The sequence below is a fragment of the Rattus norvegicus genome, chromosome 2 (assembly GCF_021556685.1).
Source record: "Rattus norvegicus strain SHRSP/BbbUtx chromosome 2, alternate assembly SHRSP_T2T, whole genome shotgun sequence".
Lineage (NCBI taxonomy): Eukaryota > Metazoa > Chordata > Mammalia > Rodentia > Muridae > Rattus > Rattus norvegicus.
Genome location: NC_141535.1, coordinates 250,438,443 through 250,510,531, shown reverse-complemented (window position 1 = coordinate 250,510,531; position 72,089 = coordinate 250,438,443). Strand labels below are relative to the sequence as shown.

At 37.6% G+C, this 72,089-nt stretch overlaps 1 long non-coding RNA gene across 1 annotated transcript; it reads right to left on the bottom strand.

Moving 5' to 3' along the window:
• Positions 1 to 22,241: 22,241 nt before the first annotated feature.
• Positions 22,242 to 63,555, bottom strand: LOC102550475 (uncharacterized). Its single transcript, XR_015672794.1, has 7 exons — positions 63,434 to 63,555; positions 51,752 to 51,818; positions 49,205 to 49,271; positions 35,922 to 36,003; positions 28,252 to 28,506; positions 22,522 to 22,612; positions 22,242 to 22,436 (listed from the first exon to the last, which is right to left on the bottom strand). It is a non-coding gene; the product is annotated as an uncharacterized LOC102550475 (long non-coding RNA).
• Between the last annotated feature and the right edge of the window lie 8,534 nt (positions 63,556 to 72,089).

The window sequence follows — 72,089 nt, the reverse complement described above, 5'->3', positions numbered from 1 at the left end:
ATGGGACTGGATGTTCCAGGGTGGGGTAGTACCCAAAGTGGGCTTCTCCCTTCTTTGAGAAGAAGGGAAGGGAGCAATGAAGAATGGATTTGTAAGGGTGAGACTGAGAGGAGAGGAGGGAGGCTGGGCTCTGATCAGGATGTAAAGTGAATTTAAAAAGTAAATTATCAGAACAAAACAAACTTAATTATCTGACACTGATGGGAAAATTCTCTGGGGCTGGGGAAAGACTCTTTGGGGCTGGTAAAAAGGGTGATACACACACACACATACACACACACACACACACACACACACACACACAAACACACACTTGCTGGGTGAAGCAAGGTTCCACAAGCCCCAACAACTAACTTCTTACCCTTTTTATGTGAAGTCAAAAATTCTTTATGCAAGAAAATGACAACCTCATAGCCACAAGTTGCATGTTCTCCAAAATCACACAATCACAAGACTATATTCCTCAAGAACAGATTAAAATAATTACCCAAAAGGAAACAACAGGATTATTCTGTATTCCTTTTTGAATCTCATACATAACTAAACACATATCTTTCTTTGTACAAGTTCACTGTAATCCCAAAGCAATTTTTGTCACTGATTAAAAAATTTTAAGCAAGCCAGTCTATATAGTAGCAAGTTTTTCTATATGTTTAGCTGAAAACAATTTGTATTTACCAAAAAACAGATAATCATGTGTCTTATGTCTTATTTTTGAAGTCTTATTCAGCTAAGCTGGCTAATCATCTATGCCAGTAGCCACCTGGCCTGAAGAGGGGTTGAGAGGAGACACAGAGTAGGACTCTAGTGGGGCTTAAAGATCGAGGGTCTATGGACCTTCTAGCTCTCCAACAATACTAAAATGCTGATAATAACTTCTAAAACATCCAAAAAACTTTCTTGCTCTGAGGGTAAAAAGCTGCTGGGTGATGTGATTTACACCTGTGGCCTAAGACTGGGAGATTATGTAATATGGCCATTGTTCTTTCAGCAGGAACTTCTAGCCTGCTAGTAGAATTGAAGGAAGGAAAAAAAGAACACTTTGAAAAGTGATTATAGTGTTTATTTCTAAGTTGTAAAAATTACCTGTGAAGACTCTCTAAGCAAAAGGGGAAAAGCAGAAAGATCCTAAGTGGGCAAGCGAAAAATTTTCTCACACTCTGCTCTCTGTCCTCAGCACATATATGTCTTTCAGAATACTTGATCACATGGTAAAAGTTCATCACAAGTTTACACAAATTCAAATCAAAAACTAAGTAAGAAGTTTACAATAGGAATGTTTACATGCAAATCCATTAGGAGTAATTATCTGGCTAAACATTAATCACCTGTCACAGCTCCACAGGCTCACTGAGAGTTAAAAATCATACCTAAGTTATTAGTGAAGTTTTGTATAGATAAACCCAGTCAATATTTTATCTTCAGTCCTAGCACCTATAATTAATCATTAGTCCCTTTTAATGACTTTTGGTTAACGGTTTTACAACTGCTTGGAATGTGCTCTGAGTAGTCGAAAGTCTGGTACCTATCTAGAAGCAATTAACTGGTGACACATGGGAGACTGACAGAGTTCTCTTTACAGATTTGGCTATCAGAAGAGAACAGCAGTCTCAGTATAAAAGAACTTAATAAATACTGATATAATTTTAGGAATTCTTATAGGATCATCATACAGAATTAAGAAGTCATCTATTTGTCAACTTAGCATCACTATTGGACAGCATATCTTTCAAAAATGATTTTCTCTTAGGCCTTGCCTATTGGAATTCTGTCATAGAGGTTAATCTAAGGTGGTCATTTCAGGAAGATTGCCTGCTAGTTATTAGCTTGTCGTATGATGGCTCTTGACACATCTGTTCTCTATTCTTATACTCAAAATAGAATTATATATTCATTGTTCATAACCCTGTCATTTCTTTGTATACATTGAAATCTGTGGCCACATCCCTAGATCACAAGATCAAGGAACTCCGACCCAAACTAGAATGAACGTTTTCTTTTATCATTAACTTGTCCCAAGCCAATTTTTTTCTTCCAAGTACAATTATATGCTCGTAACACAGGAAAGCTCACTATATTCCTTTTCTAACCCATGTAGCCCTCACTATTTTATAAGGGAGGGAGAAATTCTGCTCTCAATTCTAACTTCATTATATCTTTCTGGCAAAACAAGTTGAACAATCTCCTTAAGTCTTCTGTCAACTACCCTCAGTTCCTAAAACTAGTTAATTCAAATCAGGATTTTGTAAAAATTATTAAATCATCTAAAGTGATTATTTTATGAAAGTTTGTCTTCATATTATTTTTCAGGAAAATTGACAAAAAGAGTGGACTTTCTCAAGAAACACACACACGCAGAATATAGACAGTGAGGGTCCCCCGTCCACTCACACCATACTAGATATATGAGGAATATAGCAATGACAAACATGAGTGTAGAGGGCCGCAATAACATTCGCCACCACTAGATGGCGCTGGCTTCCACTGCGCCCCACGTGGAAGGCCAGGATAGCCTCCGCCATTACAAGATGGCGCCAGCCTTCAACGCGCCAGCCAGCTCCCTTTCAGGAAGTTAACTATGCGCATGTGCAAGAGTGCCTTCGTGCCAGGTCTTTGCCCACTCCGGGGCGTGCCTTATGAGATCATGGGTAAACAACCAATCAGGTGTGGATGCGCCGCACTAGGGTGTTTATAAGCATGCCATGTTGGCGCGGCGGGCCCTTCCTCTTCTAAGATTAATGAAGTTGGTCACAGTAAGGATTTCTATGTACCCACGTGTTTCCTGCCGGTGGGAAGTCGCGCGCGGGACATTTGGTGCCGAGAATCCGGGACACAAAAAAGCTACATCATCGCCGGTGCCAAGAGGAGGCTCCGTTTCATGGAAGAAGTCCAGAAGCTGTGAGTGGGGTTAAGACTCTGAGAGACTATGTTTAGCCTTGATCTGTTCCAGCTCAGTCCTCTGCCGGACGCAGCAGGAGCCGCTATGGTTGCTCTGGCAGCCCTCGGGTTGTTTCTATTGACCTTTGAGTTTCTAGTTACAGCCAAACGGCATCAGAGGTCACGTGGGAACTGCTCAGCTGTAACAGCAAAGCGGAGAGTGTTGGGGGAAGGGCGAAGCGTGTCAGAAACAGAGGGTAGTGAAAAGTTGCAACGAGAAAAGGATCCTGATCGATCTCAAGCACCAGGCCCCTCTGCGGTCTTACCACCACCAGAGGCGAAAGATTAGGGAAAGAACGCCCCGGGTGAGGAGAAGGGAGGAGATAAAAGAAACACAGCATTTTGGGAGAAAAATTTTGTCTTTGTGTCTGTTAGAAGTGTGCTTAAGCTCCGGCGCCGGCTCTGGGGACGCCGTGGCGTCCCTGCGCTGACGTGACAGCTTTACAGAGTCATACTGATCAGATTTGATAGAAGCAGACCGCCTGAAAATTTATTCAGGAGAATCAAACAAAAGGACATCTCAGTGCCCGTGCACAGCCTGATGGAGTTAATGTAATTGGGTTGTGAGTAAATATATTCAGGGCTGTGTTTCACTTCCATGCCATTGGCGAATGTCAGTCGTTCTGCTCATATAATATATCTCAGTATCTTACAGGAATTGGGTTTCAACACGTTGGTGGACTAGTCCAGGAATTGAGACAATCCATCGCCCATATTCGACTCCACTCGAGTGGATAGTCGCGGTGAACACCATCTGTTTTTTTCCCTCTTTGTCTATTGTTTGTCTCTGGTGCACCAGGATGTCCCCATGTCTGTCAGTGTATGTCTGTGGTTTTTATTTCTCATTGTTTAAATGTTTTATGTTTCATGTTCAAAAGAAAAAATGGTAAAAACTTTATCTGCCTGTCATTCACACCTTGACTTGGTTTTAACTCGTTTCAAAAGGGAACAAATGAATAAAAAACAGTTTCAATCAGGTCTTTGGGCCCCTGTGCCTGGAGCCAGGTGTCTAGATTAGCTGGAGAAGCTGCCCAGAGGCTAAGCGTCTACACGAGCTGATCTTAAAGGCGCCAACAGCTTCTCAGCTTCTTCGATACAAGAGTTGATAGCTGTTTCTCTTAGAGAGATCCCTGACTTATTATTTGACTCAACAGGTGACAAGGTGCTTCTCTTAAAATCATAGCTAAAAAGGTAAAAATGGTGTTTGGTCTAAATATTAAAAATATGTGTAGCCACTTCAATTTTGTTTCTCATTGGTTTTAAATGTATACATATGCTCTACTTGCCTTGGTTATGGACTATTGGCTTTCAAGTTATTAGATATGGTTAAAAAGGTATAATATTGGTAACAGAAGGTTGACATAAAGCTGGTAATCTGGATGAAGTCATTCTAGATAACGTGTGACATGGGCCAACCTAGGGAAACAGGTCTAAATTGAAATAATATTTTTATGGAATTCTTATCCTAGAAACCAGGCTTCTAAAAGAATTTAGGACATTGTCTCTTTGTTGAGGTATTGGAGACTGCACCATCGTGCGTTCATATATAAGAATTGGCAGTCAAACTTTGTATCTGTATTTTAATGCTAATTCCGCTACCCCAAGAACAGCTGCCTAGCGAGGTTTGCTTTCCAAAGTTGTGGTTTGCCCTAAAGCTATCTGTATTTTGATGCTAATTTCTAATGCCCTAAGGACAGCTGCCTAGTCACATACTCAGAACTCAGGTGATGTTGTGGTTGCGCTCTGGTGTTACAAAGAGAACTTAAGGATTGTGATTTAGGATTGCCAGTGTTACATTGACTAACTCAAACTTATTTTCAATTAAGGAAAAATCAAACAGGTAGAGATTGTTACAAGATTTACGAAGGATTGATGAGGTTTTGGAACTTGTGAGAACATTACAGCCAGTTTACTTACTCCAACTGCCATTTCAGGATAGATTTAGAGGATTGCTAACAGCCTTATATTAGGTAATTTTGTTGCTTCCTCAGTGTAAGAAGTTAGAACTTAAATCTTTCAATGTATATGGAAATTTTTACTACAAACCTTTGCTCTCAAATTGAGCTTTGATATTTGGGGAGTAGCTGTTACACTACTCCAGATAAGAATATTTGAAGCTAATTTTAAGCTTCTAAGGATCTGTTAATTGGCTAAGTACCTCACCCTACCTGAGGACTTAGGTCTTTGTTATGCACATTGGAGATAAAGCTTCAGCTGTGTTAGTACAGAGTTGTAGACTGGAGTCATGGAAGTATTTTGAAAAGAAACCTGGTAAAACATTTCTTATTCCAAACAACAGTTAATTGGTTATTACAAAATACTGATATTTGGCCTATTACATATACAAATTTTTCAGACAAAATTGATAATTTTACTCTTTACATGCTTTTGTACTTCCTGTATATTTGTGCATACAACCCATAGGAAATGCGCTTACTGTATTTATAGGTGGTTCATCTAATGAAAAGGTTACATGTATGATTGGATCACTTGTTTATTCTCTTGAGTTTCTATTGCTTCAACACAGATTATTAAATTCTGTAGTTTAGCCACTGTTTTAAAATCAAACTTTCATTTCACATACTGATAGCCAATATGTGGCTTGTGGTTTACAATTGATTTCAATTACTTAATGCTTTATTAGAGACAGGTTTTCTACTTAAAATCAGTGAGTGATTTCAGTGTAAATTGTCTGACAACTCACTGTCCTTTCAGTGCTCTGGCTAGGACAACTAAACAAAACCATAGCCCCAGCTCTTCAAAAATGGTAATGGAGTTGATAACACACCCTCCCGAAAAGAGGAAGACTCCATTTGCTTACTTTCAACTCCCAGCCTCACACTGCCAGCTCAGGGATTTCTAGTAAGACTGAATCTAGACGATATTTACAAGATTTGACATTTCTAATTAATGCTTATGTTTAGGTAAATAAAGTTTGTGAGGTGCTAGAGAAATGGCTTAGTGGTTAAGAGCACTAAGTACTGTTCCTTTATATAGGACATTTAAGAACTCAAACTGGATTGCCTGGGCTCTTTAGCAAGGGAGGACAAGATACCAGATTATAGGCCTTACATAGGAAGAATTAGTCAAAAAATCTCATTCTTTATATATCCAAAACAATAATGCTGGAGACAATAATTTGGTATACAAGTCAATTTATAAATACAAGTCCTCAGTGTCCTCAATTTAATCCTCGAGGACTTACCTTAATAAATAATATCTTTAATATATCTTAATAAATAAAAAGGGGGAGTTATCCTTGTATGCTAAATAATGCTCCTTTTATTTCAATTTTAAAATTTTGGATGCCAAAGTTTATGGCACCCTACAACTAGGCATACTTCTGCCTAGGTGAAATAGAGAGATCCACTTATTGACATGTTCCTGTCTAGATATTTTATATGGGGAAGAGGGAATGTTTGTGTTTTTTCTACAGGATGTTACAAGAGTGTGCCAGCTGCCTGAGTGGTTGCTGAGACTTGCTGATCCTGGTTACATGAAGATTCAGCTCTCGTGGTTCGGGTCCCTGGAGTCATCCCTCTGCCCTGAGAGAAAAATGAAAGATTCCCCTTCATCCTTTGTCATCACAGAGATTTTGCCATTGCTGCAGTCAGAGTTACTGCTGCGTGTGTCCCGTCCCACTATGGCCTGCTCTCTGACCCCCTGTACACTGCTGCTTGCTGGAGAAGACTGGACTCCAGCCGTTGCTGCCCCCTTCATTTTCCCTGGTGACTCTTGCTGCCTTAACTGGTCATTTTATAGACTGTAGCTTTAAAGGAATGCTACCTTCATAAAGCTACAGTGGACTGGGGAACTCTGTCCTGGTTATACAGATCTCAGAAATGGTTCCATTGTCTGCTGGTTGTTCCAGAGAAAAATGACTGATCCTGAACTGTCCTGGAAAAGACCTTGTCACTTTCGCTGCTATTGTAGCAGCCATTACTGCTGCAGACATTGTGTCTGCAGTGTCTGGAGTTATCCTCCCCCAATCTATTGTTAGACAAGTACAGTGGGTGAACTTTCTGGAGTAGTTACTAACAATTGGGAATTCTAAATTTTATTATAGGAGTGGCTTGACTACGGCCCTTGATGGTAACAGCTGAGGAGGACCAAATGAGGTGCCCACTACTTATCGGGAGTGGCTCTGTCTGGTGCAGCCCTATGCTGTGGATCAGTGTTCATACTATGATTGGTTTGCAAACTCAGATCTCAACAGAAACGTGACAAGGCCGTTATCACTCAAGCACTTGTGGCCATTGTACAAGGGGCCTCCCCTGGAATTTGGTTATCTTGCTCAGGACCCTCTCTGTATCTGAGTTCTCTGCTCCTGAACCCCATGGATCTGTGGATCCATTGCACTGGGAGGAGAGGGACTCTCTCTGTATCTGAGTTCTCTGCTCCTGCACCCCAGGGATCTGTGGATCCATTGCACTGGGATGAGAAAGACTCATTGTTCCTTTGATCAGCCCTTCCACATTGCTGAGGTTTCCTCATTGCACGCTATAGGGTGATCATGACTGCTATAAAATAATATAAATTATAAGGGCGAGATGTAGAGGGCCGCAATAACATTTGCCACCACTAGATGGCGCTGGCTTCCACTGCGCCCCATGTGGAAGGCCAGGATAGCCTCCGCCATTACAAGATGGCGCCAGCCTTCACCGCGCCAGCCGGCTCCCTTTCAGGAAGTTAACTGTGTGCATGTGCAAGAGTGCCTTCGTGCCAGGTCTTTGCCCACTCTGGGGCATGCCTTATGAGATCATGGGTAAACAACCAATCAGGTGTGGATGCGCCGCACTAGGGTGTTTATAAGCACGCCATGTTGGCGCGGCGAGCCCTTCCTCTTCTAAGATTAATAAAGTTGGTCACAGTAAGGATTTCTATGTACCCGCGTGTTTCCTGCCGGCGGGAAGTCGCGCACGGGACACATGAGAAGTCATAGAAGCAGCAAGAAGCAATCTAGACACAAACCCCCCAAGGTTTTGCCTCTCTGAGGTACATTCACCACAGCTGTGACAAATAGTGGACGTCTTCAGGAAGCTCACTTGCCCACTGCAATTCCTCCTGTATGGTGTCTACAAGCAAGGCAAGTGTTTTTGCCATCTGAATCATCTCCCCAGCCCTTTCTTGATATTTATTCTCCACCTACCAAATAGCAAGGTATCCAGATCATTTTTCAAAAATACAAATATTTTAATACAAAAAGTGTGTATCCATTAGAAAAAATCTAATTTTCATAAAAAACAAAATTAGAGACTGTTCCACTGTGTTCTAAGCACAGAGAAAAGAATTCCTCATGTGCATAGTTTACTTTTGTCTTTCATCTTCCAGATGGAAATTTTGAAATGTTTGAGAAACTACAGTTTTAATCTTTGCACTTATAAATTTACTTGCTTGCTTCTTCCTTATCACAAGACAAACATGTTTTAAACTATGTTGTAAATGTATTGTAAATATTATATATAATCATAGCTCTAGTTATATAAACTTAATTATCTTTTACTTTGTGATATTTAACTTATTTCTAGAGTTGAGCATGGTGAAAGATGTGACATATAACAAGTCTTTCTACTCCATTCCCAAATGAATAACTACAATTAAATATCTTTCTCAAATGTACTTCTACATAGATTCCAGATGGAGTAGAAATTTAGTATTTATCAAGTGGTATCATAAGGGAATTAGAAGAATATAAAGATGAATTTTTGTATAATCTTGTTCTAAGAGACTTATTAAGTAACAGAATAAGATGAAAGGCACTACATGGAAATAATTAGTAAATTTAGTTATACAGAATTCAAGATCTGCCTTACAATAGAATATATGCCTGTATTTTTAATACTATGAAAAAATGACTGCTATGCCAAAAGCCCTTAGAAATCAACAATGTGCAAATAATATGTGTTATCTCAAACTGATATATGAGTAATTCACAGACATGGCAAATGTTTAAACATCATTAGCACTAGTAATAAACATAAATTAAAACAATATTGCCTCTAAAGGCTGGTAATTCCTAATGCTATCAGAACTAAAATGACACAAAGTGTCAGACATAGTGAAGATGTCAGTAAGCCATTTCTCTGCATGGAACTGACTATACCAAAGACTCTAAACATAGTGTACTTTCTTTTTATTGGATATTTTCTATATTTATATTTCAAATGTTATTCCCTCTCCCTGTTTCCCCTCTGGAACCCCCCATCGAATCCCCCAACCCCTACTTTGATGAGGGTGGTCTCCTATCTATCCACCCACTCCCCGCAGCCCACCTCCCTGCACTGGAAATCCCTATACTAGGGCATTGAGTTTTAAATGACCAAGGGCCTCTTACAGCCTCAGCCATGGGTCACTCAATGTGTACCCTTTGGTTGGTGGTATAGTACCTGGGAGCTCTAGGGTATCTAGTTCTATGGAGTTGCAAACCCCTTCAACTTCTTCAGTCCTTTCTCTAACTCCTCAATTGGGAACCTCATTCTCAGTCCAATGGTTAGCTGAGAGCATCAGCATCTGTATTTGTCAGACTCTGGAAGAGCGACTCAGAAGATAGCTATACCAGGCACCTGTCAGCATGCACTTCTTAGGATCCCCAATAGGGTCTGGTGTTGTTGACTGTATATGGGATGGATCCCCAGGTGTGGCAGTCTCTAAATGGCCTGTCCTTCAGTCTCTGCTCCACACTTTGTCTCCATATTTCTTCCTGTGAGTATTTTGTTCCCCCTTCTAAGGAAGACTAAAGCATCCACACATTGATTTTCCTTCTTCTAGTATAAAGCTTAAGTCCAAGTGGATCAAGGACCTTCACATAAAACCAGATATACTCAAACTAATAGAAGAGAAAGTGGGGAAGAGACTCAAACACATGGGCACAGGGGAAATTTTCCTGAACAGAACACAAATGGCTTATGCTCTAAGATCAAAAATCGACAATTGGGACCTCATAAAATTGCAAAGCTTTTATAAGGCAAAGGACACTGTCAATAGGACAAAACGACAACCAACAGAGTGGGAAAGATCTTTACCAATCCTACATCCAATAGATGGATAATAACCAATATATACAAAGAACTCAAGATGTTCTATACTTTAAAAGGATTCCATGCAGTGGAACCTATACTAGAAGGGTATTTCAAGTGTAGCTACATCTTTGGAATGTTCTGGTGAAGTTGTTTCTATACCAACCGCCTCCCAAAAGGGGACTGTGATATTTCTCTTGTCTTTTGTTCATCATTTCAATGCCTGAAATAGTGTTCTGTACCTCATAAATACATTAAAGTGTGTAAAGCATTATTTCCACCGTGTTTCAACTGTACATTGCACAATCATCTACTTGAACTCTTTCTAGATCATGTTTCATGGTTCATTTAAAGCACCTATTTCCTGTTTGCTACCACATCTTTTAAACAATATTTTGCCACATTGTTTCTCTGTCATTTGGTATAGGACCCAATAACTATAAGTTCAACTCTCATTTTCACCCTTTCCAAGAAAGTGATAGCATTTCACAGGAGAAAACTCATACCTGATGTGCTAAAGAAGATGAGGCTGGCTTAGGAATGAGCCTACAGCTGTTAATTTGTTAAATCAACACAGTATGAAACTACCATCTAAATACGTACCCGTGTTCATAGGTTAGTATAGCTCTCAGTCTTTATCAGAATAGCATCTGTGCAGAGACACAACTGGTCAAAGTGCAGAGAAACAGTGTCCATGGAGTGCTTAGTCACAGTGGGACATATGGCCCATACCTTCTCCTTCCAGGGCTCAGGGAACATTGTGAAGCAGGAGAATGGAAAGGACAAAGCCAGGGAAGGTTGGGATGAAACAGTGTCCTCTGTACATGACAGGACCACTGCAATCATGAACTGGCTGCCACCGTGGTTGTCTGCACAAGATCTCCACAAAATCAAGCCAGTCAGCACTCCAAGACAGATGGAGGAGAGGCATGCAAGCTCTCCTACCCAGCTGAGAAGTGACTGACAGTTAATGGCTACCCAAAGTGAAAAGTTTCCATGAGATGCTAGAAATGAGTCTTGATCATCTGCAAAGATGCTTCTTCTGTTCTTGACAGTGACTATGCCATGAAAATGCATACTGCCTTTCTGATCTGATAAGCAGTGGTCACACACAGGTGATCCTTTCTGAGTTTGTTTGTCTGTGCACTGCATGTGCTTGTTTGTGTGTGCAGGTACATGCACTTAGACTCAAGATCAGTTTCCAATATCTTTTTCCATGTGCTCCACCTTATTTATTTAATTTGTGTGTGTGTGTGTGTGTGTGTGTGTGTGTGTGTGTGTGTGTGTGTGCATGTGCGCACGTGTGTGTTATGGTTTATCTATGCTCAATCCAGGGAGTGGCACTATTAGAAGGTGCGGTCCTATTGGAGTAGGTGTGTCACTGTGGGTGTGGGCTATAAGACCCTCATCCTAGTTGCCTGGAAGCCAGTATTCTGCTAGCAGCCTTCAGATGAAGATGTAGAACTCTCAGCTCCTCCTGCACCATGTCTGCCTGGATACTGCCAAGTTTCTGTCTTGATGATACTGGACTGAATCTCTGAACCTGTAAGCCAGCCCTAGTTAAATGTTGTCTTTTATAAGAAAAAAAAAGACCTAATACCAATACTCTGTAACTATTCCACAAAATAGAAACAGAAGGAATACTACCGAATTACTTCTTTGAAGCCACAATTACGGTTATACACAAACCACACAAAGACTCTACAAAGAAAGAAAACTTCAGACCAATTTCCCTCATGAATATCGCTGCAAAAATACTAAAAAACTTTTTCATGAACCAAATCCAAGAACACACTAAAATGATAATTTACCATGATCAAGTAGACTTCATCCCAAAGATAGTTTAATATATGGAAATTCATTAATGTAATCCACTATATAAACAAACTATAGTAAAAAAAATGAGATCATCTGATTTGTTTGAGTCGATTTTATATCCAGCCACTTTACTGAAGTTGTTTATCAACTGTAGAAGTTCTCTGGTGGAATTTTTGGGTTCACTTATTTATACTATCATATCATCTGCAAATAGTGATATTTTAACTTCTTCCTTTCTAATTTGTATCCCTTTGACCTCTTTTTGCTCTACTCCTGGATTTTAGTGGGATTGTTTCATTTCTCTCCATTTAGCTTGATATTGGCTACTCATTTGCTGTATATTGCTTTGACTATGTTTAGGTATGGGCCTTGAATTCCTGATCTTTCCATGACTTTTATCATGAAGGGATATTGACTTTTGTCAAATACTTTCTCAGTATCTAATGAGATGATCATGTGGTGTTTTTCTTTGACTGTGTTTACATAGTAGATTATATTGATGGATTTCTGTATAATGAGCTATCCCTGCACCCCTTGATCATGATGGATGATCTTTTTGATGTGTTCTTGGATTCAGTTTGTAGAATCTTACTGAGTATTTTGACATTGATGTTCATAAGGGAAATTGGTATAAAGTTCTCTTTTTTTTGTTGGGTATGCCGCTTTAATACAGTTTCTCTTGCTTTGTTAATGCAAAAAACATAAGATTATTTATTAACACATAACTGTAATTTTGATAATATTGAATTTTGATAATTATGAATTGTAATGTAAATATCTATGCTTTATGAAAAGGCCTACATGACCCCCAAAGGGGCCAATATCTGTAGGTTTGTGATTTCAAGTGAGTAGTGATTTCTGGGTTTTGGTGACTGCCATTTCTCCAGAATCTAAAACATCTCTGGACTCATTATAATTGCTCAATAAAATTTTTAGAAATAAATGTTATGCCAATATAACTGATTATAATTCAGGACATAACTTCTCTTCCATTTGGTTAGGAGAGTTATGCTACTATATCAAATTTTAAGTAAAATATAGCTTATACTTGTTGCAGCAGTTAATGGATGTGGTAAATCCATTTTATAAAAATATTGGCTGTTTCCCATTTATTTATATCCTTCCTTGAGGATATAGTCAATCATATATAGAATTTGGTTAATCATAGACACAACTCTAAACCACTGAAAGGGATAATATCCAATATATACAAAGAACTCAAGAAGTTAGACTCCAGAGAATCAAATAACCCTATTAAAAATGGAGTACAGAGTTAAACAAATAATTCTCAACTGAGGGATACTGAATCACTCAGAAGCAACTAAAGAAATGTTCAGGGAACCTGAAAGAAACAGACCGGATAAACAGTTCTCTACACCCAAATCCCGTGGGAGGGAGAGCTAAACCTTCAGAGAGGCAGACAAGCCTGGGAAACCAGAAGAGACTGCTCCCTGCACACACATCTCGGACGCCAGAGGAAAAAGCCAAAGACCATCTGGAACCCTGGTGCACTGAAGCTCCCGGAAGGGGCGGCACAGGTCTTCCTGGTTGCTGCCGCTGCAGAGAGCCCCTGGGCAGCACCCCACGAGCGAACCTGAGCCTCGGGACCACAGGTAAGACCAACTTTTCTGCTGCAAGAAAGCTGCCTGGTGAACTCAAGACACAGGCCCACAGGAACAGCTGAAGACCTGTACAGAGGAAAAACTACACGCCCGAAAGCAGAACACTCTGTCCCCATAACTGACTGAAAGAGAGGAAAACAGGTCTACAGCACTCCTGATACACAGGCTTATAGGACAGTCTAGCCACTGTCAGAAATAGCAGAACAAAGTAACACTAGAGATAATCTGATGGCGAGAGGCAAGCGCAGGAACCCAAGCAACAGAAACCAAGACTACATGCCATCATCGGAGCCCAATTCTCCCACCAAAACAAACATGGAATATCCAAACACACCAGAAAAGCAAGATCTAGTTTCAAAATCATATTTGATCATGATGCTGGAGGACTTCAAGAAAGACATGAACACACTTAGGGAAACACAGGAAAACATTAATAAACAAGTAGAAGCCTACAGAGAGGAATCGCAAAAATCCCTGAAAGAATTCCAGGAAAACACAATCAAACAGTTGAAGGAATTAAAAATGGAAATAGAAGCAATCAAGAAAGAACACATGGAAACAACCCTGGATATAGAAAACCAAAAGAAGAGACAAGGAGCTGTAGATACAAGCTTCACCAACAGAATACAAGAGATGGAAGAGAGAATCTCAGGAGCAGAAGATTCCATAGAAATCATTGACTCAACTGTCAAAGATAATGTAAAGCAGAAAAAGCTACTGGTACAAAACATACAGGAAATCCAGGACTCAATGAGAAGATCAAACCTAAGGATAATAGGTATAGAAGAGAGTGAAGACTCCCAGCTCAAAGGACCAGTAAATATCTTCAACAAAATCATAGAAGAAAACTTCCCTAACCTAAAAAAAGAGATACCCATAGACATACAAGAAGCCTACAGAACTCCAAATAGATTGGACCAGAAAAGAAACACCTCCCGTCACATAATTGTCAAAACACCAAACGCACAAAATAAAGAAAGAATATTAAAAGCAGTAAGGGAAAAAGGTCAAGTAACATATAAAGGCAGACCTATCAGAATCACACCAGACTTCTCGCCAGAAACTATGAAGGCCAGAAGATCCTGGACTGATGTCATACAGACCCTAAGAGAACACAAATGCCAGCCCAGGTTACTGTATCCAGCAAAACTCTCAATTAACATTGATGGAGAAACCAAGATATTCCATGACAAAACCAAATTTACACAATATCTTTCTACAAATCCAGCACTACAAAGGATAATAATTGGTAAAGCCCAACATAAGGAGGCAAGCTATACCCTAGAAGAAGCAAGAAACTAATGGTCTTGGCAACAAAACAAAGAGAATGAAAGCACACAACCATAACCTCACATCCAAATATGAATATAAAGGGAAACAATAATCACTATTCCTTAATATCTCTCAATATCAATGGCCTCAACTCCCCAATAAAAAGACATAGATTAACAAACTGGATACGCAACGAGGGCCATGCATTCTGCTGCCTACAAGAAACACACCTCAGAGACAAAGACAGACACTACCTCAGAGTGAAAGCCTGGAAAACAACTTTCCAAGCAAATGGTCAGAAGAAGCAAGCTGGAGTAGCCATTCTAATATCAAATAAAATCAATTTCCAACTAAAAGTCATCAAAAAAGATAAGGAAGGACACTTCATATTCATCAAAGGAAAAATCCACCAAGATGAACTCTCAATCCTAAATATCTATGCCCCAAATACAAGGGCACCTACATACGTAAAAGAAACCTTACTAAAGCTCAAAACACACATTGCACCTCACACAATAATAGTGGGAGATTTCAACACCCCACTCTCATCAATGGACAGATCATGGAAACAGAAATTAAACAGTGATGTCGACAGACTAAGAGAAGTCATGAGCCAAATGGACTTAACAGATATTTATAGAACATTCTATCCTAAAGCAAAAGGATATACCTTCTTCTCAGCTCCTCATGGCACTTTCTCCAAAATTGACCATATAATTGGTCAAAAAACGGGCCTCAACAGGTACAGAAAGATAAAAATAATCCCATGCGTGCTATCGGACCACCACGGCCTAAAACTGGTCTTCAATAACAATAAGGGAAGAATGCCCACATATACGTGGAAATTGAACAATGCTCTACTCAATGATAACCTGGTCAAGGAAGAAATAAAGAAAGAAATTAAAAACTTTTTAGAATTTAATGAAAATGAAGATACAACATACCCAAACTTATGGGACACAATGAAAGCTGTACTAAGAGGAAAACTCATAGCACTGAGTGCCTGCAGAAAGAAACAGGAAAGAGCATATGTCAGCAGCTTGACAGCACACCTAAAAGCTCTAGAACAAAAAGAAGCAAATACACCCAGGAGGAGTAGAAGGCAGGAAATAATCAAACTCAGAGCTGAAATCAACCAAGTAGAAACAAAAAGGACCATAGAAAGAATCAACAGAACCAAAAGTTGGTTCTTTGAGAAAATCAACAAGATAGATAAACCCTTAGCCAGACTAACGAGAGGACACAGAGAGTGCGTCCAAATTAAAAAAATCAGAAATGAAAAGGGAGACATAACTACAGATTCAGAGGAAATTCAAAAAATCATCAGATCTTACTATAAAAACCTATATTCAACAAAATTTGAAAATCTTCAGGAAATGGACAATTTCCTAGACAGATACCAGGTATCGAAGTTAAATCAGGAACAGATAAACCAGTTAAACAACCCCATAACTCCTAAGGAAATAGAAGCAGTCATTAAAGGTCTCCTAACCAAAAAGAGCCCAGGTCCAGACGGGTTTAGTGCAGAATTCTATCAAACCTTCATAGAAGACCTCATACCAATATTATCCAAACTATTCCACAAAATTGAAACAGATGGAGCCCTACCGAATTCCTTCTACGAAGCCACAATTACTCTTATACCTAAACCACACAAAGACACAACAAAGAAAGAGAACTTCAGACCAATTTCCCTTATGAATATCGACGCAAAAATACTCAATAAAATTCTGGCAAACCGAATTCAAGAGCACATCAAAACAATCATCCACCATGATCAAGTAGGCTTCATCCCAGGCATGCAGGGATGGTTTAATATACGGAAAACCATCAACGTGATCCATTATATAAACAAACTGAAAGAACAGAACCACATGATCATTTCATTAGATGCTGAGAAAGCATTTGACAAAATTCAACACCCCTTCATGATAAAAGTCCTGGAAAGAATAGGAATTCAAGGCCCATACCTAAACATAGTAAAAGCCATGTACAGCAAACCAGTTGCTAACATTAAACTAAATGGAGAGAAACTTGAGGCAATCCCACTAAAATCAGGGACTAGACAAGGCTGCCCACTCTCTCCCTACTTATTCAATATAGTTCTTGAAGTTCTAGCCAGAGCAATCAGACAACAAAAGGAGATCAAAGGGATACAGATCGGAAAAGAAGAGGTCAAAATATCACTATTTGCAGATGACATGATAGTATATTTAAGTGATCCCAAAAGTTCCACCAGAGAACTACTAAAGCTGATAAACAACTTCAGCAAAGTGGCTGAGTATAAAATTAACTCAAATAAATCAGTTGCCTTCCTCTATACAAAAGAGAAACAAGCCGAGAAAGAAATTAGGGAAACGACACCCTTCATAATAGACCCAAATAATATAAAGTACCTCGGTGTGACTTTAACCAAGCAAGTAAAAGATCTGTACAATAAGAACTTCAAGACACTGAGGAAAGAAATTGAAGAAGACCTCAGAAGATGGAAAGATCTCCCATGCTCATGGATTGGCAGGATTAATATAGTAAAAATGGCCATTTTACCAAAAGCAATCTACAGATTCAATGCAATCCCCATCAAAATACCAATCCAATTCTTCAAAGAGTTAGACAGAACAATTTGCAAATTCATCTGGAATAACAAAAAACCCAGGATAGCTAAAGCTATCCTCAACAATAAAAGGACTTCAGGGGGAATCACTATCTCTGAACTCAAGCAGTATTACAGAGCAATAGTGATAAAAACTGCATGGTATTGGTACAGAGACAGACAGATAGACCAATGGAATAGAATTGAAGACCCAGAAATGAACCCACACACCTATGGTCACTTGATTTTTGACAAAGGAGCCAAAACCATCCAATGGAAAAAAGATAGCATTTTCAGCAAATGGTGCTGGTTCAACTGGAGGGCAACATGTAGAAGAATGCAGATCGATCCATGCTTATCACCCTGTACAAAGCTTAAGTCCAAGTGGATCAAGGACCTCCACATCAAACCAGACACACTCAAACTAATAGAAGAAAAACTAGGGAAACATCTGGAACACATGGGCACTGGAAAAAATTTCCTGAACAAAACACCAATGGTTTATGCTCTAAGATCAAGAATCGACAAATGGGATCTCATAAAACTGCAAAGCTTCTGTAAGGCAAAGGACACTGTGGTTAGGACAAAACGGCAACCAACAGATTGGGAAAAGATCTTTACCAATCCTACAACAGATAGAGGCCTTATATCCTAAATATACAAAGAACTCAAGAAGTTAGACCGCAGGGAAACAAATAACCCTATTAAAAATGGGGTTCAGAGCTAAACAAAGAATTCACAGCTGAGGAATGCCGAATGGCTGAGAAACACCTAAAGAAATGTTCAACATCTTTAGTCATAAGGGAAATGCAAATCAAAACAACCCTGAGATTTCACCTCACACCAGTGCGATTGGCTAAGATAAAAAACTCAGGTGACAGTAGATGCTGGCGAGGATGTGGAGAAAGAGGAACACTCCTCCATTGTTGGTGGGATTGCAGACTGGTAAAACCATTCTGGAAATCAGTCTGGAGGTTCCTCAGAAAATTGGACATTGAACTGCCTGAGGATCCAGCTATACCTCTCTTGGGCATATACCCAAAAGATGCCTCAACATATAAAAGAGACACGTGCTCCACTATGTTCATCGCAGCCTTATTTATAATAGCCAGAAAATGGAAATAACCCAGATGCCCTTCAACAGAGGAATGGATACAGATTTTGTGGTACATCTACACAATGGAATATTACTCAGCTATCAAAAACAACGAGTTTATGAAATTCGTAGGCAAATGGTTGGAACTGGAAAATATCATCCTGAGTGAGCTAACCCAATCACAGAAAGACATACATGGTATGCACTCATTGATAAGTGGCTATTAGCCCAAATGCTTGAATTACCCTAGATCCCTAGAACAAACGAAACTCAAGACGGATGATCAAAATGTGAATGCTTCACTCCTTCTTTAAATGAGGAAAAAGAATACCCTTGGCAGGGAAGGGAGAGGCAAAGATTAAAACAGAGACTTAAGGAACACCCATTCAGAGCCTGCCCCACATGTGGCCCATACATATACAGCCACCCAATTAGACAAGATGGATGAAGCAAAGAAGTGCAGACTGACAGGAGCCGGATGTAGATCGCTCCTGAGAGACACAGCCAGAATACAGCAAATACAGAGGTGAATGCCAGCAGCAAACCACTGAACTGAGAATAGGTCCCCTATTGAAGGAATCAGAGAAAGAACTGGAAGAGCTTGAAGGGGCTCGAGACCCCAAAAGTACAACAATGCCAAGCAACCAGAGCCTCCAGGGACTAAGCCACTACCTAAAGACTATACATGGACTGACCCTGGACTCTGACCCCATAGGTAGCAATGAATATCCTAGTAAGAGCACCAGTGGAAGGGGAAGCCCTGGGTCCTGCTAAGACTGAACCCCCAGTGAACTAGTCTATGGGGGGAGGGCGGCAATTGGGGGAGGGTTGGGAGGGGAACACCCATAAGGAAGGGGAGGGGGGAGGGGGATGTTTGCCCGGAAACCGGGAAAGGGAATAACACTTGAAATGTATATAAGAAATACTCAAGTTAATTAAAAAAAAAAAAGAAATGTTCAGCATCCTTAGTCATCAGGGAAATGCAAATCAAAACCACCCTGAGATTCCACCTCACACCTGTCAGAATGGCTATCATCAAAAACTCAGGTGATAGCAGACACTGACGAGGATGTGGAGAAATAGGAACACTCTTCCATTGGTGGTGGGATTGCAAGCTTGTACATTCACTCTGGAAATCAATTTGGTGGTTCCTTAGAAAATTGGACATAGTACTATCTGAGGATGAGGTGTACCACTCTTGGGCATACACCCAAAAGATGCTCCAATATATAACAAGGATACATACTCCACTATTTTCATTGCAGCCTTATTTATAATAGCCAGAATCTGGAAAGAGTCTAGATGTCCTTCAACAGATCAATGGACACAGAAAATATGGTACATTTAAACACAGCTATTAAAAACAATGACTACATGAAATTCTTAGGCAAATGGATGGAACTAGAAAATATCATCCTGAGTGTGCTAACCCAGCCACAAAAGAATAAAAATGGTATGCACTCACTTATAAGTAGTTATTAGCTTAAAAGCTCAAATTACCAAGATACAATTTACGAATAACATAAAATTCAAGAAGAATGAAGACCAAAGTGTGCATGCTTCAGTCCTTAGAAGGGAGAACAAAATACTCATGGGAGGAAATGCGGGAAAAAGAGTGGTGCAGGGACTGAAGGAAAAGTCATCCAGAGACCGTCCCACCTGGGGATCCATCCCATATGCTCACACTAAACCCAGTCACTGTTGTTGATATCAAGTAATGCTTGCTGACAGGAGTCAGATGTGGGTGTCTCCTGAGAGGCTCTGCCAAAACTCTACTGATACAGATGGGAATGTTTGCAATCAACTATTAGACTGAGCACCGGTCCCCAATGGAGGAATTGGAGAAAAGGCTGAAGAGCTGAAGGGCCTTGCAACATCATAGGAAGAACAACAATATCAACCAACCAAACCCCACCAGAGCTCCCAGGGACTAAACCACTAACCAATGAGTACACGTGGAGGGACCCATGACTCCAACCACATATATAGCAGAGGATGGCACTGACCAGCATCAGTAGGAGAAAAAGCCCTTGGTTCTGTGAAGGCTTGTTTCCCCAATGTAGGGTATGCCGGGGTATTGAAATTGGACTGCTGAGTGGGAATGGGAGCATCCTCATAGAAGCAGGAGAAGTGTTTAAGGGGTATAGGAGAGGGGGAAAAGGGAATAATATTTGAAATGTAAATATGTAAAATATCCAAAAAATAAAATTAAAAAATACATTAAAAAGTAAATAAACCAGAACTCCCAGGGACTAAACCACTGCCCAAAGAGTTCACATAGACAGACCCATGACTCTAGCAGCATATGTAGCAGAGGATGGCCTTGTTGGGTACCAGTGGGAAGAGAAGCCTTAGTCTGGCCAAGGCTGGACACACCGCGTTAGGGGAATGTCAGGGTGGTGATGTGGTAAGGAGGAGGTGGTTAGGGAGTGTGAATAGCCTCATAGAAGAATTGGGAGGAGGAAGGGATAAGGGGCTTATGGATGGGAAACTGGAAAAGGTAATAACATTTGAAATGTAAATAAAAATATCCAATAAAAAGAATAAATAAATAATAAATACATAAATAAATGTCAATTCTATGTGTTTATAAGTTTATTAAATTGTATTGACTTTGGCTCTAATTAATTTTGATGTGTAATGTTTTTATTTGCATGTTTTAAAATTAATAGTTAATTTAAAAACAAATTAAAATTAAGCACCAAAATATGGAAAAGGAATTAAACCTCTAAGTATAAAAGTTTCTGATGCCCCTTACTATATCATGAAAGTACTTTCTCTGTCCAGTTATGGTCAGATAGAAAGTTTTAAAAGTAGCTAGTAAGCTACAGTCACAATTGTCTCAATATTTTTACATCATGATTATTCTTACAACAAAGACAATCAAAAAAACTGTTGGGATTCTAAGTCCATGAATTAGATTCTAAGTTTAAGTCTGTCAATTTATAACACAGTGATGATCTCAGAGCATTTCATAGTGTTCTGCACTAGTGAGGACAGGTATCAAAAAATAGAAAAAAACAAAACAAATAAAAATGACAGGGAGGTCAATATGCAAGAACAATTACCTTTGAATTGACTTATTTTCAAAGATTCGATATTAACAGAGGTGGGGCTATATATAATTTTTATATTAACTCTCACCACTAACAATTAAGTCATTAACTGAATAAACTCTAAGTCATTGACTAATCTTTATCACCAGATCCAATAGAGAAAGCAAGATACAACTGCAGTGATGTATAGCAACTGCTGAGTAAGGTACACAAAGTAATGTATAGATTTTCAGCTGCCCTTCTGAAACACTATTATTGCTCTTTCTCTCTCTTAGAACTCTGGTCTTTTTTTTAAAGATTTATTTATTATATATAAGTACACTGAAGAGGGCATCAGGTCTCATTACAGATGGTTGTGAGCCACCATGTGGTTGTTGGGATTTGAACTCAGGACCTCTGGAAGACCAGTCAGTGTTCTTAAATACTGAGCCATCTTTCCAGCCCCTGGTCTTGGTCTCTTTAAGAACTTTCTTCTACACTATCTGCAGCAAATGTAGATCTTCAGGGCAAATTTAAGCATGTGAACCTATCATGACAAAGAAATTTTCTATGAGTTTTCTACTAGTTTATATTGACTGAGTATAATTAATAAAGATTGGGCTTATCTCCTAGGTCCAAACTCTGAGTATATGAGAAAACAGATTTCTATGGGTGACAGAATTACTAAATTATGTAACAAATGAAACCAGCCCTTCAGGAGTCCACATTTCTTTAAACTAGAAAATCCCTTAGTTGTTGTTCCCACTAATATTAATATGTGCACACTACAATCAACCCCAGCAATGTTCCTCTCATTTCTTAAGGCAGAAAAGTAAAAGTAAGATAACAAAGAATTGTCTCATATCTGTTTTGAAGACAGAAAGACACAAATACAGAGGGCAGAACATGCTTATATGAGGAAACCAAATTCTTCCTAGACATTTTCAGACCAAATTCCAGGGATAATCTTCTGCTGTGAGTAAAAGTAGGCTGCAGAATCACTTGAAACATAGAGGACAGTTCCACACATCTATTTTCACCCTGGATCTGTAGAGAACACGGGTGTGAGGTTTCTGGAATTCCATCTCTATTATGAACTTACGAAATGAACTGAGATATTTGCCATACTCACCCATAGTTTGGAACAATTGTCACACCACTACATTTATCTTTCTTTCACTGTTCTACGACATGACAGCCAAACTATCTGAAACATGAAACACCTTTGGATAGGAAGAAGGATCCAGATTACTTGAAATAAAATTTGTTCACCTTAAGAGGAATGTAGAAATTCCTATGTTTGATGAGTTTCAGAACTACAAAACAAATGTTCCTATATCAATTCACCCTACCTTTCTCTTAAATATAAACTTCAATTTGATTAATTCTCTAGTAGAATCATAATAATTTTCAGTAATGTATATATGTAACACAACAATTTGGCTGAAAAATATCTGACTCTAATTTTTCCAAAGAAAAAGTGTTGGAGCCCTGAGAGTGATGTGATTTTTCTGTCTCCTTTTGATTTTAGTACTTTGCCTGGAGCCATGCTGAGTGATGTTCTCTGCCTGAAATACCCTATTCTTTGGCAGTTATTTCATGCATAATCTGATAAAAGACCAAAATATGAACTAAAGACTGACATACTAATTATTGTTTCAATGGAAAAAAAACATTTAGGAGGTGAGGGTGTGAGTTCCCTTGTTTCATTTCAATAATACCAATCAAACCTCTAATTAAAATTAAGCACTCAATTGCTTTCTAAATGATTCTGGTGACTTCATTAATCTTCAATGATGAGCTACCTCTGTGCATTTAATCCTGACAAATCAAGGCACATTTTTTTCAAGCACAAGTGATAATTTGGTTAGTTTTCTGGTATTTCTGGACAGTGGAAGCTATTGCTTCTCTTTTGCTATTAAGGGCATATTTGCAGATGCAGTTCATGTCTTACATGGATTAAACACTTGTCTAATGTTGCAACCTCCCAGAGGGCAGACACCAGTGCCAGCTATAATGCATTTCAACTCTACCAAAGGAGCACTAAAGAAGTGATGAAGTTGTTCATCAATTCTGCCCGATGAGGTTTAGGCTGAAGAAGCTAGTCTCAGAGATTAGTAGCATCTCCTGTATCCCTGAGGTGAGAGTGGCCCACTTGTAAGAATCATTTCTCTGAAGAACAATTTTACTCTAACAAGTTCAGGAGCTTTCTTACACATCACAGTCCCTGGATATTATCAACATGATGATCTCACTGTGCTTCTATCTTTATCTCTAGTCTTTCTCTCTTTCTCCTGAGCCAGACATAATCACTCAACAATTACCTGTGCATCTGTTGAATAAGAGTCAGGTCATCTTCTAAAACTATGTTCATCATTAAGAAATTTATAGTTCATGTTCACAGTTGAGAAAAATTCCCTCACCTCACACATTTAATTGATTACTGAATCTTGATTCTTCTTATTATGCTATCTTATTATTTGCTTCATTTATGATTTATTTATAGCCATTTTCATCTGCTCTAATTTGTATTTAGGGTGCTCTTAAAAATCCATCTTCTAAGGGCTTTCTCCAGCTCCAGCCTATGGAGAAAACTGTACAAAATGGAGAATAATAGTAGTAAATGATGTTATTAAGGATAATACCTTGAAGGTTGTAGTTCTGTTAGTCCAAAAATGGCTGTATATCAATGGAAAGTCTAAGTAGTAGTTGTTCAGTCCATGAGGCTGAATATCTCCGCAGATCATCCACGTTCAGTGGAATCCCAAAGCTCTCATGCCACTGAAAGTATAGACTTGCCAGCCATGGTGACAGCAAATGGACAAAGAGTGAAGAGTTTCCTTCTTTCATCTCCTTTATATAGGCTTCCATTAGAAGGCTTGTGGACAAGAATAAAGGAGGGTCTTCCGACTTCAAAAAGATCAATCAGGCTTAATGTTATTTCTTTACACTTTAAATGACTAATTAAGAAAAATACCTCACAGCTAAACCCAGTCATTTGGGTTTTGGTTAATTCCAATGAAGTCAAGTTTACACCAAGAGTAGCCATTGCAGGAGGTGTGGCCTTTTTGAAAGAGATGTGGCAAAACATCATTTCCAGTATACATTCTACTCTGTTTGTGGATCAAGATATGAGCTCTCAGCTGCTACATTATCCACTTGTTGTCATGCTTTTTCTCTGACATAATAGACTCTAACCTTCTGAAACTGTAAGCCCAATTACACTCTTTCTTATATAAGTTGTCTTGATCATTGCTTATCATAGCAATAGAAAGTAACTAAGACAGAAAGCAGTACAAAACAGTAGGCTATTGTTTGTGACCATCCTGAGTACACTGGTTTTTGGAAGAATATGATTTTTGGACTTTGGTTTAATGGCCCATCCTGATATGAGTTCAGAATTTATTATTGCTGAGAGCACTGTGAATTTCTGAAGCCCTACTCAAGAGGTTTCAGAAGGGAACAATATTAGCAACTAGATTAGAGACCATTTTTGGTGATACTTTGGCAAAAGATGTGGCTGCTTTCTGACCTTGTCCCAAGAATTTGAGGCCAAATTGAGTAGTGAATTAATTTTCTTAGTGAAGAAGACTTCAATACACCCTAACATTGACTCCGTTCTATTGTTATTAGTGATGACTCTTATGGACAACTAAAATGGAAAATAGCAAGTGTCACAAAAAGAAATACAAACTGTAGAATTTGAAGAAAAAAGGAGACCCAGGAATGTTAGATCTCAGACTTGTGATGATAGGAATTAGGAGAGCAAGTCAAGGCCTGATTTCCATTGGAGTATACTGAGAGATACCATTTGGGTAAGACCTAATTGCTCCAACTTGTAAAAAACAAAACAAACAAACAAACAAACAAAAAAACAAACAAAGAACTTTTCTAATGATAAAAAAATAACAAAAAAATGTGAGTCAAGGAGTCCATTAAAAGAATGCAACTGAACTTAATATTTATCACAGGAATAAAAGTATAACTAAAAAAATCATCTAAAGAATTTAGTGAGTAGAAAGTCCAATTATTTAAAACAAGAAGTATATTAAATAGCAACTGCATCAGGTGTGTAAAATATCTTGAATTTAAATGAGTGAAATGACACACTATCTGGTTAAAAATGACCTCTGAAAAAGAGCTGAGAATAAAAATCGTTAGTGCTCTGTTCTGAATGGAACATTCATATCATTCCACTTGCAGGATCAGTGAACATCATGGAAAAAGAGACAGAGAAAATGTAAGAGTCTTATTAAGGTGTATTTGTCTTTATTTTATATTACATTAGTTTTAGATGTCTTGTCTACTGAGAAAGAGAAAGGGTACAAATTTGTGTGGGTAATCAGGTGGAGAGGATTTGGAAGGAATTGGGGAAAGGTAAATTGTGATCAAAATATATTGTATGAAACATTATTTTAAAAAGAGAAAGTATGAAGAAGACTGTTGTGAAATTTTGTCATGTGGACAAGACATTGCCATGTACTTAGAGTACAAAAGTTATGGTTATTTGAATAAGATCAATCAAGTTAAAAATACATCATAGAGAGGGAGAGGTATGTGAGTTCCTACACTTATCTGAGGGACTAAGGACATTTGATGGCTTCTGGAGTAATTTTCCTTTGAGGCCATGGATACTGGTATGTTGCTTATGCTCTAGTAGGTGCTTACATATTACTGTGCATTAAGGTAGGGACTCAATTGGTTAAAAAAATAAAATGAGGGGGCCATAAATTTGAGAGGGACCTAAGGGAAGTTAGAAGGGAGGTAATAGGAGACTATAATAAAAATACATTGCACATACTTTTAAAATTATTCAGGTCTATATTAGTATTATATAAAAAGTTAAAAAATGAACCTGGTAATTAACCTCCATGTAACAAATACCATACCTGGTTAAGAGGCCTAGGTTGACGATATAGTACATACAGATAAGCAGGTTATTCCATTCTCAGAATACCAGGGAAGAAGTGTCAAGAAGTCACACTTCTTGTGCTATCGAAAGAGAAAGGAAGGACACAAGAAGATAGGAAAGGAAGAGAGGAGAACAAGGGAGGGAAGGAGAGGGGAGGAATAAAGGAGTATAGTAGAAGAGAAATAAGAAAAAGAAGGAATAAAGATGCAAACTACAATGGAGACTAATGAACCTAATAACTATACCTGTGCTAGATACACTCATATCATAATAAATGTAGTATTCTTTATGGCAACACCTTCTGAGAAAGTTTAACTAGGATTAAAAATAAAATTTCTCCAGAAAGATCTCTCAATCTACATGTGATTATTCATCTTGCTTTGCAATTTTTTGAGCTATTTGTTTCTGTTGACTGTTTGATTGCAATGATAATAGAACTGATTAAAATATTAAAATGTTGTCCATTCTGTGTTCCAGTAAACTCTCCAACCCAAATATGCCCATACAATGAAAATACAACTCAATTAATATGAATACAAGCTGCATGCCTAGATTGGGCAGGTCTACCACTACTCTACTCTATTCCCCAGCTATGAGATCCCTTATAACTTGTGGATTCTCCAGGCCATGTGCTTCAGCTCCATTTTCCCTCTATCTTTCCTCCCTCTATCATTTTTTCTCTTTCTTCCTCAAACTTTTCAACTCTACCTTCCCTTCCCCTGCCCAATCACTGGCTCTAACCTTTATTTTATGAGTTAAAATGGGGAGAAGGTTCTTATGAAGTCACCTGAGTAGGTGATTCATTAACTTGTCCTAGGCAGACCTTCTTGGGGAAGCAGAATTAGCATCAAAATATAAACAGTGGATGCTTCAGTTCTTTTTAAAAGGGGGAACAAAAATATTCATAGGAGGAAATATGGAGACAAAGTTTGGAGTAGAGACTGAAGGAGTGGTCATTCAGAGACTGCCCCACCTGAGGATCCAGCCCATTTGCACACAGGCAGAAAACCCAGACAATATTGCTGATGCCAAGAAGTGCCTGCTGACAGAAGCCTGATGTAGCTGTTTCCTCAGAAGCTCTGGCAAAGCATGACAAATACTGAGGTGAATATTCTCACAGCCAACCATTTAACTGAGAATGAGGTCTCCATTGGAGGAGTTAGAGAAAGAATTAAAAGAAATAAAGGAGTTTGTAACCCCATAAGAACAACAATACCAGCCAACCAGAGCTCCCAGGGACTAAACTAATACCCAAAGAGTTCACATGGACAGACCTATGGCTCCACCTGCATATACAGTAGAAGATTGCTTTGTTGGGCACCAATGGGGGAGAAGCCCTTGGTCCTGCCAAGGCTGGACCCCACAGTATAGGGGAATATCAAGGTGGGGAGATGGAAAAGGGTGGTGGTTGGGTGGGGGGATACCCTCATAGGAGAAGGGGGATGGGGAATGGGATAGAGGGTTTATGGATGCAAAATTGAAAAAGAGGTGTAACATTTGAATTGTAAACAAAAAAATCCAGTTTAAAAAATACAAACAATACCAGGGCAATCCACATTTTCCCCTTTTTATCCAGTTAAAAGGCTCTTTTCCCTTAGATACAAATTGAGTATAACTATTACCATTCTATAATTTATAAAGTAGAAGATATGCTTAACATCCAGTCCATAAATTTGTCCATTAAATAAAGCACTTTGCCATCTATCCTAACTTAAAAGACCTACAATTGTACTCTTGACTTATGCCCTACTTTTAGATTGTATGTCATTTGAAAAATCATCTTCTCAAATCTATATCATCTTTCTCAATGCTAAACAGCTTGGGTTAACTATGAGACTACCAATCTTCAATCACTTCAGAAAACCAAGAATGACTAATACTACATGAAAGTATAAGAATCACAAAACATAGCCTCCAAAATTTAGCTAATTTATAGACACTGCTGATCACCTGGACAGTCCCCCATTCTTCAAAACATTGGACCACCAGTCTTCAGCCTTCTGGTCCAGGATCATCTGACAGACATTTGTAAGGCACAGTGTTTAAAGGACTGGTTACATTGTCTTGGCAGAGATTATCAGTTGACTATTCTACATGGTTTGTCCCTTTTCTGGACAGCATTTTGTCTATAGATGAAATGGGACAATTCTTTCCAATGGCTGTCTCACCATAATTGGAGCAACTCCACTGATGCTCAGTTTCTTCCTAGAATCCAAGAAAGGAATGCTGTCAGGAACATACAGGTCTCTAGTCAAATGATCTTTAGTAATGAAATGTCCGTAAGCTTCTGCTATCTTTGAAAATTATCTATACAAAGCATTCTGAACTGTTAAGCTTGACTACTTCTGTCATTTCTAATTGATATATCTCAAAAAAACACCCTTTTAATTAAGTGAGAGCCATGAATTTGCTCTCTGACCCTTAACTGATAAAGCTTAATCATCTAAAAACAGTTTATATTAGCAGTTATAGAACTGGTTCTAAGCCTTGTTTTCTTAAATGTGTTGTATAGGCAAAGTACCTATATGAGAGTAATAATAGTCCCAATTTTATATCAATAAGAAATTCATTCCAGACTGAACTGACCCCATCCCACAGCTCCCTGCACCCAAATCTCATAGAGAGGAGAACTGAACTCCCAGAGTGAAGGCCATCCTGAGATCACAGGACAGACTGCCACTTCTGTCTGCATTCCTGGTCCAAGAGGAAACTGTATAGTGCCTCAGGACATGGGAATATAGGACCAGTCAGCTGTAGGTACCTGCAATTCTGGTCTACACCCAGAACTGAACTGAACCAGTTAAAGAGATCCCTACAGGCAAAATTCATGGGGGAGAGTGCTGGATCCTCAGTAGTGCAGATACTCCTGAGAAATCAGAGTAGACTACCATCTGCTCACACTCCCAACCCAAGAGAGAATCACCTAGTGCCAGCTGTGACTCCCTGGGCACAAAGACTAATAAGAGTCAGGGGCAGAACCCTTCTGATTCCTGCCCACACTGAGAGCTGAAAAATAGTCACCAGGAGTGCCTGTACACCTGAGGAAAGAGCACCTGTTCCCAGAAATAGCTGAAAGAAAATAGGAAAACAGTTCTACAGGAGTACTGACACAGAGGCCTACAGGAGGGTCAAGCCACTTTCAGAAAAAGCAAGACAAGCTAACACCAGAGAAAACCCGATGGTGAGAGGCAAGTGCAGGAACCTAAGCAACAGAAACCAAGACGACTTGTCATTATCAGAGCCCAGTTCTCCCACCAAAGAAAACACTGGCTATCTAAACACACAAGAAAAGCAAGATTTAGATTTAAAATCCCATTTTATGATAATGATGGAGGACTTTAAGAAGGACATAAATAACTCCCTCAAAGAAATGCAGGACAACACAAATAAACAAGTAGAAGCCCTTAAAGAGGAAACATACAAATCTCTGAAAGAACTATAGGAAAATACAACCAAACAAGTGAAGGAACTGAACAAAACTGTCTAGGATTTAAAAAGGGAAATAGAAACAATAAAGAAAGCACAAAGGGAGACAACCCTAGAGATAGAATACCTAAGAAAAAGACCAGGAGTCATAGATGCAAGCATTACCAACAGAATACGAGAGATAGAAGAGAGAATCTCTGGGGCAGAAGATACCATAGAAAACATCGACACAACCATCTATGGTAATGTAAAACAGAAAAGGCTCCTAGCCCAAAACATACAGGAAATCCAGGACACAATGAGAAGATCAAATCTAAGAATAATAGGTATAGAAGAAAGTGAAGACTCCCAATTTAAAGGCCCAGTAAATACATTCAACAAAATTATAGCAGAAAACTTCCTTAACCTAAAGAAAGAGATGCCCATAATCATACAAGAAGTATACAGAACTCCAAATAGATTGGACCAGAAGAGAAATTTCTCCTGCCACATAATAGTCAAGATACCATTTGCACAAAAAAAAGAAAGAATATTAAAAGCAGTAAGGGAAAAAGGTTAAGTGACATATAAAAGCAGACCTATAAGAATTACACCAGACTTCTCACTAGAGACTATGAAAGCAAGATGATCCTGGATGGACATCATACAGACCTTAAGAGAACACAAATCCCAGTCCAGGCTACTATATTCAGCAAAACCCTCAATTAACATAGATGGAGAAACCAAGATAGTCCATGACAAAACCAAATTTCCACAATATCTTTTCACAAATCCAGCCCTACAAAGGATAATAGATAGAAAACTCCAATACAAAGAGAGAAACTATGCGGTACAAAAAAGCAAGAATGTAATCTCCTTGCAATGAAAGCAGAAGAGAGACACACAATATAATCTCACAACTAACAATGAAAACACAGGAAGCAACAATCAATATTCCTTAATATCTCTCAACATCAATGGACTCAATTCCCCAATAAAAAGACATAGACTAACAGACACCATAGGGTGTATCTCGGGAGGATATCCAGAGGTGGAAATATGGAGTCTTCCTACCTCCATGTGACAACTCAGAACTGAACCCCCACCACCACGCCTATAAAGCTGAGGGTTTGGAGCACCTGAGCTCCTTAGAGTTTTGGAATGTTCTAACAATGGGAGCAAAAGGCATTGGAGTAGAATGTTAGTTCCAAAGACAGTAATGCAACCCCAATGGAAGCTGACTGCAAAGAACATGGAGAGGTTTCCCATAAGTCTCTGGTGCAATATGGTAGAGCAGACAGGGACCAGGCTGGAGAGGTAGCTTTAGAATATGCCAGAAAATATCATATTCCTTACAAATCATTCAGACTGTATCAGGACTTTGTCGATCACCAAGCGATGGTGACAATTATTAGAAAGTCATTAGGAAAAACTAAAAGTCTGTCTTAAGCATGAGGAGAGGAAGAATTTAAATACATCCAAACCACACCTTAGGTTGTCACCATCCTTCCTGAAATTTGAAAAGTCAAAAGTAACACAGAAGATAAGGGATAGTTTAAAAAGGAAAATGCTATCACAATCAAACCCTAGGAAGCTCTTGAACTGATCCAGAACAATACATGGTTTAGTTTGGAAAGTCCTAACACAAGAGGTCAAGAAGGAAATATAGACTAAAAGACTGGATATGTAAAGAGGACCCAGCATTTTGCTGCATGCAGGAAGACAAACAGAGACACTAACTCAGAGTAAATGGCTAGAAAACAATATTCCAAGCAAATGGCCTGAAGAAACAAGCTGGAGTTGCCATTCTAATATCAAATAATATTGACTTTCAACCAAAAGTCATTAAAAAAATAATAAGGAAGGATACTTCATATTCATCAAAGGAAAAATCCACCAAGATGAACTCTCAATCCTAAATATCTGTGCTCCAAATGCAAGGGCACCTACATTCATAAAAGTAACCTTACTAAAGCTCAAAGCACATATTGCACCTCACATGATAATAGTAGGAGATTTCAACACCCCACTGTCATCACTGGACAGATCATGAAAACAGAACTTAAACAGAAACTTAGAGGAACTAACAGAAGTTATGGTCAAATGGATTTAACAGATATTTATAGAACATTCCATCCAGAAACAAAAGGATATACCTTCTTTTCAGCATCTCATAGTACCTTCTCCAAAACTGACTATATACTCGGTCACAAAACAGTCCTCAACAGATACAACAGGATAGAAATAATCCCATGCATCCTATCAGATGACCACGGACTAAGGCTCGTCTTCACTATCAACAATAAGTTCAGAAAGCCCACATATAGATGAAAGTTGAACAACGCTCTATTCAATGACAACTTGGTCAAGGAAAAATAAAGAAAAAAATTAAAGACTTCTCAGAATTTAAAGAAAAAGAAGATACAACATACCCAAACTTATGGGACACAATGAAAGCAGTGCTAAGAGGAAAACACATAGCTCTGAGTGCCTGAAAAGGAAACAGGAGAAAGCATACATCAGCAGTTTGACAGCACAACTAAAAGCTCTAGAACAAAAAGAAACAAATGCACCCAAGAGGAGTGAAGACAGGAAATAACTCAGGGCTGAAATCAACCAAGTAAAAACAAAAATAACTATATAAAGAATCAAAAATCCAGGAGGTGATTCTTTGAGAAAATAAACAAGATGGATAAACCCTTAGCCAGACTAACCAGAGGTCACAGAGTGTGTAAACAAATTAACAAAATCAGAAATGAAAAGGGAGACATAACAACAGAATCTGAGAAAATTTGAAAAATCATCAGATCCTACTACAAAAGCCTATATTCAAGAAAACTGGAAAATCAGGAGGACAAGGACAATGTCCTAGACAGATACCAGGTACCGAAGTTAAATCAGGAACAGATAAACCATTTAAACAAACCCATAATTCCCAAAGAAATAGAAGCAGTAATTAAAAGCCTCCCAACCAAAAAGAACCTAGGACCAGATGGGTTTAGTGCAGAATTCTATCAGACTTTCATAGCAGACCTCATATCAATACTATCCAAACTATTCCACAAAATAGAAACAGTCAGAGCACTAACAAAATCCTTCTATGAAGCCACAATTACTCTTATACCTAAACCACACAAAGACCCAACAAAGTAAGAGAACTTCAGACCAATTTCCCTTATAAATATCAACACAAAAATATTCAATAAAATTCTTGCAAACAGAACCAAAGAACATTTCAAAACAATCATCTTTCATGATCCAGTAGGCTTCATACCAGGGATGTGGGGATGGTTCAATATAGAGAATTCATCAATGTAATCCACTATATAATCAAACTCAAAGATAAAAATCACATGATCATTTCAGTAGATTCTGAGAAATCATTTGACAAAATTCAACACATCTTCATGATAAAAGTCCTGGAAAGATCAGTAATTCAAGACCCGTACCTAATTACAGTAAAAGCAATATACAGCAAACTAGTATCTAACATCAAACTAAATGGAAAGAAACTTGAAGCAACTCACTAAAATCAGGGACTAGACAAGGCTGCCCACTCTCTCCCTACTTATTCAATATAGTACTCCAAGTCCTAGCCAGAGCAATCAGACAGCAAAAGGAGGTCAAAGGGATACAAATTGGAAGGGAAGAAATCAAAATATCACTATTTGCAGATGATATGATAGTATACTTTAGCGACCCCAAAGGTTCCACCAGAGAACAACTTAACCTGATAACAACTTCAGCAAAGTGTCCTGATACAAACTTAACTCAAACAAAATAAGTAGCCTTTCTCTACTCAAAGGATAAACAGGCTGAGAATGAAATTAGGGAAACAAATCATAATAGTCCAAAATAATATAAAATATTTTGGTTTGACTTTAACCAAGCAAGAGAAAGATCTGTATGACAAGAACTTCAGGTCTCTGAAGAAATAAATTAAAGATCTCAGAAGATGGGAAGATCTCTAATGCTCATAGGTTGGCAGGATTAATATAGTAAAAATGGCCATTTTGCCAAAAGCAATCTACAGATTCGATGCAATCCCCATCAACATTCTTACTCAATTCTTTATAGAGATAGAAAGAGCAATTTGGAAATTCATTTGGAATGACCAAAAAAAAAAAAAAACCAAACAGGATAAGAAAAACTATACTCAACAAAAAAAGAACTTTTGGGGAATCACCATTCTTGACCTCAAGCAGTATTACAGAACAATAGTCATAAAAACTGTATGGTGTTGGTACAGAGACAGGCAGATAGACCAGTGGAATAGAATTGAAGACCCAGAAATGAACTCATACACCTTTGATCTTTGACAAAGGAGCTAAAACCATCCAATGAAAAAAAGATAGCATTTTCAACAAATGGTGCTGGTTCAACTGGAAGTCAGCATGTAGAAGAATATAAATTGATCCATCCTTATCAACCTGTACAAAGCTTAAGTTCAAGTGGAGCATTGACCTCCACATCAAACCATATCAAACTAATAGTAGAAAAAGTGGGAAATAGTCTCAATCACATGGGCACTGGGGAGAATTTCCTGAACAAAACATCAGTGGCTTATGCTCCAAGATCAAGAATAGACAAATGAGAGCTCGTAAAACTGTAAGGCTTCTTTCTGTAAGGCAAAGGACATTGTCTTTAGGACAAAATGGCACCCAACAGATTGGGAAAAGATCTTTACCAATCCTACATCTGATAGAGGGCTCATATGCAAAATACACAAAGAACTCAAGAAGTTAGACTTCAGAGAGCCTAATAACCCTATTAAAAATGGGGTACAGAGCTAAACAAAAAATTCTCAGCTGAGGATTATCGAATGGCCAAAAGCACATAAAGAAATGGTCAACATCCTTAGTCATGTTGGAAATGCAAATGAAAACATCCCTGTGATTCCACCTCATACCTGTCAGAATGGCCAAGATCAAAAACTCAGGTGACAACAGATGCTGGTGAGGATGTGGAGAAAGAGGAACACGCCTTCATTGCTGGTGGGATGGCAAACTCATACAACCACTGTGGAAATATGTCTGGAGGTTCTTCAGGAAATTGGACATTCCACTACTTGAGGACCACTCCTGGGCATATACCAAAAGATGTTCCAACATACAGCAAAGACACATGCTCCACTATGTTCATTTCAGCCTTATTTATAATAGCCAGAAGCTGGAATGAACCCAAATGCCCTTCAACAGAGGAATGGATCCAAAATATGTGGTACATCTACACAATGGAGTATTACTCAGTAATCAAAAACAATGACTTCATGAAATTCATATGCAAATGGAATGAACTAGAAAATATCATCCTGAGTGAGGTAACCCAATCACAGAAAAACACACATTGTATGCATTCATTGATAAGTGGATACTAGCCCAAAAGCTTGAATTACTCAAGATGTAATCCACAGACCACTGGAATCTCAAGAAGATGACCAAAATTTGGATGTGTCCACTCCTTAAAGGGGGAGAACAAAAATATTCATAGGTGGGGATATGGAAACAAAGTTTAGAGAGCAGCAACTGAAGGAAAGGCCATTCAGAGCCTACCCCACATGTGGCATATATATATATATATATATATATATATATATATATATATATATATAGTTATCCAAACGAGATAAGAATGATGAAGCTAATAAATGCATGTTGAAAGGGACCAGATATAGCTCTCTCCTGACAGACACATCCAGAGCATGTAAAATACAGAGGTGAATGCTAGCAGTAAACCACTGAACTAAAAACAGGATCCCCTTTGGGGAAATTAGAGGAAGAATTGAAAGAGCTGATGGGGCTTGTAACCCCATAAGAACAACAGTGCCAACCAATCAGAGCTTCTAGGGACTAAACCACTACTGAAAGACTATACATGGACTGACCCAGGGCTCCAACTGCATATGTAGTAGAGAATAGCCTTGTTGGGGCACCAGTGAAATGGGAAACCCTTGGTCCTGCCAAGGTTGGACCTCCAGTTCAGGGGAAGTTGGGAGGGATGGTAAGGGGGGGTAGATTTAGAGGTTACACCCTTATGTGGGAGGGGAAGAGGATAGGGGTCTTATGGACAGGAATCTAGGAAAGGGGATAACATTTGAAATGTAAATAAAGAAATATATCCAATAAAAATAAATAAATAAATAAATAAATAAATAATAAATAAATAGAAATTCATATTAATGAAAACCTTAAATTTGTATCAAATAAATTCTGTACCAATGTAAGAGATTAAATGTTGTGGATCATCCTGGTGCTGTTTGTACTTTTATGCCGATTCTGCTTCCCCAAGATGGTCTGCCTAGGACAAGTAATGAATCACATAATCAGGTGACTTCATAAGAACCTTTTCCCCATTTTAACTTGTAAAATAAAGGCTAGACCCAGTGATTAGGCAGGGAAAGGGAAGGCAGAGCTGCAAAGTTTGAGGAAGAAGGAGGGAGGAGAGAGAAAAGAATGATAGAGGGAGGAAAGATAGAAGGAAAATGGAGCTGAAGAACATGGTCTGGAGAAACTACAAATTATAAGGGATCTCATAGCTGGGGAACAGAGTAGTGTAGTGGTAGATCTGCCCAATCTTGGTGTGCAGTTTGTATTCATATTAATTGAGTTGTGTTTTCATTTTATGGGCATATTTTGGTTGGAGAATTTACTGCAACGATCTCTTCATTCTCCAACAGTCTGGTTTTTTTCTCACTTCTGTATCACAGTAAATATTCTCTGCAGGTAAATAATGTAACTTTCACCCATCATAGACCGAACACTCAGTGCTCCATGTACCTTCCTTGAATATATTTTGGATGGAATAGAAATCACATTCCTTGGCAATTGACTCAACATTTGCACATGTAATCCAGAGTATTTATTAAGGTTTCCTATGACGAATGTCAGAATATAAGAATAAAATTGATGGAGGCTCTTACATTTCTGCAAGAATGATATAGGTCACAATCTTTACGCTAAGGCCTCTTGTTCAAGTTACTTGTGGTAGACATATGCACCACGTCTTCTGCCTGTGGGAGAGTCCTAAGACACACTAGGACTAACTATCCTTCTGTTGGAGAGTTCTCATTTAGCCCACAGAACAAGACCCTAAGGTAAAGCATCCCCAGATATAGATACTTTCTTTTAAGCCTTCAATTTGGGATTTGGGGTAGTATACTAAAGTCCAAGCATACAACCCCATTGCCCATCATGAAATCCCCCCACAAAAAAGGGATTATCTAAAGTGCCTACAAATTGAATATAGAGTAAATGGCATCCAAAAATTTGGAGTTTCTTCTGGTTTATATTTAGCATATGGAGCAATAAATGAGAACTTTGGATCAAAGTCTGAGAGTTTAAGATGGTGTCAGTCATGGCCATGGCCTTTTGTCTCTTTAATTCTAAATACAAAACTGCAGACAATCACAACCATTCTGTGATCTGCTCTATTGTTTTTTGTGACAAAATATTATAATAAATGAGTAAGGGTAACAATATAAATTGCTAATCACCTAAGTTATTGATGGGAATGTACCTAGTAAAACTCACAAAAGCCATCTCAGTCATTTTCTGTCTGTAGACAAAGATCTGTTTTGTTGTTGCCATATCTTGCTATAGTGCCCTTATTAGGAAAGAACACAATTGTCAGAAGCAGAGGCATTAGGAATCCAGATCTGGCTTTGTTCACTTCTTGTGAGCTGTGTCAAGCAGAATATGCTAATCAGGTGAATGTACACTGAGGTAGATATCCTGCATTGTCCAAGTAAAAAGCAGTGTAATCACGTATTCAGAGAGAGGTACAAGAGACAGGGGTGATTGTTAGGCTGTGAATACAGTTGCTAGTTTACTGAACTTGCTGAACCATTATACACAGACAACCTCTAAAACCGTGATTTTAGACCTGTAAATCACAATCCCCTTCACAGGAGTAGCACATGACCATCAGAAAACACATATTTACATAACAATTAATGATAGTAAAAAATTGCAGTTATGAAGTAGCAACTAAAGAATTTTATGGTTGGGATAACCACAATCTGAGGAAATATATTAGAAGGTCACAGCATTAGGAAGGTTGAGAACCACTGCTCTAGAAGAAAAGGGAAGGAAATGGATTATCCATCTGGAACTTCAAAAAGTAGAGCTCTTCTAACTCCTCAAATTTTGGTCCAATGAGACTCATTTTTGGACTTTTAATCTCCAGAATTATAAGAAAGAATGTTGTATTAAACTACTAAGCTTGTAATAATTTATTATAATAGTTACAGAAAAATCATTCATAGGACAAAATTATCTTAGACAAATTGCTAAAGAACTCAGACCCTTATCTACAGACTTTATTTTTAAATATTTCTTTTAGTTTTTGAGATTATAATTTAACTGCATTAATTTTTCTTTTCTTGTCTTCCCTCCAAACTTCAGCTTTTTAAATGTATTATCCTTTCTTTCAGTAATTGGTGTTATACTCATAAATGTGTATACACATATCCTTAAATACATAAGTACAACCTACAAAGTCTACAACTTTACCTAGATGTATGTTTGAACAGCCAATTATTTTATATTGACTAACTAATTAGTAAGCTCTTCCCTTGGGAAAATTATTTTACTCCCTTTTGCATTCTTTAGTTGCCTTTAGTTCTAGGTATAAGATTGAGGCCTCCTGGGACTTCTCTCATCCCACTACATGTCTATTATCCATACTCAGCTCCTGTTTAGGTAGTGTGATAGTTTGAATGGTAATGGTCCCCATAGGCTCATACTTGAATGTTTGGTTACCAGTTAGTAAACCCTTTAGAGGTGTAGTCTTATTCAAGGAGGCAAATTACTGTAGTTATGGGGTTGGGAATTCAAAATTTCACATCAGACCCAGTCTCCCCCATTTCTGCATGTAACTTGTGGGTCAGATATAAAATTTCAGCTAGTCCTTCAGTACCATGCCTTCCTACCAACTGCCAAGCTGCCTACTATTGTGGTAATGGACTTACCCTCTGAAACTGTAAGTAAACCCCAATTAAACGCTTTCTTTTATAAGCTACCTTGGTCATTTTGTCTTTTCATAGCAAAAGTGTTGAAAGGTAAACTCACCAGAGAATATAAAATGAACACTCTTAAGGCTGAAGAGAAAGTCTTTATTGTAGGTCTTTTGTTCAATGAGTGACTTGACCAAATCATGTGTCCTTATTCTTACAGTTCATACTGTTTTAAGTTCATAAACCATCTCCTGGTTGCCACATTTACATCATAAGGGGAGCAGACTTTGTGCACTGGCTCCTCACCCAGTCCTACAACACCTATAGGAAACTTGAATTCCAAGTGTTCTAACATGCCCAAGATCACAGTTGAGGAGGCCACAACGTCTGCCCCAAAACCCAGAGTAACTGGGCCCCTTGGAATCCAAGAACCCCTGCCCAGCCGGTGGCACAGGTTCCTTCTGGTCTGGATCAGTGCCCTGAGCAGACCATGGGTGCTGGTTCTGTACCCATTCCCACAACACCCAGAGAAAAGCCAACTCCCAGGTGCCCTAACATGCCCAGAATCAGAGGTGAGGAGGCCATAAAACTGTCCCAACACCCTGAGTAACTGGGACCCCCGGAATTCAGGGATACAGGAACCCAGCAAGTGGCATGGGGTCCTTCTAGTTGGAACCTGCACGCAGAGCCGACCTTGGGCACTGGATCTGCATCCTTTCTTTCAACACCCAGAAAGAGGCTGACTCCCAGGTTTTCTGAAACACCCAGGATCACAGGATCACAAAAGAAGCTTGACTCCCAGGATATCAGACACAACCAGGAGCACTGGAGCTCTGAAACACTCAAGATCATAGTTGAGGACAACACATCTTTCCCAGCACACAGCTTAACTGGGATTCCCCACAGGAACCAAGGAAACATAAACCCCTGCCCAGCCAGAAGCATGGGTTTCTCCCAGCTTACAACTGTGCCATTCCTGCATCCCCCTGAGAAAGCTTGACTCCCAGGAGCTCTGACACAACAGGATCTCAGGAGCTGGGTCACACATGAATTCAGAATCCCAGTGGAAGCTTGACTCCTGGAGCTCTGACACACACAGGACCTCAGTATCCCAGGATTCCGAAATCACAGAATCACAGGGATAGCTGTATTCTAAAGAGTTCTGACACAACTAGGGTCACATAAGAGATAACAAGATGGTCAGAGGCAAGCACAAGAACATAAGCAACAGAAACCAAGGCTACTTGCCATCATCAGAACCCAGTTCTCCCACTACAGCAAGTCCTAGATAACCCATCACATTGGAAAAGCAAGATTTGGATTTAAAATTACATCTGATGATGATGATGATGATGATGATGATGATGATAACTTTAGGAAGGACATAAATAAATCCCTTATATACAGAAAAACACAGGTAAACAGGTAGAAGTCATTAAAGAGGAAACACAAAAATCCCTTAAAGAATTACAGGAAAACAAAATCACACAGGTGAAGGAACTGAACAAAATCATCCAGGATCTAAAAATGGAAATAGAAATAATAAAAATCATAAGACAATGCTGGAGATAGAAAACCTAGGAAAGAGATCAGATGCCATAAATGCAATCATCACCAACAGAATACAAGAGATAGAGGAAAGAATCCCAGGTGCAGAAGATATTATAGAAAACATTGAAAGAACAGTCAAAATGCAAAAACTCCTAACTGAAAATATCCAGGAAATCCAAGACACAATGAGAAGACCAAACTTATAGATAATAGGTATAGGAGAGAGTAAAGATTCCCAACTTAAAGGGACAAAATTATAGAAAATGTCCCTAACCTAAAGAAAGAAATGCCTGTGAATATATGAGAAGCCTATAGAACTCCAAACAGACTGTATCAGAAAAGAAACTCCTGTCACATTATAATGAAAACACAAAATACATAAAACAAAGAAAGATTAAAAGCAGTAAGGAAAAAAGGTGAAGTAACATATAAAGGCAGACCTATCAGAAAAAAAAAACAGACTTCTCACCAGAGACTATGAAACCCAGAAGAACTTAGGCAGATGTCATACAGCCCATAAAAGAACACAGATGCCAACCCAGGCTAATATACCCAGCAAAACACTCAATTACCATAGATTGAATAACCAAGATATTTCATGACAAAACCAAATTTACACATAACTTTCCACAAATTCAGCCAACCAAGGATAATAGATTGAAAACTACAACATAAGGATGGAAACTAAAAATTGGAAAAAGGAAAAAACTGTCTGTCAACAAATCCAAAAGAAGATAGTCACACAAACATAATTCTACCTTTAAAAATAACAGGAAGCAAAAATCACTTTTTCTTATATCTTTTAACATCAATGGAATCAAATACCCAATAAAAAGATATAGATTGACTGGGTATATAAACAGGACATAACATTTTGCTGCATACAGTGAAAAAGATAGACACGATCTCTGAGTAAATTTCCCAAGCAAAGAGTCCCGAGATACAAGCTGGAATATCGATTCTGATTTCAAGTAAAATTGACTTTCAACCAAAAGTTCTCAAAAAAGATGAGGAAGGGCACTTCATATTCATCAAAGAAATATTCACCAAGATGAATTCTCAATCCTGAATATCTATACTCCAAATGCAAGGGCACCCATATTAATAAAAGCAACTTTAATAAAGCACACATTGTACCTCCAATAATAATAATGGGAAACTTCAACACCGCACTCTCATCAATGGATGGATCATGGAAACAGAAACTAACCAGAGATACAGTGAAACTAACAGAATTTATGAACCTCATGAATTTAACAGATATCTATAGAATATTTCATCTTAAAACAAAAGAATATACCTTCTTCTCAGCACATAATGGTACCTTCTCCAAAACTGACCATATAATTGGTCATAAAACAGGCCTGAACTGATACAAGAAGATTGAAATAATCTCATGCATCCTATCAAAACACCACAAAATGAGGCTTTTCTTCAATAGCAAAAAAAAACATCAGAAAGCCCACATAAATATAGAAGCTGAACAAGTAACTACTCAATGATAATTTGGTCAAGGAAAAATTAAAGAAAGAAATTAAAGACTTTTTAGAATTTAATGACAAATAAGGCACAACATACCCAAACTTATGGGATACAATAAAAGCAGTGCTAGGAGGAAATCTCATAACTCTGAGTGTCTTTAAATAGAAACTGGAGAGAGCAAACACTAGAAGCTTGACAGCACAAGGGAAAGCTCTAGAAAAAAAAAGAAGCAAATACACCCAAGAACAGTAGATGGTAGGAAATAAATTCAGGGGCTAAAATCAACCAAGTAGAAACAAAAAGAACTACATAAAGAATCAACAAAACCAGGAGCTGGTTCTTTGAGAAAATCAAGATAGATAAACCCCTCTCCAGATTAACCAGAGGGCACAGAGACAGTATCCTAATTAACAAAACCAGAAATCAAAAGGGAGACATAAAAACAGAAACTGAGGCCATTCAAAAATTATCAGATCCTTCTACAAAAGCCAATACTCAACAAGACTGGAAAATCTGGATGAAATGGATAATTTTCTAGACAGATACCAGGTACTAAAGTTAAATCACGATTCGATAAAGCATCTAAACAGTTCTATAACCCCTAGAGAAATTGAAGCGGCTATCAAAACTCTCTCAACCAAAATAGTCCCAGGCCTAGTGCAGAATTCTATCAGACCTTCAAAGAAGACCAAATACTAATACTCATCAAAGTATTCCAAAAAATAGAAACAGAAGGAACACTACTGAATTCGTTATTTGATGCCACAATTACACTCATACCTAAACCACCCAAAAACCCTACAAAGAAAGAGAACTTCAGAACAATTTCCCTTATGAATATAGACATAAAAGTAATCAATAAAATCTTGGACATCAAATTCAAGGACACATCAAAATGATCATCCATCATTATCAAGTAGGCTTCATCCCAAGAATGCAGGAATAGTTCAATATATGAAAATCCACCAATGAAATCCACTGTATAAACAAACTCAAATAAAAAAAAAAAAACCACATGACCCTCTCATTAGATGCTGAAAGAGCATTTGAAAAAAATTCAACACCTCTTCATGTTAAAAGTCTTGGAAATACCAGGAATTCAAGCACATACCTAAACAGAATAAAAGCAACATACAGCAAACCAGTAGCCAACATTAAACTAAATGGAGAAAATCTTGAAGCAATCCCACTAAAATCAGGGACTAGACATGGCTGCCCACTTTCTCCCTACTTATTCAATATAGTACTTGAATTCCTAGCCAGAGCGATTAGACAAAATAGGAGGTCAAAAGGATACAAATTAGAAAGGAAGATGTCAAAATACCACTATTTGCAGATGATATGATAGTATACTTAAGTGACCCCAAAAATTCCACCAGGGAACTCCTAAACCTGATAAACAACTTCAGGAAAGTTGATGGATATAAAATTAACTCATAAATAATTAGACTTCCTCTACTCAAAGGATAAACAGGCTGAGAAAGAAATTAGGGGAAGATATCCTTCCCAATAGTCACAAATTATATAAAATATTTTTGGGGGATTATTTCACAATAAAGTGAAAGATCTGTATAGCAAGAACTTGAGCTTCTGAAGAAAGAAATCAAAGAAGATCCCAGATGATGGAAAGATCTCCATTCTTATGGATTGGCAGGATTAATATAGTAAAAATGGCCACCTTGCTGAAAGCAATCTATAGATTCAATGCCATCCCCATCAAAATTCCAATTCAATTCTTCATAGAATTAGAAAAGGCAATTTGCAAATTCATTTGGAATAACAAAAACACACAGGATAGCGAAAACTATTTTCAACAATAAAGAACTTGCTGCGGAGTCACCATCTCTAAACTCAAGCTGTATTATATAGAGAGTAATAGTGTTAAAAACTGTATAATATTGATACAAAGATAGGCAGGTAGATCAGTGGAATAGAATTGAATACACAAAAATGAACTCACACACCTATGGTCACTTGATCTTTGCCAAAGAGCTAAATCATTTAGTAAAAGAAAAACAAAACAAAACAAAACACCTTTTTCAACAAATAGTGCTGGTTCAACTGGAGGCAGTCAGCATGTAGAAGAATGCAAATTGATCCATACATATCTCCTAGTACAAAGAACAAGTCTATGTGGATCAAGGACCTCCACATAAAACCAGATACTCTGAAACTAATAGAAGATAAAATGGGGAATAGCCTGAATACATGGGCTCAGGGGGAAATTTCATGAACAGAACAACAATGGCTTATGCTCTAAAATAAAAAATCAACAAATGAACCTCATAAAATTGCAAAGCTTTTGCAAAGCAAAGGACACTTTCAGTAGAATAAAATGGCAACCAACAGATTGGGAAAAGATCTTTACCAATCCTACATCTGATAGAGGGCTATCATTCAATATATACAAAGAACTCAACAAGGTAGACTCCAGAGAACCAAAAAACCCTGTTAAAAATGGGGTACAGAGCTAACCAAAAAATTCTCAACTGAGGAATACCAAATGTCTGTGAAGCACCTATACAAATGTTCAACATCATTCGTCATCAGGGAAATGGCAATCAAAACAACCTTGAGATTCCACTTCACATCAGTCAGAATGGCTAAAATAAAAAACTCAGATGACAGCAGATGCTGGCGAGAATGTGGAGAAAGAGGAATATTCCTCCGTTATTGATGGGATTTCAAGGTTGCACAACCACTGTTGCAATCAGTCCAGTGGTTCCTCAGAAATTTGGACATAGTACTACTTGAAGACCCAGCTGTATCAGCCTTGGGCATATACCCAAAAGATGCTCCAACATATAAAAAGGACACATGCTCTTATATTTTCATAGCAACTTTATTTATAATAGCCAGAAGCTGGAAAGAATCGAGATGTCCTTCAACAGAACAATGGATATAGAAAATATGGTACATTTACACAATGGAATATTACTCAGCTATTAAGAACAATGACTTCATGAAATTCTTAGGCAAATGGATGGAACTAGAAAATATTATCCTGAGTGAGATAACCCAGACATAAAAGAACACACGTGGTATGCACTCACTGATATGTGGATATTAGCCCAAAATACTAGGAATAACCAAGATACAATTTACAGACCACATGAACTCGAGAAGAAGGAAGACCAAAGTGTGGATGCTGCAGAGCTTCTTAGTTGGGGAAAGAAAATATTCATGGGATGAAATATGGAGACAAAATGTAGAGCAGAAACTGAAGGAAAACCAGAGAGTGTCCCACCTGGGGATCCATCTCATACATAGACACTAAACCCTGACCCTATTGTGCCAAGAAGTGCATGCTGACAAGAGCCTGATATTGCTGTCTTCTGAGAGGTTCTGCCAGAGTCTGACAAATATAGAGGTGGATTTTCGCAGCCAACAATTGGACTAAGAATGTGGTCCCCATTGGAGGAGTTAGTGAAAGTACTGAAGGAAATGAAGGGGTTTGCAACCCATAGGAACAACAATACTATCAATCAATAGGACCACCAGAGCTCCCAGGGACCAAACCATCAACCAAAGAGTATGCATGGACAGACCCATGGCTCTAGCCAAATATGTAGCAGAGGATGGCCTTGTTGGACTTCAATGAAGAGAAAGGCCCTTGGTCCTGTGAAGGCTCGATATCCCAGTTTAGGGAAATGCCAGAGCAGTGATGTAGGAGTGGGTGGGGGGAATAAAGAGCTTATAAAAGCAGGGGAAGGGAGGACAGGATAGTGTTTCCAGAAGGGGAAACCAGGAAAGGGATAACATTACAAAATGTAAATATATAAAATATCCAATAAAAAAGACAAAAGTACAGGCAATCATGTTAGTGAGACTCTATAAGTATACCAATCTCACAGCAAATTCCCTCTTCCTCAAGCTCTTATAATCTTTCTGCCATTTCTTTCACAATGATCTCTGAACCTTAAGTGAGTATAAGAGTTGTATTGTAGGTGTCTAAATTGGAACAGGGCTCCACTACTCTGCATTTTGTTTGGTTATAGAACTCTGATGGTTTGTCTGTTTTTGATGTGCATTTAACACTACACTTATCTGTGGGAATAAGAACAAATGTTTAGAATGTAGTTAGGGATTATGCTGGTTTAGTAGAGTGAGGTTGCTGGTAGGTTTTGCTTCAAGACCCATGACTTAAACTATTCATTGCTCACTTCCTTTGGAAGCTTCTCAGTGCCTTCTGGTATGATGAAATCTAGTCCTCACGGAGGATGCATTCAGGTCAGTTCCCTATCAGGGGCTTTTGGGTACTATGTCTTCAGGTAATGGTGTCTTCAGTGCTAGGAACTTACCTTCTACCTCTGGAGTAGCTAAGAGCAACAACAATATCCTGTAATGCTGTGGGAGTCTCTTGGACACCCCTGATTAACAACTCCAAAGAAGGATCTCATGCCAGGTTATTGGAGTTTTAACTCGTCTTTAGTTCTTAGAGAGAGCATTTTCAACCCAGGCAGAAAATTTTCATTTTTAAACCATATCTTAAAATTTGTCTAATCATCATTTTGATGTATTATAGGCTCTTTAGGTAATTCATAATTTGATTCCTTATGACTGTTTAGACATCCTTGCTGCTATTTTACCTCCCTTCCTCTTTCTATATTTTTACTCCCTGTCCCTAATTAGAGATCCCCTGATTTTCTCATTCTTCCAATTAAGTCATATGTACTCTGCTGTTCTACACTCTACTACTCCTCCAACCCAACAATTGTCCTGTTTTATTTTTCTGATTTGTGTAGTTACGTTAGCATACACACTCACATCTGAAGATTTTGAGCTAAAAGTCTCAGATGAGAGAGTGTGGTGATTGTCTTTCTAGGTCTGGGTAACCTCAGCTGGTGTTATCATCAACATATTATTAATTTTTTACAGAACACTATAGGTCATTTTAAATTTAACATATCAGAAAACTCAAGCCTTTAGGAGATTAATTTCAAAGGTCTCATTCACAGTAAGAAGTGAAATTTTTACTAATACAATTACTTTCCTAAGATCTACTAGTTGTAATGGTAATCAATTAATACCACAATATGGTGTTAATATATGATTTACAGTGTAGTTGAGAATGAATAAACTTAAAATTCTCCATAAAATAAAATGGACATTTAAGTTGATCCTGCAAGTGAAATATTATTCCTTTCTCTACCATGTACTCTTAGTATTCCTGTATTTTGACACACTTTATTCTTCTTCTGGTGTTCCCCAACATCTGGGAGTTATGAAGATGATCTTCCCAAAATATGAATGAAAGGATGGCATTCCTTGAGTCAAACCATGTGTACACTTTGTTTAAGACTTTTATTACACTACAAAGAATGCCAGTGTGGAACGGTTAATGCTTACCTGTTACCATTTTCACAAATGTATGCTATTTCAAGCTCTGTTTATAGCACTTGGAATTTTCCAATGTTCCTCTTTAGCTGGATACCTTTCAACATGATATCCTTATACCAAGAATGTCATTAACTCCCCTTTGAAAATATATAAATACTTTAAATTCTATCTGATGGTAAATAATGTAAAATGATTGGCCTCATAATTAGTATTTTGGAAAATGAAAATATCTTTTCTTTGAGGCTCTTAGCTTTCTATATTTTAGTTAGAAGGTATTCTAACTAGTTTCTGGTTAAAATGTTCATGTTCAAGTTGCTTCAACATATCTTTGCTTGCTGTTTTACTCCTGGAAGTCTTACTGGACATTTTTTCACCTCACATTTATCCTTCTTGGATATACAGTTCAGGTGTTGCTGGCCTTAGAGGTCTATTCCCTGCCTGCCTTAAACACCCTTGACTCCCTTATATACAGTTAATACCTCTCCTTATCTCAGAAACTCTTTTTCTGCATTGGATATTGAGAACCCTCATTAAACATCAAAAACACTTTCTGAAAAACATTTCTGACTTCTCCAAGAATAACTCTTCCTTTCCCTAGCTCCTACACTGTTGCATTTTGGCATACTTCTTAAAGGTGGCTCATCATATATTGATTTTATTCTGTAAAATGTAAGTGGCATTTGAGGTAGAACAACATTAGTTTCTAGTTAGATTGTTTGTGTTCTAAGGCTTTGCCACTTAACCATCAGTAAACTACTTAACCTTCTTTTCACTTTCTTAAACCAAAAAGTGAACATTACAGTCAATGATCTGTGGAGCTGTGAGAGGGCCAAAATGCAAAATAAAGTAGAGCCAGCACTAGTTAGCCAACATTATCATGTTAATTTATAGAAACACTGAAATATTTCCTTATACTGGTGATGAAGAAAAGTTTATGCTCATCTTTGTTTCATTCCAGCTTGTTCAGAGCCCACAACTATGACAGAACTTGCTATGGAATCAGCTATAACACCAGGATGTAGATAAATGTCAGTGTTATGAGTTTATTTCATTGTCATTGTATCAGAAACTTGTGAGTTTGTAATGGATCCTAAGAACCAATGGATCTAATAATAGAGCCTTTGTAGTCCACTTTTGTGATGTTATTCACCTTGCAATTTCATCAGTTCTCCAGGCCTTTTGTCAGGTCTACATGTGTTCTTTTCTATACACTGGATAATACCTAATCAGACTTTGAAGACCCAGTCTGAGAGCCAGGTCTGCTTTCTTGTATGCCTAGCTGAGTTCTCTCAAAACCTGGTATTTGCTCTACATTTGACGACATTACTTAGATGGCAGTGGACTTTTGCGGCTCTGGCTTCCTCTCCTTATCAACTGGCATCTTTAAAGCGCCATAATTTCTTACAACTTTGAGTTCACATAAATTATGTGATAGAATGGCTCATGTGTTTGCAAGCTAGAAAACTGATGACAAGATGCTTAATTGTGGTGTACTATTCCTTTCTTCCCAAGCCAATTTATAAATTCTGATGCATTTACTGGCTGTGGTTCTTCCTTCATTTTAATAAGCTCAGTTCTATGTGCTTAGCAGCTGCCACTGAACCATTCAAAAAGAGAAGTTGTTTGATCAAGCATCTCAAATTGCTTCATCCCTTCACAAGTCATCTAAAAGATTCAAAGAGGAAAAAAAAGTGCCTCTGAAACCTGGATGCTGATCCAGGCTATTAAATATAAAATAGCTTGTAGCATGTACTGATTATTAATATTATCCTGACAGTCCACCTGCCATCCAAATTCCTTTTGTTAAATGGAGTTTTGTAGGAAGAAAATATCTAAATAATTTTATGTAACCAAAATGGATTGCTCATAAATTACAATTTGTGAGTGCTCATCTAAGCCCACCTTTTCTTTCTAAACCAACTTTAAATTCAGCTAGATGAATCCATCTTTTGGTGCACCTTTAAACTTACAGATTGCCTCTTTCTTCTGCTCCAGCAGAATGAGAGATTAAATCTCACTCAAAGGCATTGCATTCCTCTTTCATTTGTATATTAGTGAAGAATCTAAAAGAAGTTTTTCTCCTAAGCATCGTGTTCCCAAAAGACTTTAAAAGGGTAACTCCCGAAAAATCATCCTAGTAAATTCATTTGCAAACTGGACTATGATACTTACCATTGCTTGAACAGTTCAGCCTGTGCTATTGCCTTCATTGATAAAACCTGATGAAAACTATGAACACCTAAAAAACATGCAGAATAAAAAGTCATGTGGAAGGGTTGGACAGAGCAAGAACACTAACCTGTAACAGCTGTGAATCTGCACTCATGAGCAAGCTCTGTGTATTTGGCCTGTTTGCTCTCCTCTGAGCATCAGCTATTGGAAACTGTTTTCCATCCGAAACACTGCTTTTCTGAATGTTGATTTCAAGTCATCATCCTTTACCATTAAACAAATATGTTTCCCTTTCAAGGCTCGGGGAACATGGCAAAAGAGAGGCAGAAAGAGAGAGCCGGAGAATAGGGAGAAATCCTATGAAATGCTGTTTTTAGGACACGGAATAGCTGTTGCACTCACAAACTCACAGCAGCTAGGTTGATCTGAGTAAGACCTGTACAAGATTGGGATCACATACAATTTACTGGATGGAGGAGGGGATTGTGAGAATACATCCCTCCCTGAGGAACTATGAACAGTTAATAGTTGCTGGAAATGGAGGGAATGGTTTTCTTCAGAGACATAGGCTCTAGTAGTTTAGCCTTACTCTAGTAGATAGCACCCCCACCTGTTCATGTTCATGTAAGCATCACTAGCTAAATTCAGTGGGATATATATATATATATATATATATATATATATATATATATATTTACCACATTTGTAGTTCATGCTTTTATCATCTGAAATTTTTAATAATCTGGTTACCTCCTTAACAGTCTCTCTGATATATGCCAGTTCACAGGGATTTAGAGTTAAAATATGTTTTCGTCTCAAACCCCAGAAGATTCTTTCTAATCCCTCAAGACCCAGGCTATTAATCATCCTCCCTTGGTACAAGTTTAGCATTTGAGATGCAGTGGTGAAGAAAATTATCTCGATTCACAACTGTTTCCTATATTCTAGAAGAATAGATGAGAGATTATAGTATGAGCAACATGGCAATGTGGCCTGTGTTTTCATATGAACTGTAGTCTATAAGTTCTTAGACTTCAATAGCTCAATTCCTAACCAACTACAGAACTCCATTCTGGTTCTGATATTCACATGCAGTGATTCATGCTGGGTGCATGACTTTATGCCTGTCACACACTCAAAATCCTTAAACAGAAACTATAGGGAAAGCCTTTTAGGGATACTGAGCAAGAATACTTAGGCTCATCTTTGGAGTCTAGTTAAAACTGGTATGATTGCTTGTTCTGAAAGAGGCCAGGCCAGGTGCAAGAGAAGAAGCAACAATGTTTTTTTTTTTGTTTTTGTTTTTGTTTTTGTTTTGTTTTGTTTTTTCTGGAATTAGGGACTGTAACATGGAGGGAAATTTTCACTTCCTTTCCTAAGTTGCTGTCATCTTTGTGTATGTATCATTCTGTTTATGTTCCTAATGTACCTGTCATTGTATCATCATTTAGCTGGATTTTTGAGGGTATAGTTTATATTTACATTTTTTATATTTTTTATATTTTTTATTTTTTATATTTTTTATATTTTTTTATATATTTACATTTTAATCATTATTTTCCTAGCATTTATAAAGGACTGATACACTGTGAGGAACTTTTATTTATTTTCATTTTTAATCAAATATATTCTGATCAGACATGATATGATCTTCATCTAAAATAAACTGATATGCTTATTTTTCCCTCCAGGATAGATAGGGAACATTAGGGGTGTTTTACATTTTCATGCAATATATTTGATCTTATTTGTTCTCCTATTCATAAATTCTCTCAGATTCTCCCCTCTTGCTACCCATCTAACTTCATGATTTCTTTATGTCTTCCCAAAATAATAAGAAAATAAAGTGAAAAATAAGACAAAAAACACGAAACCACAAAAAAAAAAGAAAACACAGTGGAAAACATAGAGTTTGTTTTGTGTTGTAAACTACTTCTCTCTTTAAGGCCTGCCCTAGAGCAGTTGATATATCCATGTCATTCCACTGGAGAAAACTGGTTTCCCCTTCTCCCAGCAAGTATAGATTTCAATTATTTCTTGGTAATGGGTGGGATTCTATATCCACTTCTTCTCTAAGGTATGATTTTTCTCTGGTTTAAATATCTTTCAAATCTTGTGAGTGCTTCCACAGTATCTGAGTGTTTACAAATGCATCATCCCTATTTTCTCTGGAAGATGCTGTTTCCTTGGGATCATCCATCAGCTCTGGCTCTTACAACCTTTTGGTTCCCTCTTCTGAATAGATTCCTGAGCTTTGAAGGAGAGATTTGACATAGTCATTTCAGTTCTTCATACTGTGCAATTGTGGATCTCTATGTTAATTACCAAGTACTGCAAGAAGAAGCTTATCTGAAGAGGGTTAAGTGATAAAACGATGATTTATTGGTATAGAAATATGTCAATAGTTGTTTTGTTGCTATGTTTATTTTGCAGAATAATATTAGGTTGTTTTTCCTAGGATCTACAACCTGTATAGTATCATGTTCTTGGCCTTGCTAACAGTGTCAAGACTGGGTATTAAATACAAGTTTAAAAGTGGTACATTACCTTAGTGCCACTATGGCACTGGTACAACTTGCTGTCAGGTCAGTTTCGTAATTTGAAGAGTCTGTAGCTGGGTAAGATAATTATTTTTTACTCACTCTAGTTTATAAAGTACTATCCAGAACTATTAATACTAGTAATAGTAACACTAGTAAATGCAAACCTTGTAATTGGGAACCAACTCAATTTTTCCATGTTCAATGACATAAGTAAATGGTATCTTCAGAAGAAGGATCTTACTCTAATGTGGATGGTAAAAAATATTAGATATAGCCTGTAATGTTTGGGGGAATCTATGAGGCCCATTTGGTCAATGAATCAACAAGATGTAACCCATTCATGGTATTGGGTGTTTTACTTAGGAACCTGTGATGTCTAGTTGATGTCTAGTTGGAGTACTGTCTCCTTTATATATTTCCTCTATTCAAATTCCATTTTAAGAGTCCAGAGTGACTTTTCAAAAGGCTATTAGTATCAGATAGGAATATCTATATTCTCTCCTTTATCATGCCCTTACATTTTCCTCCTCACTTCATACTCCTGTTCTGCTTTTCTCATTGTCCTTTTATGGAACTATATTCTATTTCTCCTTACTTGGAAGAGTAGGAGTAACTTTCAACAATAAAAAGAAATACTGTTACATAGATTTCACTAGATAGTATCAAAAATGTTCACTGTATATGTACATATAAGGGATTATTGGAAAGAATTTTTCATTGATTTGGAACTGTAATTTTACTGAAATAGCCAGCTAAGCTTGTGAACATTTGGTCTATACAAACCACCAAAAACATCCAGGTTATCTTAATCACAATTACATTGTAGTAACAAAGTAATCCAGATTAATAGTTTAAAGAAGGATATAATTACTTTGGTTCAAGATTTCTGTCAGTATACATATTGCTCTATTCTTTTTACCTGGGTATGTAATGGTATGGAGCACAATGCAGGGGAACTTTTGGCAGAGCAGAGTAATAATTCACAAAACTGCCAGGGTCCCAGGATATAATATCTTCTTCAAATATACTTCTAGTGGCTTAATTCTTCCATCAATGTCTGTCTTAGTCAGGGTTTCTATTTCTGCACAAACATTATGACCAAGAAGCAAGTTGGGGAGGAAAAGGTTTATTTAGCTTACTTCAACATTGCTGTTTCATCACCAAAGAAAGTCAGGACAGGAGCTCAAGCAGGTCAGGAAGCAGGAGCTGATGCAGAGGCCATGGAGGGATGTTTCTTACTGGCTTGCTTCCCCTGGCTTGCTCAGCTTGCTCTCTTATAGAACCCAAGACCACCAGGCCAGGGACAGCACCACCCACAATAGACTGGGTCCTCCCACCTTGATCACTAATTGAGAAAATGCTTTACAGCTGGATCTCGTGAAGGCATTTTCACAACTGAGGCTCCTTTTTCTGTGTTGACTCCAGCTTGTGTCAAGTTGACACACAAAACTAGCCAGTACAATGTCCCTTTCCTACCTTTTCCATGAACTGCCAAAAGTACATGTTAACAATTTTCACACTTTGCATATTCTGACTAGAATGAGATGGAAACATGAGTTTTAATTTATGTTTTCGTAATGGATAAGCATGTTGAGTGTTTTTTTTCAAATATTTATTTTGAATTTATCTTATTTTTTGAGAGATGTTTACTTTAGTTCATCAGCCCATTTACCAATTGAATGACTTGATACTTTTATTTATTTGCAGTTCTTTATATCTTAGTATTCCTTGTTCAATGTGTGATAGTTCTCCTACATCAGACTTTTGGCCTATAGATCAGAGCCATTGCATAGATGATTTACTTTCAAATCATTTCACATTAAAATCCAAATATTTCTCTTAAACTCCTGGCAAAAGGAGTAGTGTAAAAACATAAATCAAGACAGAAGAATAACTTACCTTTTTCTTTAATGTTGGATCATTGAATTAAATTAATTCAAAGAAGAAATTGTCTTCCCCTTATTCCTGATCTAAGCAATCATGTAGCTTTTTAAAATATAAACAAAGCAAATAGGCTCTACACATACATAAAATGAAAGATTTGAATTATTTGTAACACCAATCATTTTACAACAGTAAATGACAGGCAATGGTGAAGGAGGGGTTTACTGCTAATTTAACTTTTCAAAGGAATGAAGAAAATTGTGCTAAGTTTAAAGACTACTGAGCAATAAATATGCAGTTGATTAATGCAAATGTTTAAAATCTTGGTCAAAGTAGGAAACGGTAGATATTGTGCTACTGTGTGCTACTTGAGTGAGACTCTGGGTACTTCTGGTTCCCAATAAAAGCTTGCAAAACTTTGGTAGAGGTTGTTTGGTTTTTTTGTTTTTGTTTTTTAATTTTTTTCTTTGTTCCCATGGTGTGGAGAGGGCTCATACTGCTGAACAGGTGCAGGCAAACATATGTTGATGTTTGAGTTTGTTGTATCATGACAGGCAGAATGTAAGGAAGTGAAAAATGTATCACAGGGGCCACTTCTGATCCATACTAGCCAGGTGAAAATAGGTAAGTGAGATGTGTCACCTCTTCTAATTCTCCTGGTTTTGTTTTACTCAAGGAAAAGAAGGAAGGAAGGAAGGAAGGAAGGAAGGAAGGAAGGAAGGAAGGAAAGAAGGAAGGAAGGAAGGAAGGGAACGGTAGTGAGAGATGTTTCAAATGACTTAAAATTGCTCTTCAAATACTAAACTTAGCCTGTGATCATTAGCTTAAAGAAATGCCCATGAAGGTGTATGTATGCCTCTGTGTGTGTGTGTGTGTGTGTGTGTGTGTGTGTGTGTGTGTTTGTGGGTGCATGTGTCTGTGTGTATGGATGTGCATATGTCTGTGAATGCATGCGTGGTTGCATATGTGTCTGTGTGTTTTTGTGTGGACATGTCTTTATCTGTGTGTGTGTGTGTGTGTGTGTGTGTGTGTGTGTGTGTGTTTAGGGTTAAGTTTTCAAATCTATGTAAAGAAAAGCAATAGTAGCATCATTATTTTGTCCTTATTTAGCTTCTTATTTTCTAGATTTCCAAAGGGACAGGTTAGGTTTCTTCTTAGTGGAACGTTACTTAGAAAGGAATGCTTCTTCTAAATTTAGGGAAACATTTGGGATTACAACTTTTGTGGTGATATACTTTTGCACAATTCTGTATTAATTAAAAACTTTGGGTACTAAGTTTTTGAGACACAAAACAGAAATAGGAAAAGAAAGGGCTAATAGAGAAATTGTAAACCTTCTACTTTTCTAAAAACCCAGAGATGGATCACCAGGTAAATCAGTCTCTGGATAGCCTTTCTTTCAGTCCCTGCTCCAAACTGTCTCCATATTTCCACCTTCTAATATTTTTCTTCCCCCTTCTAAGAAGGACTGAGGTATCTGCATTTTGGTGGTCCTTCTTCTTGAGCTTCATGTGGTGTGTGGATTGTATGTTGGGTAATCTGAGCTTTGGGGCTAATATCTTCGTATCAGTGAGTGCATACAATATGTGTTATTTTGTGTTTGTGTTAGCTGACTTAGGATGATATTTTCTAGTCCCATTCATTTTCCTATGAATTTCATGAAGTCATTGTTTTTAATAGCAGAGTAGGATTCCATTGTGTAAATATACAACATTTTCTGTATCATTCCTCTGTTTAGGGACATCTTGGTTCTTTACAGCTTTTGGGTATTATAAATAAGGGTGCTATAAACATACTGGAGCATGTGTCCTTGTTACATGTTGCAGAATCTTTTGGGTATATGCCCAGGAGTGGTATAGTTGAGTCCTGAGGTAGTACTATGTCCAATTTCCAGACTGATTTCCAAGGTGGTTGAACTAGCTTGCAATCCAAACTATTCCACAAAATAGAAACAGAAGGAACGCTACCAAATTTCTTCTATGAAGCTTCAATTACACTTATACCTAACCACACAAAGACCCAACAGAGAAAAAGAACTTCAGACCAATTTCACTTATGAATATTGATGCAAAAATACTCAATAAAATGATCATCCATTATGATCAAGTAGGCTTCATCCCAGGGATGCAGAGATGGTTCAATATATGGAAATATATCAATGTAATCCACTTATATAAACAAACTCAAAGAAGAAACTCACATGATCATCTCATTAGATGCTGAGAAAGCACATGACAAAATTCAACACCCCTTCATGTTAAAAGTCTTGGAAAGATCACGAATTCAATGCCCATACCTAATCATAGTAAATGCAATATACAGCAAACCTGTAGTCAACATCAAATTAAATGGAGAGAAACTTGAAACAATTTCACTTAAATCAGGGACTAGACAAGACTGCCCACTCTCTCCCTACCTATTCAATACAGTATTCAATCAGACAACAAAAGGAGGTCAAAGGAATACAAATTGGAAAGGAAGAATTCGAAATATCATTATTTGCAGAAAATATGATATTATACTTTAGTTACCCCAAAAGTTCCACCAGAGAACTCCTAAACCTGATGAACAATTTCAGAAAGTGGTTGGATATAAAATTAACTCAAACAAATCAATTGTCCTCCTCTACTCAAAGGGAAAACAGGCTGAGAAGGAAATTAGGGAAATGACACACTTCACAATAGTCACAAGTAATATAAAATACCTTGGTGTGATTAACCAAGTAAGTAAAAAATCTGTATGACAGGTACATCAAGTCTCTGAAGAAAGAAATTGAAGAAAATCTCTCCCATGCTCATGGATTGGCAGGATTAATATTGTAAAAATGTCCATCTTGTCAAAAGTGATCTACAGATTCAATGCAATCCCCATCAAAATTTCAACTCAATTATTCATAGAGTTAGAAAGACCAATTTGCAAATTCATTTGGATAAACAAAAATCCTAGGAGAGCAAAAACTGTCTTCACCATGAGTTAAAGGGAGAATCTGAGAGAAGCTGACATAATTATAGGTAGATCTATGACCCAACAATGATAAATACTGAATCAAAAATATTTAATAATATTGCACTGAATAATTGAATAAAAGGGGAACTTGAGCATCCCTACAGAAACATACTGTTATTATTCTAGCATCATTTTATTGCCTTCTGGGATAACCAAAATACAGCCCAGAGCTTTATACCCAAACCTATTCATCTTAGTCTTAACCCAGTAAACCATATTTTAATCAAAGATAAACAACCTCAGGAAGATTTTTCAGGAATTTTCTTCACTTATCTCTAGGGAAAATAAGAAGCAGAAATCTCCTTGCTTCAAGGCGGGTGATTACCAGTGCCATGGGCTTTGTCACCTATAGCCGGCATCCAACAGGGCAAGGAAAGTAAATAACACTTCTGGTCTGAAATGCAGGATATCAATGACAAATAAGTACAGATAAACCAGGATTTCCATTTAAAATTTCACAAAGAATGTGGCATACAGTAATTAGCATTTCATCTATCTTTAAAATGTTATCTAATAACAAATCTTCAATGGGGAAAAATGTCTTAAATGTAGCAAATAACTAAAGTGTGGCAGTTTTTGGCAGCATTAACCAGACTCCAGAAATAGCTCTGCCTGATGCTTGGTCAGAAAGTGCTTCATCACCTGGAGGATCCTAAGTGTCTCTACTGACACTTTGCTTTGATTATGGCTCCTGCCAATATATTTGATCAATGCTCTGCTTGCTTAGTGGAACCTACTAAATTCTCATTTGCAGCTGTCACTTTTCAGGGACTTGCAAACGCTCACAGATCATTAAGGTGACATGCCACGTGACTCATATTTGACAGACAATCACTTGCTAAAAATATCTGTCCTGATCGGTGAAGATGCACTAAAGGGATATTTTCAGCTTCTTGTTCTCTCAAGCTCTGTGATGATTCTCTACCTGGTGAGATAAAAGCAATAGAAGAAATAGCATTCTGAAAGGCAGCAGGTTACTTCTGAATACAGCCTGTCCATGGGGATTTGGGTCAGAAACAGGATTTCAGATAGCTCTGTGGAGGTTTAAATTTTGCTGTTCCTTATAGCTTGTGAACCTGTCTCTGCAAGCATCTAATTTGCAGATAGCTGCAGCTCTCATCTTCAAATGGTCTTTAATTAGGATTGCTACCAAGATTTTTTGGTTGGACAATTTGATCTGACTTTGTTCATGGTCATTATAATCTCTCCTGATTCATGCTCAGTTTCTGCTGTTGAAGTTTAGGATCTTGCATTATATCTCAAAGTAGCAGATTGTGATGACATGGAGCAGAATGTCTAGGTCTTGTGACCCATCATAAGTCTGGTGAGCTCTTTAACACCTCTGCTGCATATGCCTTAATATTTTTACAAGAGGTAACAAATGGTAATTACTCTCACTTTAAGCTCTAAATTCAGCAAATATGACCTCTCATATCAAATTTGTAGTTTATTCTGAATTGCATTGATGTTTAGTCCTTAAATGTCTGCCTTTATTCCTAAATATTCTTACATGCTTTCTTGCTATAGCTTTTGAAAACTATGTGTTTCCAGACTAAAGACTACCTCAAACACCTCTCCAGCTGAATAAAAATGATATTGTTTTCCTAAGCTTAAAAATTTCTTCATTTTCTAAATCCATAAGCCTAAATTCAGGCTGTTAAAATTTTCACCTTCAATTTTTATGTGTATTAGCTGACAGTTGGTATTAACACTACTGTATAGTAACTGAAGACAGTAAATGCAATTGCCAAGCTATTTCTCATTTCTATAATCTTTTGTACAGTAGACCTATCAGAAATTTGATTTTTGGGTAAGTGAGATGAGGTTTGGTTGGTTGATATATGTCATGAGGCGTTCACATTTTAGGAGCTCAGTCTCAAGTATGGAAATGTGAAAAGTGTTGAAACCACTAAAGCAACTGTGTTGTTTTGGTCACTATATGTACATTGAGTTACTAACATAATTTTCAGCTCTTTGTTTTCAATTAATACATTCTTTCTGTTTAAAATTACAGGTCAGAATTATTACTTTTTCACTCAGATTTTTGGAGGGGAGGAGGGTTTATTCAGCTTACATTTCCATACATCACCAAAGGAAGTCAAGACTGGAACTCACACATGGCAGAAACCTGGAAACAGGAGCTAATATAGAGACCACGAAGAATGTTGCTTACTGGATTGCTTTCCCTGGCTAGCTCAGCTTGCTTTCTTTTAGAACCCAGGACTACCAACCCAGGGATGGCACGACCCACTGTGGACTAGGTCCTCCCACTCCTGATCATTAATTGAGAAAATACTTTACCGCTGGATCTCATACAGTCATTTCCTCAAGGGAGGTTCTTTTCTCTGTGATAACTTCAGCTTGTATCCAGTTCACTTTCAAAACCAGCCAGTACAGAGATTTGAAATTTGAAGAGTCTCAAGTGCAAATCCACGTGAAAAGTGACTCTCTATGGCTTCTAGCAACTGGGTGTGGATTACCTACTTCATAGCTGGACTGTGAGGACTAGGCAATGCTTGTTCTCTCCACCACTGCACTGCATTCTTTTTTTTTTTCTTTTCTTTTTTTCAGAGCTGGGGACCGAACCCAGGGCCTTGCGCTTGCTAGGCAAGTGCTCTACCACTGAGCTAAATCCCCAAACCCACTGCACTGCATTCTTACACAGGGTTTTGGACACTTACTGCATAGCATACATATTAGAGCAGAATCCCTCACCTGTCTTTACCTGCAGAGATACACTCAGACTTTTGACAGCTATATTGTCTTTCAACGCTGGATACCTTAAGGGCTTGTTTTAAATTTTGGAACACATCTATTTAACTTCAGTCTTTGACTCTCTATAAGCTTCTGGAATCTTTGCATTTTGATAATTGTTCTAAAAGGCCCAAATAGTTGTTCTAGTTGATGGATGTTTTTTGGTGACCCCTGCAACTGAAAATAGATGTCTTAAAATTTCTCAGAAATGCTTTAAATTTTCAATATAAATTTTGTATTTATTTTGTTTGCTTTTTTATTTTTGTTATTTTTGGTTTTTAGATATTTCAGTATTAGTTTTAAAGTTTGAGTACTGTTTCTTAGACTTTCTCTTAACTTTCACTTCTGATCCATTCTTGAAATATCTACTATGTTTTGTTTCTATGATAATTTTAATTCCCAAGATTTTTTTCTTTGTATCTGTTTCTCTTTTATCCTGGATGTTATGTGTGACTCATGAACTGTATTTAATATTATTCAGACAAAAATATCAAAAGGACATTGGTAATGGGAATTGTAAATTAAGGCACTGGATTTTACAGTGATTTCTCTGGCTACTGTGGTTTGTGGTTTTGTCCTCATGTGCTTTCTCATCAGTAGTGCCATTTTGTTTTAACAATTCTTCTTCCAGACAACTGTAGACAAAGAACACAGGTTTTTTTTTCATTTTGGGGTTGCCAAAAATATAGATGAAACATCAAATAATTCTGTATATTAAAGGACATTCATTCTTTCAGACCTAAATGTAGTCCATAGCCCACTTATTTCCAAAATATGTCCCTGACAAATCTAATTCAAATGTTTCCTTTACTCCTTCTATTCTATGTTTATACCTTCTTTCTATTTATTATTTATTCTACAACTCATGAATATTCAGACCTAGAGAAAGTTATGTATGTGATGCTATAAGAGTTCATGCCCAAATGTTCAATGAAGGAGATAATGGTGATATGAGATAAATATCATTGCTGTGTAATCCAGAGTTCTTATTATTGAGCCCTTACCCAGAATAGTAACTCTTCTCTAGAAACAAGAGATTTCCTGCCTATCTGGTAGAGAACACTAGGGACCAATTGTATATAAGGTACATCCATATTTTTTATATACAAGGTATATAAAAAATGCATTAAAACCACATGTTGCCATCAAACAGAAGAACCACAGAGATATCTAGCTACCAAAAACAGGAGATAAAAGCTTACTGTGTCTAAAGGTCACTGATGAAAGATTATAGGAAAAGCAATTCTTCTAATTAGTCAAGAGACTAATGTCTCAAGACACTGGGATTTGGAGTATTTCTGTAATTTTTTTACAGTTGTTCCCCTGACAAGTGAGACTACTAATAAAGAATTGTCATGGAAACACACCATAAAAGTCAAAATGGCAGTACAATAACATAATGGCTATGGGATGACCAGTTTACAGAAGACATTTGTCTAAGCATGTGGCATACTAACTCACTTAATATTCACAAGTAAGGTATGAAGTAAATATGGGCTATGGCCTACACATATGTGGCCTTCCAAAATACATGCTTGGATTTAAACCTCAAAGTGATTATTTAAGTGCTGGGGAATTTTTAAGGCGACTAAGTTGTGAACATTCTGCCTTTATTACTGGGACAAGTATAATAAAATGACTAGAGTCTCCATCCCTATGTTGCCTATCTACTATGTGATGAAACAGAGAGATGCCACCATCTTTGAAGCAGAAGGTAAGCTTAATAGAAAATCTTCTGACCTCAGGCTTTCTGGCCTTCAGAACTTTGAGAAATGAATTTCAACCATGTATGTATTATCTAATACAAGTATTTTGTCACTTAAGTATTCTATCATAATAGCAGATTAGAATAAACAGTATAATTAACACCCGGAAAATTATATAAGGAAATCAAGACTTAATAAGCTTAAAGTTGCTCTCTGGCATCTCACAGCTACTGCAGCATAAATGTGTGTTAGAACCCCTGAGAATGGGAACAGAGTAGATGCTGTGTTTATAACACTAAACTGCTCAGATTACTAGTTCTGTAAATCCATGTCTCCAAACTAGACATAGATCACCAAGAGTTGAAACTGCCTTGTCCAAAGATTCATCAAAGCCCTGATATGGGATTCTGTGGTTCAGATTCTGCTTCCCCAACCAACAGAGTGTGATCTGCCCGCTGGGAGCAGGAGAGACCTCAGGTGTCTGTTAACACAATGAGAATAAACTCTCAGAGATAGTTTCTGTGAGACATCTCATGTAATGTGGTGAACAAAGGCTACATAACCTTGATTATACATCATTGGCCAGGGCCAGAGCACTGGAAATGCCTCCTTCACATAAGGAGGAACTCCAGGTGCTGCTGGACATGACCTTAAAGGGGGAGAGGAAATTTAACCTGGCTACTAGGCTATGTGACCTACTGGGTGGGAGTACAGATGCAGGAGCATAGGGCTATGGCACTGGATAATGAAGGCTTGGGGCAGGAGTAGGGGGGTTTATTGGCCCTACTCCTTCTGATCCCAGAGTTAAACATGCCTCAACACAACTCTTGCTCTGTGCCAGATCGCCCTTCATTTCCATGAATCCCTGCCACATAGGATTCTGCTCTGGGCAATATGTATTCTGCTGCCTTGATGTATAGAATTTGCTATTCTCCCTTCATTCCCAGGTACACCGATTCATTTCTCTAAAACAGCTACCTTGTACTTCTCCAATTGACCTCTTTCTGACAGTTTTGAACCTTGCCAGATCCTGGTCGTCTCATGTCCTCAGGATATCTTCCCACAACAAGCAGTTTCTACTACTCCATATAGTAGATGGAGATCAAGTGAATGAAGAAAATTAATCAACTAAAGGGAATTCTAGGAATCCTGCAATCATTCAACAGTCATCTGTAGGATATTTCTGTAGTTCATTCAAGCAGTATGCTAAATGCCATGTATGAATTTTTTTTTACCTTAGAATCTCATAATCTAATCTAGAAGATACATCATCTGTACTGAGAACTATAAAAATTGGCATAACTGGCTAGGTATTCAATATGTGGTATGACAGGATAACTCAGTAAACAGTAAGTACCCTGTAACTTGAAATGCTAAGGCTTCAAGAGATTATCTTCTCAGCAGCTTCTTGAAGTCTTTAGACAAATGAGAAAATCAGATCTCCATAGGATGCAGGCAGTGTGGTCATTCCAACAAAAGGGGTTATTTACCATCCCATTATCTTAGTATCTAAAAAGAATTGCCTTTAACTAAAAAATGGTTCTCTGAGCAAGGCTGGTGTAAATGATTGGGAGATGGTCAATTTTAGACATGCTGTTTGGTAGTAATGGCCTCACTTGTACTGAAGTTCAAAGTTCTGTGGAATGGATGCTATTTACATATTGAGAGTAAAATAGCTTGACCAGTGTTACATAGAAATAGATGACAACAATAAGATGTGTCAGTTCAACCTCTTTTAGAACTGGATTTTCTTCTGACTAGCTATAGCTCAAAGTCTGGACCAACATTTAAATCTAAGGGAAACAGGTATAGTAACACATGCCTTTAATTCCAGCACTCGGAGGATGGGGAGTTCAGGCAGATGGAGCTTCATTAGTTGAGTTCAAAAATAATATCCTATTTCAGTAATAAAATATTAAAACAAAACAAAATAAAATATAAGAAGAAAGGGAAAGTAAAAAAGAAGGGGAAGAAATCTGTGGTCAAATAACCCTGGAGAACATCATAAAACTAAGAAGTATATTAGTCTTTGTACTAAGTCATGTGCAACATGAAAAATCTCCAAGAGAACATACAGATGGCAGTATTTCCCAACATGGGAGCACCTTTAAGACATTTACTCATTAAATATATCTTGCAGGAGAATGCATTTTAGAGTTTGGGAGACAGAACAGAGTTTCATGTGCTGCAGGAAAGAGGAGGGTGAGGGAGACAGCAATGTAGGATTAAAGCTTTCCTGCCCTATCTGAAGCAGTAAATATAGGCAGCCAGATTCTACAGCTTCAAGTCGGGTCAACCGTGGCTGAACACATGTCAGGAGCTCAATCAATACTTACAGAATTGAATTAGAACAGAGAATACAGCAATCCTTTCCTCTCACCAGAGGTGGCAACAACTGCAGAACTATTTAGAGGCATGCTTTGTGGAAAACTGTGTTGATGATACTTTGATGGTAACCACAGGCAACAAAAGGGCATATTGTGAAGTTCTCTTCCTCTGAAAAATCTAATAGAAAATTCTAGAGCTTCTCTTCCTACTCAAGATCATTTCCTTTCTTTACCCCAAGCCTCCAACTGTGACTTTAAGTTTTATGCTATTTGTTCTCAGATTTTCAGAGGAAGCCTAGTTTGCAACTCAATTACATCAAACATTTATATATTTTACTTTGAAGATACAATATTACACTTTAAGATTACATAGAGATAATTGAAACATTGTGGTTCTTAAGTTGCAAACCCTCAGAACTGTTGTGAAAAATGTATTTTAAATTTGCACAGTTTCTCATATTGTCAAGGGAGAGATAATGAAAATATGGTATCAAGAGAAAAATAAGCAAAAAATGGATTAACATAACATTAAACTTATCCAGTCACATTTCAATATTGTTATTTTTCTCCAGATAATGATCAGAAAGAATAAAGACAATTCTCTAGCCCTTCTGGGCAAGCTCAATAGCAGCAAGTTTCACCCTGTTCCCTCTTTATTTCCTGGGTCACAGCTCTGCTTGTATCCTTGGAGACCTGCTGTCACCAAGGGCAACCAGGTTGGACCTAACATTCCAAAAGCCCCTTCCAGTTGTGTCTCCTAACAATCCCAGCAGTCTAAAGGTCTGTCCTGTCCCTTCTGGGTTCCATCTTCTGGTGTAAACCTCTACCTGCAATCCCTTAGGCCTGAAGCCATCAGGGAAGATCAGGCCTGCCAACACTAGGCACAACCAGACGGCAAAAGGCAAACATAAGAATAGAAAACACCAGCTCTGCCTGCATCTCTGAAGGTCTGCTGGCACCTGGGACAACAAGTTCTACCCTCATTCCCAGAGGACTACTACCCTCAGGAACTACCAGCTCTATCTACAGCCCCAGAGGCCTGCTGACATCAGGGACTACCAGGCCTGACAGCCCTAGAGATAACCAGATGGCAAAAGGCCAACGTAAGAACAAAATCAACAAAAGTTGGGACAGTATGACATAACCAGAACCCAGCTATCCTACTATAGCAAGACCTGCATACTCTAAAACACCTCAAGCACAAGAAACTGACCTTAAATCTGATCTTATAAAGATGGCTTTATGGAAGAAATTAATAAATTGCTTAAAGAAATGCAAGAAAATACAATCAAACGAGTAGAGCCCATAAATAGGAAATGAATAAATATAAATAAATACAGTCTGAAAGAGTCAGATGCAGATATTTACACTCAACCAATGGACAGAAGCTAGTGACCCTGTGGTTGAATTTGGGAAAAGGTGATAAAAGCTGAGGAGGAGAGTAACCCTATAGGAAGACTATAGCTGATATGAGGCCCCAAAAATATACAGTAGAGGACTGTAGGGTCTTGACTCAGTGAGAGAAGATGCACCAAACCCTCAAGAGCCTTGAGGTGCCAGGGAGTAGGGAGGTCTGGTGGGGTGGGGGTGTGGAGGTAGGTATATCCTCTTGGAGACAGGGTAGGAGGTATACTATATAGAGCAGTCAGAGGGTAGACTGAGATGGGGCTAAAGACTGGACTATAAAAAAAGGTTAAAGAATTAAAAAAATCATTAATGTATGCATTTACATTTTCTAATTGATAAAATTTACTTAAATGTTAATTGGAATATTCAAAATAATTAAAAACACAAATAATATTGTTACCTAGTTAGTGTAAATAAATTAATGTCTCTGGTCAAATACATGACAGATCTTATACAATTAATCTCTAATAACTTCTTTTACCTCTGAAGCAAGAAATGTATTTATTTAGGATGTATGCATCAATCCCCTCAGACCTCAGAGAACCTAATGAAAAAAGAATCAGAAGGAATGGAGTAGACTGACACAGAAAACATCAGGAAAACAAGACCCTTTAAAAAACTAAGAAAAGCTCATATTAATTCATAGAATCTGAAGGAATAAGCACTGTGCCTATGTGGATTTTCATAAATTCATCTGAATATATTATAACTTTCATTTGAGTACTTTCATGGTATTTCTGAATGTGTGAATGAATGGATCTATGATTCTTGTGCTTTTGTGTGGGTCATTTTTAGTTTTCTCATGGGTTATCTTGTCAAATTACCTTGTCCAACTTTGGTATGATGAACTTTTGTTTTATATTATTACATTTTGTTTTATTATGCTTAGTTGTTACCTCAGATAATCTCTTTGAGATTCAGAAAGGAAATGGGTCCAGATAAATGAGATGGGGAAGACCTGAGGTAATAAAGGGAGGGGAAATTGCATTCAAATTATATTGCCTGAGAGGAAAATATACTTAATAAAAGGTAAAAAAATGAAAAAAAAAGAAATAAAGGAAAATACAATCAAAGAAGCGAGGAAAATTAATATAACTATTGAAGAACTGAAATAGAAATAAAAGCAATAAAGAAATCACAAGCTGAGGCAATCCCAGAGATGTAAAACCTAAGAAAGAGGAGGAACTACAGTATCACCAAAAGAATACAGGAGATGAAAGAGAAACACTTAGGCATAAATGATACCATAGAAGAAGTTGACACATATGTCAAAGGAAATTTTAAACCAAAAAAGTTTCTAACACAGTATATGAGGGAATTTAGGACATAATGAAAAGACAAAAATCTAAGAATATTAGGAATAGAAGGAGAGGATTCCAAACTCAAAGGCCTAAAAATATCTTCAACAAAATCATAGAAGAAAATTTTCCAAACTAAATAAAGGGAAACCCATAAACATGGAAAATGTTTAAAAAGAACCAATTAGATTGGAACAGAAAACAAAATCCTCCTGCCATATAATAATCATTCAAGGACCTCCACATAAAACCAGATACACTAAAACTAATAGAAGAGAAAGTGGGGAAGAGCCTCAAACACATGGGCATGGGGGAAATTTTCCTGTCAGAAAACAATTGCTTATGCTCTAAGATCAACAATCAACAAATGGGATTTCACAAAGTTTCAAAACTTTTGCAAGACAAAGGAAATTGTCAGTAGGATAAAACAGCAACCAACAGATTGGGGAAAGAGGGCAAACATCTAATATAAACAAAGAACTCAAGAAGTTAGATGCCAGAGCAACAAATAACCCTATTAAAAAATGGAGCACAGAGCTAAACAAAGAATTTTCAACTGAGCCATACCAAATGGCTGAGAAACACCTAAAGATATGCTCAACATCCTTAGTCATCAGGGAAATGCAAATCAAAACATCTCTGAGATTCCAACTCACACCAGGCAGAATGGCTAAGATTAAAAGCCCAGGTGACAGCAGATGCTGGTGAGGATATGGCGAAATAGGAACACTCCTTCATTGTTATTGGGATTGCAAGCTGGTACAACCACTGTGGAAATCAGTCTGGCAGTTCCTTAGAAAATTTGACATAGTAATACCTGAGGACCCAGCTATACCACTCCTGGGCATATACCCAAAAGATGCTCCAACATATAAAAAGGGCATATGTTCCCCTATGATCATAGCAGCCTTATTTATAACAGCCAGAAGCTAGAAAGAGCCCAGATATCCTTCACTGGATGAATGGATACAGAAAATGTGATACATTCACACAATGAAGTACTACTCAGCTATTTAAAACAATGACTTCATGAAACCCATAGGCAAATGGGTATAACTAGAAAATATCATCCTAGTGAGGTAACAAAAACACAAAGAAACACACATGGTATACACTTACTGATAAGTGGGTATTAATTCAAAAGCTTAGAATTCCCAAGATACAATTCATAGAACACATGAACCTCAAGAAGAAGGAAGACCAAAGTGTGTATGCTTCAGTCCTTGTTACGAGGGAGAACAAAGTACTCAAGAGAGGAAATACAGAGACAAAGTGTGGAGCAGAGACTGGAGGAAAGGCCATCCAGAGATTCATCCCATATAAAGACACCAAACCCACACACTATTGCAGATGCCAAGAAGTGCTTGTTGACAGGAGACTGATATAGATGTCTCCTGAGAGACTCTGCCAGAACCTGACAAATATAAAGACAGATGCTCATAGCCAACCAGTGTCCTAAGAATGGGGTCCCCAGTGGAGGAGTTAGAGAAAGGACTGAAGAAAGTGATGGGGTTGGCAACCCCATAGGAAGAATAACAGTATCAACCATCATATCCTCCCAGAGCTCCCAGGGTCTAAACCACAAACAAAAGAGTACACATGTGGGGGCTCATGGCTCCAGCAGCATATGTAGCTGAGGGTGGCATTGTCTGGCATCAATATAAGAAGAAGCCCTTGATCCTGGGAAGACTTGATGCCCCAGTATAAGGGAATCGCAGGGTGGGAAGACAGGAGTGGGTTGATGGGTGGATGAGTACCCTCACAGAAGCAGGGTGAAGGAGGGTGGGATAAGGGTTTTCTGGAGGGGAACCAGGAAAAGGCATAATATTTTAAATGAAAATGAATAAAATATCCAATAAAAATCAAAATGCTAAATATACAGAACAAAGGAAGAATATTAATAGCTGCAAGAGATAAAGGTCAAGTAACATATAAAAACAGACCTAATAGAATTATGCCAGACATCTCAACAGATACTTCAAAAGCCAGTAGGGGACGGGCATATGTCTTTACAGTCTCTAATAGATCACAGATACCAGCCCAGACTACTATACCTAGCAAAGCTTTCAGTCACCATAGATGAAGAATAAGATTCTATGACAAAACTGAATATAAACAATATCTTTCTACTAATCCATCCCTACAGAGGATACTAGCAGAAAAACTCTAACTAAATGAGGCTAACCATACTCAAAAAGACAAGAAACAAATAATTTAACAGCACCAAAATCAAAAGAAGAGAATCACACGTACGTGCACACTGGCATGCATGTACATGCACATGCAAACAGTACCATCACCAACATCAAAATAACATGAATTAATAACTATTTGTCATTTATATCTTTCAATATCAGTGGACCCAGTTTCACAATAAATAAACACAGGCTAACAGATTGCATATAAAACAAGATCCATCATTCTGTGCATAAAAGAAACACCATCTCAGTGACAAAGTACACTGACTCAAAAAAATAAACCGGACTACTCATTATAATATCTAGTAAAAATAAAAGGTCAAACAGAAAAAAAAAAAGGTCAAACAGAAGTAGTCAAAAGGGATGGGGAAGGATACTTCATACTCATTGAAAGAAAAATCCACCAAGATGATCTTTTGATTCTGAACATTTATGCCCCAAATTAAATGGTACCCACATTTATTAAAGGAACATTACTAAAGCTTAAATTGTACACTGAACTACACACATTAACAGTAGGAGACTTCAATATACATCTCTGACCAATGAACAAGTCATTGAAACATAATCTAACAGACATTATTTGTCTCCTAACAAGCATTTACAGAACATTTCACACAAACACAAATGCATATTACTTTTCATCACTAATCAGAATCTTCTCCAAAATGACCATATACTTGATAATAAAGAAAGCCTCAACAGATACCAGAAATTTGAAATAACTTCTTGCTTTTTTTATCAAACCATCATGAATTATAGTTCAACTTCAACAACAAAAACATGATAAAGGCTACAAATTTGTGGAAACAGAACAACTTTATTCAATGATCAATGACTTAGGGTAGAAATGAATAAAGAAATTAAAATTTTTGTAGAATTTATTGAAAATGAATGCACAATGTAATCAAACTAATGGGATACCATGAAACGAGTACTAAGAAGAAAGTTCATAGTACTAATTACCTTCATAAAGAAATTGGAGAAATGTCATGTTACCAAGTTAACAAAATCAAAAATTAAAATGGAGACATAAAAGGGACACTGATGAAATTTAAAAAATCATTAAGTCTTACTTCAAAAGTCTGTGATCCTAAAAATAAATCTAAACAAAATGGATAATTTTCAAGACAGACACCATTTACCAAAGTTAAATCAAGATCAGGTAAATGATCTTCATGGTCCTATAGTCCCTAAGAAAATAGAAGCAGTAATGAAAAGTATCTCAATAAAGAAAAATATTCCAGGACCAAATGGTTTTATGGCAGAAATCTACCAGACATTCAAAAAAGCACTAACATCAGTATACTTCAAATTATTCCACAAAATATAAACAGAAGGAACATTGACAGATATATTCTATGAGGCCTCAATCATCGTGATACCTAAACAACACAAAAACTCAATAAAGAGAAATTCAGACCAATTTTTTCTTTTGAATATTGATACAAAAATACTCAATAAAATACTACCAAGCCAAATCCAAGAACACATCAAAACATCAATCATCATGATAAGTAAACCTCATCTCCTGAATAGCTAAAATGGTACTGTTCATTAAAGAACTTCTTGAAGTATCACCAACCCAGATTTCAAAATGTTCTGAAGAGCAATAATAATAAAAACTGTATGGTATTAGTATAAAAACATATAGGTTGATCATTGGAATTGAGTCAAAGACCCAGAAATAAGCCCACACACTTATGGACACTTGATTTTTTTATCAGATATATTTCTTTGCTTACATTTCACACTTTAATTGATTAAAAGGATGCTGTGTAAGTCAGTTTTCTATTGTTGTAATAAATATTAGAGATAATCAACTTAAAAATTAATGGTCTATTGTAAGATCATGCCATTATGCAGGTACAAGATAGAATGAGGTCTGTCATTGGAAGAGAAGGAATAATAGATGGTAGAAAAGTTTTTCAGAGGAGGAGGAGACTGGAGCAAGGAAGGATGAGCAGCCGAGAGAACATGGAGGCAGATGTTATGATTCCTCTCTGCACATTTATAGGTTGTTATGGATATTCTTAAGGCATGGACATGTACAGGGCTTTGTACGTCTAGGTGAGCAATTATAGATTATCAATTGGATCAGAGGTTATTGTATTGTGTGTTCTTTCATGTGGTGATTTAATTGAATTCAAGAGAGGTGGTGGTGGCTGGACACTGGGCCGCCATGGATGTGTATGTCTGGCATGATTGCAACCTGCCTTGGGAACTAGACAGGTAGAAAGATTGTTGCCAGGCTAAGAGAGTAGCCATAGACAGTGTGATATGGGATGGAGCAAAGCGAATGAGATGCTTTGCTGCCTGAGATGAATATATCTAACAGATGTCTTGGGAAGCTCTGGTGCCGGATCTAGTGCAGGATAAAAGAAAAAAATTATAATTGTACAGCAACAGTATATTTTTGGCTTGTGATCTTGGAGATTTCTTTCTACCATCAATTGGCCTCCATCTGGAACATGTTGAATAGGGTAAGAAAGTGAGAAGGGAAGAAACTTCATGGGTAATGACCTAAAATGTCCCACCAGATTCTATCTCTCCCATTTGCCAGCAGTACCCACCCCCGACAGAAACAAGGATCAAGCCTTGAAGGTGTAGGGTTTGGGGAAAGCCTTCCCAAATCAAAGAAACTTCACAGGTGATGGCAAGTTTGTTTCACAATGATTTTTTTCTTATGACTATACATTATTAGGATGAAATTTAAGTTGTCTGGACATTTGACTTTTTAATTGATGGTGAATCAAAGATATTAAGGATGGAATTAATTAATTAAGTTTCATGTGAATATGACATAAAATTTGAGGGGACATGACAAAGAGTTTGATTTGAATATCTGTGCTCCCTTCAAGTCCTAGTGTTCAACCATAATTCTAATGTTATGGTGTAAAGAGGTAGGACTGCTGGTAAAGGACTAGGTTATAGAAGCAGAGCACTCATGGGAGGATTTATACCATTGTCATACTGTTCTAAGGAAGTCAATTTGCTTTGTCCTTTATATACAGGCACAGGAGAAGTTCACCACCTGCTATCCACAAAAGAGTCCTTCCTAACATGACCGTGTTAAACTGCTCACCCTCCAAAATTGTGAAAAATATTCTTGCTGTTTGTAAGACTTGAATCTGTAGTGTTGTGATAACTGCTCAACACACAAAGACAGATGGCATCTGGCATTTCAGTTCTGCAGAGATAATGCAGTTGCTATGGTACATGTAGAGAATGTGAGAATAGGGAATGATCCAACTACATTATCTTTCAGAACTTCAAAATAACATGTATTGTAGCATCATCATTATCCCTTCATGTTGACACAGGACTTGATACTTAATGTAAATATCATTACCCATTTGTTATACTGTGACAGCATCAAGGTTGAAATCCAAATCTTCTGATCTCAAATCTTATAATGTGAAACTTATTCAAATTTGTTTCTGCTAACTTAAATATTAACAGCTGTATAATGCACTCTAAGGAAAATGTAGCTATATAGAAAAAGTTCTGGAATGAGACTGGGGAAATGGCAGGTTGTATGCACAAATACTATAAAAGTGAGCACCGTTGTCCAGAGGAACAGGTGATGCAACTTCAACAAAGTTATTTTAGTCTCACAAAGCCATATACTATCCTCATCAGTAAAATGGATAAAATTCTAATACACAGAAATTATTTTTTTAAAAATGGGCTTCTCTAATATATATGCAAGGACTCTGTGTAAGGCACAGAGAGTAAAATGTCACCACCAGGTCCAACATA